General features: G+C 47.5%; 3 protein-coding genes and 2 long non-coding RNA genes across 5 annotated transcripts; 4 read left to right on the plus strand and 1 right to left on the minus strand.

Annotated features, from left to right (window-relative positions):
• Nucleotides 1-5866: 5866 nt before the first annotated feature.
• LOC112844760 (uncharacterized) lies at nt 5867-7188 on the plus strand. The gene is made up of 3 exons (XR_003217508.1): nt 5867-6039; nt 6364-6642; nt 6986-7188. It is a non-coding gene; the product is annotated as an uncharacterized LOC112844760 (long non-coding RNA).
• A 4799-nt stretch (nt 7189-11987) lies between these two features.
• Nucleotides 11988-15809, minus strand: LOC102082837 (uncharacterized). The gene is made up of 3 exons (XR_002060103.2): nt 15643-15809; nt 13938-14017; nt 11988-13494 (listed from the first exon to the last, which is right to left on the minus strand). It is a non-coding gene; the product is annotated as an uncharacterized LOC102082837 (long non-coding RNA).
• Nucleotides 15810-29178: 13369 nt separating this feature from the next.
• On the plus strand, nt 29179-33212 carry LOC112841750 (piggyBac transposable element-derived protein 4-like). Its single transcript, XM_025904388.1, has 3 exons — nt 29179-30529; nt 32078-32982; nt 33069-33212. Exons 1-3 carry the CDS (start codon nt 29179-29181, stop codon nt 33210-33212), a joined length of 2400 nt encoding a protein of 799 aa, XP_025760173.1.
• Nucleotides 33213-36071: 2859 nt separating this feature from the next.
• Nucleotides 36072-39460, plus strand: LOC109199796 (piggyBac transposable element-derived protein 4). The gene is made up of 2 exons (XM_025904387.1): nt 36072-36166; nt 37716-39460. The coding sequence occupies exons 1-2, from the start codon at nt 36112-36114 to the stop codon at nt 38849-38851; spliced, it is 1191 nt and encodes a 396-aa protein (XP_025760172.1). The 5' UTR covers nt 36072-36111; the 3' UTR covers nt 38852-39460.
• A 538-nt stretch (nt 39461-39998) lies between these two features.
• Nucleotides 39999-41604, plus strand: LOC100699539 (probable Bax inhibitor 1). The gene has a single exon (XM_005466503.4). It carries the CDS (start codon nt 40710-40712, stop codon nt 41505-41507), a length of 798 nt encoding a protein of 265 aa, XP_005466560.1. The 5' UTR covers nt 39999-40709; the 3' UTR covers nt 41508-41604.
• The last annotated feature ends 30288 nt before the right edge of the window (nt 41605-71892 follow it).

Here is a 71892-nt window from a genome sequence, read left to right on the forward strand (position 1 = left end):
GACCAGCTGAATGTGTGATGTGTAAACACAACTCCTCTGTTTTCAAACGCACAAACATTATTGTTCCAACTCATCCTGCAGCAGGTTTTAACACTAGAAGTCCCAGAGAAGAGCCATTTGGCTTTTCTACCTATAAAACCCACCGTCGAGCCAAATGGCTGGTAGGCTTTTAGCTAATATCCTTAATCACCTGTGAACAGCTGCTTTTGTTATGTAAATAAGGTGGGGCCATGGTGAACCACTTGGAGTGGTTAGTTTCCTGAGCCACAAGGAAACTTGTGTTTCAGTTTGCCTTAGGGAGAAATCAACACACATGGGTGTATTTCCTTTGTTGCTGAGATTTATTGATAAAACAGTACAAAAAAACAAAAATAAAAAACAACCATTTGTACACATATTTACAAATAACAATAACAAGTGAGTGAGTACATTTCAACATTTTCAGCAATCACTCACAATCCTGGCACTGCCATGGTATCTGTAGTCTGCATTTACCACATGTGTATCTGTAGCAGTGAACACATCCACAGTGGCATGATTGTTCTTGCATTTGTGTTTGACCTGACACGTGGCTCTTTTTCCAGGGCTAGGTGTGGAGGGTTGTGTCCGAAGCAACTGTTCTTTTCTTGCCTTCTTCCCAGCCATATGAGAGTTAGCCAACTCTCTTGCAAACTCCACCAGGAAGTCCACCCGTCTTTCCTGCGTCCCGTTGCATGCTTGATACAGCACATGTGCATTCAGTGCTGCCATGTCAATCATGTTATAGAACACGGCAACTGGCCAGCGCCGTGTTCCTCTGCGGACCGTGTACTCCCGCACCATCTGGTCCATCACATCCACGCCACACTTTGTGGTGTTGTAAAGGGTGACAGTGTTTGGCTTCCTTTTGGTGGTGTTATCAGTCTGAACCACGCTGTGCATGCTGCTAAGAATATAGACTGTCTTCTTCCGTTTGGCCGCATACGCCGTCAGCGTGGCAGCAGTGGTTGAAAATACCTAAGAAATAAGATAAATTGTTATTTCCATAGCACTTTTACACACAATGAAACACATAAACATAGAACCACAAAAGACCTGCAGCCTACCTGAGTGGTGAATTCATTGTGATTTGTGTATCTAGCGGACTGAGGAATTTCCCGGCGAATCTTGTTGACTGTGCCGAGGATGGTGGTTTTCTGTCTAAGAAGTTTTTGCGCAAGTGAAAGCGATGTGAAGAAATTGTCCGTGGTAACATTTCTGCCCTTGTCTAGGAATGGTTCCATCAGCCTCATCACTACATTTTCAGACAGTCTCTCCCCACTGGGACGATTGGGGTCCTTGCCAAGATATAGGAGGACATTGCAAATGTACTTGGATTTTAGGTCGCAGGCCACCCAAAACTTGATCCCAAACCTGTCAGGTTTACTTGCAATATACTGCAGGAAACAGCACCGAGTCTTTGATGGGAAGAGCTGTTCATCAACGGTGAAATGTAGACCAGGGTTGTAGCACGTGATGTAGTTGGTGACAAATGATCCCCACACACTGGAAACTGCAGCGAACTTATCAGTCTTTGCTCGATCACTGTGGGTGGACCTGTCATCAAAGCGTAGGTGTTGCATGATGTCTTGGAAGCGGTTACGCGGCATAGTTCCAATGATCTGTGGGTTTCCCAGGTTTGCTGACCAGCAGTCACGTTGTGATGGAACCCTAGTAACCCCCCGCAAGATCAAGATCTTTGATCAAGATCAAGATCAAAGACTCGGTGCTGTTTCCTGCAGTATATTGCAAGTAAACCTGACAAGTTTGGGATCAAGTTTTGGGTTGCCTGCGACCTAAAATCCAAGTACATTTGCAATGTCCTCCCATATCTTGGCAGGGACCCCAATCGTCCCAGTGGGGAGAGACTGTCTGAAAATGTAGTGATGAGGCTGATGGAACCATTCCTAGACAAGGGCAGAAATGTTACCACGGACAATTTCTTCACATCACTTTCACTTGCGCAAAAACTTCTTAGACGGAAAACCAGCATCCTCGGCACAGTCAACAAGATTCGCCGGGAAATTCCTCAATCCGCTAGATACACAAATCGCAATGAATTCACCACTCAGGTAGGCTGCAGGTCTTTTGTGGTTCTATGTTTATGTGTTTCATTGTGTGTAAAAGTGCTATGGAAATAACAATTTATCTTATTTCTTAGGTGTTTTCAACCTCTGCTGCCACGCTGACGGCGTATGCAGCCAAACGGAAGAAGACAGTCTATATTCTTAGCAGCATGCACAGCGTGGGTTCAGACTGATAACACCACCAAAAGGAAGCCAAACACTGTCGTCCTTTACAACACCACAAAGTGTGGCGTGGATGTGATGGACCAGATGGTGCGGGAGTACACGGTCCTATAACATGATTGACATGGCAGCACTGAATGCACATGTGCTGTATCAAGCATGCACCGGGACGCAGGAAAGACGGGTGGACTTCCTGGTGGAGTTTGCAAGAGAGTTGGCTAACTCATATGGCTGGGAAGAAGGCAAGAAAAGAACAGTTGCTTCAGACACAACCCTCCACACCTAGCCCTGGAAAAAGAGCCACGTGTCAGGTCAAACACAAATGCAAGAACAATCATGCCACTGTGCGATGTGTTCACTGCTACAGATACACATGTGGTAAATGCAGACTACAGATACCATGGCAGTGCCAGGATTGTGAGTGATTGAAATGTACTCACTCACTTTTTATTATTATCTGTAAATATGTGTACAAATGGTTGTTTTTGTAGAAATATTTTTTGGTTTTTTTTGTACTGTTTTTATCAATAAATCTTTTGGAGATTTATTTTCCTGGATGATTGAGAATGCATCAAGACGAACACAAAATGAAGTTCACAGCTTTTAGCAGTTCCCCCTCCCCACACACAAACAAAGAGGCAGTTTGCAGTTAGAAATCCACAATCATTCACACCCCCCCACTCCCCTCCACAATTCTCAGGTAACGACCCAATTTACATATGAATTGATGCTAACAGACTAGCCAAGTTAGCTTCCACTTGGCTGACAGAGGGTTAGAAAAGCCTGGGACTTCTAGTGTTAAAAGAGTTGATGGGAGCGCGGCTGCTCTCGTCAGCTTTAAGGGATAAAGGAACAAGACTTTTACTTCTGTGCAGGTTTATCACCTTTTAGTTTACTGCAGAGGAACCGAACTCCACCCAGAACCAGAACCAGGAGAACCCCAGAGACCAGACCTGCTACAACTGGGACCACGAGAGAAGGAGGAGGAGGAGAAGAACAGGGAGGACACGTAAGACCAGTTTCTACAGGAGGAGCAAAGTTTGTGGAGGTGCTTGGAGGAGGAGGACAGTGAGGAGGAGGAGGATGGATGATTTTGAGAGGATCTGCAGGAGAGATGATGAAGATGGTTCAGTCAGTTTATTATCAGGTCACAATGTTACATCAGCTTTTAAACAGGAAGTGATGTCAGTGTTCTGACCTCTGACCCTCAGAGAGCTCTGAGGAGACTTTCCACCCTCATCAGTAGAACATGAGTAGAGACCTTCATCAGCCTGTGTGATGTTAGTGATGATGAGCTCTGGTTTATGACCAACAGAACTTCCTTTGATGAAGAAATAAGCTGCGACTGTGTCACCATTCCTCTGTCTGCAGCGCAGAAGGACATCACTTCCTGTCCTCACAGGAAGTGCAGGGATCTCCAGGATGAGACCTTCATCAGACCAGCAGAGACAAACAGAGTTAATGAGAGCAGAGTCACACAGAGACAGAGACACAGCTGGAACATCTCACCTGTAGTGTCTGATTGGACACTGAAGGAGACTCTGTCACTCTGCTGTCCAGAGGAGTCCTCACACCAGAAGGTTTCACTGGGAGCAGAAAGATCCACAACACAGTAGGAACCAAGAAGCCTCCCATAGCCTGGAGCTGCTCCACAGTCCTCAGTGAGTCCTCCTCTGGTCCTCTTCACTGTCCATCCATCAGCTGTCTGTCCATCATCAACACAACTCAGATCCACTGAAGAACTGCTGAAGGTTTGGACTGACAGACAGAGACACTGGAGGACACACACACACACACACACACACACACACACACACACACACACACACACACAGTAAGTGTATTTGTGTTCTTGTTGGAGTCTCACTGATTGTTTTCACTTCCATCAACTCACCTGCAGAAACAGTCGGTGCAGACAGCAGCAGCACACACACACCTGCAACAGGAGGTCAGAGGTCACTAAAGGTCAGAGGTCACAAACAGGCAGACCACAGACTGGACCCAGACCCTGTCAGATCCAAACCAACAACCAAATCAGATTTTCCAACCTGCAGTCAGCTGATGTGACTAACGTGGACCTGAAGCTTGTAAGAGGTGACCTTCCACCACTGAGACGAGTTTCTCAGCTTTGACTCTGAGCATCGTCACCATGTTTGGCTCCACACACTAAAGCAGTTTCTCCACAGTCAACATAATCACAGCTAAATATGGTTCCCAGCTCATCAGTGAGCTCCTCCACATGTGTGTGAGGCTCTGAGTCAGCCAGGGTTAAAATCCTGGCAGCACAAGCTGGAGCTCAGTTTACTCACAGAGCAGAAACGTGCAAAAGCACAGGAGAGTGGAAACTGTGGTTGAGATGTGTTACCAGTATAACTGAGACACAGTCAGTGTGTGAAACAGAAAAGAGGAAATTCAAGTTCTTTCTCTTTTTATTTATCTCCCTTTGAACATGCATCACATTGTATTATGTTAAAATGGAGCATTATGCACATGAACAGTCTTACATATGTGTTTACTTCTATGTTGCATCTACATATCTGTATCTGTGTGTTTATGTTTGATCCTCTGGACTTTAGCTTCAAGACATCGTCTCTGACACGACCTCTTTAAACTTTAAACTGCACCACAGCAGGAGAGATCAGTGAGATGCTACAAGCAGCAGTGGCCTCCATGGAGAAGGAGACTAAAGGCCAAGGTCAAAGTATCACGGAGGGAGGTTGAAGTGGTCTTGAGCAGCAGTTCTCCAGGGTTTATGATCAGCATTCAAGTTTTTTCTTTGGACATATTTGGTTGTTTTCTCGCTGGTTTCCAGTCAAGTGGAAGTCAGCAGGAAGTCACATGTAGTTAGTAGGATTAGCATCATATTCAGAACAGGGTGCTCTCTGTGGCCTGTGCTGAGCTCTTTAAGGTGGATGGAACAGTCAGCACTGAAAATCCACCCACGCACAGACCTGTACCGACCCCCATCACTCCCACAGATGGTTTTAAAGGTGAGTGAAAAGAGTCAGCAGTAATACAGAGATGCTATTTCCTGAGGAGTTTGCAATTTTTAACGTATTTACATTAATATTCCTATTTTCCCTTAAAGGAAATCACCTCCAGGAAGGCTGTAGTCTTGTCTGTGAAACATTTGTTCTAAAGACCAATCACATACATAACAGTGGCACAGTCAGGCTGCAACACTGAATGTAGTCAAAGGGATGTTTTTTAATGAAACTAGTTTATGGTTTAATCACCAGGCGTTGTGTTTTACACCTTTTCATGTACACAGTGTCCCAGACCACTGAAATCAGTATTTTAAAATGCTTTTCCTGCTTGTTTAACCATAATTATTAGTGTGTAGTCACTCTGGTGTACTGGAGAATTATTAATGTGTATAAAAGTCCTATGTTTTTATTTAAATTCATGACCTGATGGCATTGTTTTTGTAAACTGTTCTTAAACGACGGTAAACATTAAGTAGACTGAACTCAATTTTATCAGGTTGTTATTAGATCTCAGGTTAGGTAAGTTACCTGTACTTTTTATTCAAAGAGCTGATCAACTCACTTTATTTGAGTTGTCTTAAATTAGAAAAACTAAGTAAGCTGAAATTTAGACTATATGGTTTGAAAATGCCACGTCACTACCGTCCTCCTCCTCTCACAGATCAGTCCGCGTGTTCATGGTGCCGCCATCTTTTTCTGGAATATGTTGAGCAAACCTGGAGAAGTTTCAGCTCAAGAGATTATTGTTGTCACTGCTGTGGATCTTTACCTGATACACTGACTCAGTGAGTAAATGTTTACTCTTATTCAATCTGTTTTTGTGCCTTCTCTCAGTTTAGCACCAGGTTTATGAACTTGCTAGCTAGCTAGTGTTAGCCTAGCATTGCTGCTACCTCTGGGCTCATGTTACTTAAAAATTAATCCACAGCTTTAAAAACATTATATAAAATCTCTCAGTGAAGTTTTCTGTTGACTATTTGAAATAGAAACGTGAGCAGATACCAGATAAGAGCCCAGCTGTTAGGGGCGGGGCTTGTTTTCAGCCCACTTTTATAACACATGAACTGCATCTTCTTAACCTCTGTATTTATTTTAATTCTTTGTGGCAGCTTTTCACATGACATCAAACTCTTACACGTCTAGAAAAGGAGCTGTTGGACAGAAAGACATCAGCTGAGTGGGAAGTATTTTGGTTACAGTTTACTTCCCACAATATATTAGTAGCTGTCACATTTATATTAATCTGAACTTTAATCATAATTTAGATCAAACTGTTTTAGTTGCTGTTTCCTTTATGCTTTGGTTTCATGTCTTCTGTTATTAGACCTGAGATGTGACTGCTCTGTGCTGTTGCTGATGACTCCAGTTAATCCTACAAGACATGCTGTGTAAGTAAATACAAACAACAACAGTTTGGTCTGCATTTATTCAAAGATCACAGACTTAGTTTAGAGGGTCCACACTGTCTGCACTGTATATAGTGAAGTCTGCAAGTTTTTGAACAGTGAAATTTATTTTGTGGCCAAATTATTATATTTTTAAAATTATGCTTTCATGACATTATCATGTGTGGGGTGGTGGTCAGAGCTATCAGTGAATGTCACCTCTCTGGTGGGGGTGGAGCCTGAGATTGAGTCTGAACTGAGGTCTGTTGAATAGCAAATGCAGAAAAACATGTTTTAATAAAGCAAATAAGTTGTTGTTCTAAAGAATCTGATTGTTTGCTTGCAGGACACCAGCAGAGATGAGTCCTCCATCACTGATGGTTGGTCAGTGACCTGCAGGTCAAAGGTCATTGCATCTCCAGCCCACATCCACTGCCACTGTACTGAAGGGCAGTTAAAGACTTTCTGCTGCACTTACATTTGGATCAGCTCGATCCATGACAGTCATTCAGGCAGTGATGCCTGGACTGGAAACAAGCATCCTTAAAATATTACAACACACCAGCTCCTGTGTTTGAATGTAAAACAAATGTGTTGTTTGATCTGGAGACTGAACAATAAATACATTTTATTTTGATTATAGAAGTAATGTAACTACAAACAAACTTAATAAACTAATAATAAGAATAATTAAATCTGAGACGTTGTTTCATTGTAAGATTATAACAATGATGACAGTATAACTGTTGTTGTTCAGCAGAACGGTGTCCAGGATGTTGGCTGTTTTACATTTCAAAATAAAAGTTGGGCTGATTTAAACACCATTACAAGAAGTGTTGTTAATTATTCTTTTTGAATCACATTTGCATACAGTGTTATATTAATATAAGTTACTACAAGTTGTTCTTTAATGTAGCAGAACTTGACATGTTTGTCAGTGGGTGAACAATCAGTGTTACACAATCATCAAGTTATTCTTAGAACTGTGCACTTAATGAATAAGTTGTCCTAATATAGTCATCTTAAGCTTTACTCTGTTTTTTTGAGGCAACAAGTTTTATTAGCTGTTTTTTAGTTCTGGGAGCTAATTAGATTTCACAGTGTGGATTTAGTGTCTGTGTCTGTCCTGCATCACAGTTTCCCACATTCCCGGCTGTGTGTAGCAGAGCTTCCATTCAGTTTAATGCTGATGAATAAATGAGCAGCAGCTCTGAGTTTGACTCACCGAGGAGCAGAGAGACACACGGAGTCTTCATCGTGTCTGGATGACGACTGAACATCAGTCTGAGCAGCAGCGAGACGCCTTCAGCTTCATCACTTCCCCTTTAACAAGTTTAACACATGAAGTGTTTCACTGGCTGAACTCCGCCACACTGTGTGGTTGGTGAGGGCGGGGCTTACTTTACTGCACCACAGCCTGTAGTTATCATGTACCAAGCTAAAGTTCATCATTGTCCCAGCATACACACACTCAGGAAAAGGACAAAGCCCACCATCAGAACCATTAACACCTTTTCCGAGGAAGCTCTGGCTCAGCTGCAGGACTGTTTTGCGCTCACAGAGTGTCTCTGAACAGGACGACCTAGAGACTCACACAACCGCAGTGCTGGGTTACATCAAACACTGCATGGACACTGTCACCACAGAAAAGTGCGACAAACCGTAAACCCTGGATGACAAGTCAGGTTCAGGCATGTTAAAGGCAACTCGACATACAAATCTGGGGACCAGGACATGTAGAGCAGAGCAAGAGCAGACCTTAAAAAAGGCATCAGAGCAGCAAAACTGGACATTTCAAACAAGTTATCAGATCTCCTCTCTGATAACGACTCCAGGAAGGTATGGGAGGGCCTGAAACATCACCAACTACAAAGGCAACGGGACAAATACAGATAACATGGACATCTCATTAGCAGAGGAACTTCCACTTCGAGAGAACTGCAGACACCCCCACCACCAGCTGGCACAAACTTGTCACTTATAATTAATTTAAAAAATGTAAAATAAATAAATAATTAAATCAATATGTGAGGAGTCTAATAAGTCACCCTGATCTGTGACTGAAATTGCTGATTTACCCGAGTGACTCTGAACTAAGCAGGAGGCTCAGTTATGATGTCACATGAAAAAATGATTTGCAGTGGTAAGAAGATGAAAACAGGAACAAAAGAGAAAAGGAGGACGTGCCACAACAAAAATAGATGATTACTGAGGAAGGAAACAGCACAGAGCTGAGTGACAGCGCTACTTAGATGTTCTTTTAGATTATTGTAGGGTCTGCTTTAACTCTTGTTGTGTTTTGCTGCTGTATAAACTGAATTAAATTGAATCGTTGCCTCTAAACCCAGACAGTCTGCTGGAGCAGACATTGTCCTCATGTTAGGGTACCTGGGTCGTTGACACAGTGGTTTCAGTTTTGTACCTTTTTATTGGAGTTCTTATCTTAGTTTGTTTTTGTGAAGGTTTTGGTTTCTGTTTTGCATTTCTAATTTGTCCCCAGTTCTTCTTGATGTTTGATTATGTAGTTCTCAGGTTTGGGTTTCTCCCTCTATTCTGTGTCCAGTCAGTGTGTGTCTGCCCTGTTCCCACGTCTCTGTTACAGTGCCTGCTTGTGAGTCTGTCTATAAGTTCAGTCTGTTTCCTGTTTTATTTTGAAGGTCCATGTCTTATGTTAATGTATCTGGTTTTGCTTCCCCTGTTTCGTTAGGCCTGATTTGCCCCAGCTGTGTTTCCCTCCTGTTACTCGTTCCCTGATTGCTCCTCTGTGTATTTAAGCCCTGTGTTTCTCTGTGTCCGTGTCGCCATCTGCCCTCATCTTGCTGTGTGTTCTGACTGTTTAAGTTTATTTTGTGTTCCTAGTTTTGTTACCCTTTGAGTTCAGCATTGAAGCTGTTTTGAGTTCACTTTTCGTTCCCTGAGTCTGCATTTTGGTCCACCATTCCTGCCTGCACACAGCCCTCACATGACAGGCTGAGAATATATAATTTGTAGTTGTTGTGGAAAATCTGGACACAAAACAGCATTTATTAAACACAAAATAAACCTTTATTATCAGAGATAGTAAATCCAGATGGCTGAAGAAGGAAGGGTTAAAATCAGGTAATACTTGAGGCAAACACTGAGGTAGTTAAACAGTCCGAGTACAACAAGAATTAAAGAAAACTGAGGCTTAACTGCACATAAGCGAGTCAGGAAAAGACACACAGTTTGGAAAAACAGGCACAGGAAAACAGGATATCAAAATAAGACAGGAAACATCAAATATCAAACAGGAAACTGGGTACATAATAGAGAACACTGGGTACAAAACCCAGGATCATGACACTAATGCAGATATCTTCATTCTTGATTCAAATCTCAGTTTTATCTCATATGAGGAAATGAAAACATTAAATATAATGACAGGTCTCAGGCACACTATGGTATTTTGACTTGTTTCTGAACATGTATGCTGCATGAGGTCATGCAACAATCATGCATGACCTGCTGGATACACGATGGACGGGTGGCATAACTGGAGGGTCGAGTGCCTGGTGGGCCTGTATTGAGGACACTGAAGACACCTGCCTGTTCTGAACCATGATAACAGGGTTCTTGCTGATCAGAGCTGACTTGGCTCTGGCTTATCAAAGATTAAAGAAAGCAGAATCAGCTGTTCAAACCCCACAAGGCTGCCCGCTGGGATTGAAACGATGGGACGAGTCGTGAGTTCTCAAAATGGGCTCATTGACCGCAGCACGGATAAGATCTTGGAGAAGCTTACGGCTGCCGTGAATATTCAGAATAAGACCTCTGAGCGCAAACTGGATTACGTCTTGGAGAAGCTCGCTGCGGTCGTGAGTTCTAAGTTTGATAACATCATAGGAAGCTCACGGCTCTCCAACGGGAGATTGAGAGACCAGTGTTGGACTGTTAGAACAGCTTTGAAATTCACATGAGTTGTTCGCACTAAAGTAAAAACCACCATCACTTCTTTCGGATGCCCCTTTGGCTCCAGCTGCGGTCTCAAGACTGGAGCCGAACAACAACACCCTGATAACGACTGTGTTGAGACTGTTCTTCCCATTCTATGCAAGGCCACCTGGGTTGGCTGGAAGACTGTTTACTTAGCCTGGCAGGGTGAAGGACACTGTCTCAGCTGAACTCTGGACACACACACACACACACACACACACACACACACACACACACAGACATATATACACATGCAGACATACACTCATTCCCCCTCCAAACGCCTTCGATGCTTATTCCCTTCCGATGCTGACGGTGGATCATGGAGCCCGGATGTACTGTCTAAATCGGCTGTCTCTCACCCTTTACCATCCCTGTTGCTTGTCATGTGTTTCTTTGGTGTATTAAGAGTTTTTCATGTGCTATGTGCAGAGGTGTTTTTTTCTGTTCTCAAACTGATCTCCTGTTGGAGCTCAGTCTGGGGGGAGTTATTTTTCCTCCTTATCTTTCCTCATGTTGTGCTTTTCCATGTTATACCCCTCTGACCTGTCTTCCCCATGTGATGTTTGTGTAATATATGTATGGTCGGAAGGGTAAGACGGCGCCGGCACGGCTGGCAGCCTTAACACAATTTCCCTTGGGATGAATAAAGTATAATCAATCAATCAATCAATCAATTTGGAGACCTGACCAGAGTCAGTGCTCAGCTCTGCTGGGTTCATGCAGGCTTGGAGGGTCACTGTCAGATGGTCCACTGGTGATTTTATTATTCAAACTAAACCACAGCTGAGAGTCTTGCACATGGTCACATGGTTTGTTTCTGATGTGGAAATAAGTTGATGATGACAGGAATTTTGGGTTTTCATGAGTTATGTATGCCAAAATCATCAATATTAAAACAACGAAACTACTTCAGTTGTGTGTAATGAACCTAAAATATATGAAAGTCTAATGTTTATCAGTACATTACAGGAATAATGGACTTTATCACAATATGCTAATTTTTTTGAGAAGGACCTGTATTTTATTTTATTTTCAGTTATTACACACGGGACAGATATATACATATATATATATATATATATATATAAGAGAGCAATATAATAAGCAACTCATCGTGATAATCTGTGGTTAATACTAAATATTGAATATTATTGTGCAGCACGTAGGATAGACAGTGCACAGTGTGCTTTAAGGTAGCAGCCAAGAAAGGTGTAGTTTGTGTGTGTGAGCACCCGTGTGTACACCTGTGAGCACGAACGCACTTGGATTTAAAAGGTTCCTTCATGTAATGATTTGCTAGAGGGTGTGGGGGGCCACAGCCCCGTCCTCCAGGGCATGAAGCAGGTACGGAGGAGATCGAAACTCCAGACATCCAGAGAGCCTCATAGTGCAAGAGTCCAAGGAAGACCAAGACTGATCTTTCCATACAGCAATACTGTGAACATGTCTGTCAAAATTCGATTTATATTGTTGAAAGAATTACACATTTTTCACAAAATTCAATAAAGTGGAAGAAATGTCAGTGAATAAAGCAAAGAGACGGTTTCAATAAAGTCTGGTTTATTTCTTTATTCATTTGTTTAAAGTTATGCACAGGAAACATAAAATCAGTATTTCTCAGAAAGTATTTCCAGCAGAAACAGTAAAAGATTATTAAATGCCAAAAATCTTCCACTACACCCTCACAGTTTAGTGAGGATTTCAATAATATTTGGTGCTCAGCAAAATCTCCAGTGTTAAATTAACACTATAGAGTGTGTATATGTGTCCACTCCTCTGAGTGTTAAATATAACACTGTTGAGTGTTAAATGAACACTTTTGAGAGTGTTATATTTTTAAAAGTAACCAGTTCTGAAGATTTACAATGACTAACACTGAGCAGTGCTGATTTTCTAACACTGGAATATTTCTAACATTTTGAGTTATTTTCCAGTGTTAGAAAATCAGCACTGCTCAACAATCAACAGTGTTATATTTAACACTCAGAGGAGTGGACACATATACACTCTCTCCAGTGTTAATTAAACACTGGAGATGTTGCTGTGTGGAGAGGTTCAGTCTGATTTGATCAATTATCCAACATCCCATCTATGTGACCATGTTATGCCTGCTTTAGCTGATATTTAGTGATTCAATGTCAAAGCTAATTTTTAAAGGTTTTAACTCCAGAGGATTAACCTGATTTTTCTGTACTGTGAAGCTGGTTTACAATCTCAAACAGCTGCAGCCTTAATCAGATGTCCTTTTACAACAGTGTTGTGTTTTACTGGCATATCTTTGGTCTAGATGTTATAAGGATGATTTTCTGTAGAAGAAAGGGAAGCCCTGGGGCCCTTAACCAGCTGATATCCTGATCATCAGCCTTGGGGTGAGTAAATCCAGATAATACAGATGATGGGTGATCAAGTCATTTTGCTAGATCTGCCCTAAAAACAGTAAGACCTTTCATTTTAACCTCTCATTTTAATAATTAGATTTGCTCCCTGTTGTGTACACCAACTTTCAGTGTTGCAACGCTGGAGTTTGTCATGCCCAATGTAACAACAACATCATCATCTCTGTGTTTCAGATCATGACCATCAGCTTTTCTTCTAACAAATCTACTCTCATCCCTGTAATACATCTTGTGATAAAGATCATTATCACAGTTTGTTTCCCTGTCAAAAGCTCCGACTGCAAACCAGTTAGAGTACCGGCCGTAGTCAAAAGGAACAGAGAACATGACGGCTATTTTCTTATCAGCTCTGTCTCTAGCTGGATTGTAGAGATCGTAGGTGAAGACTCCAACAGATCCACACGCTGTGCCACCAATCTTAGAGAACAGAGCGTTGCCAGATTCAGAAGGCTCAAGTTTTGTTGGCAAAGGAATCTGGCAGAGTCCGCTAACAAGATGCAGACTAGTCAGGAAAAAGAAAACATGAATTAATATTTTTATTCAAACAGGATCCACACTCCTCATCATGAGTCAGGTGGATCAATGTCTTTACAGTAAGAAACATGGATAGGGGTATTACTGTAAGGTGCAGATGTGTTAAATTTGTGTCTTTGTTACAGCTTCACGTGTGTTCACACAAACACAGGTGTGATGCTGCTGAGCCAATTCTGTTTCATTTTATGTACATTTCTTTTGTTTTTAATTCATCAGCTGTTGAGTTCAGCAGCACTCACCTGCATGAAAGGTCAATATGGATGAGTTTGTAAAATGAAGCCAAAACAATATGCTTTAAGATCCATGCAGTATAGATTTTTAATGTGTGGAAACTTACTCTAGGGTTACAGATAAATCCCGCCCACTTTAGAAACCACCACCGTAAACACAGAAGAACAAAAGTGTCGTCACCTGGGGTTACGAAGGGTGTAGCCCTCAGTCTTGTTGGTAATATGAATGGCGGACTGTCGAGCACCCATGGTGTCTGCAAACTGAAGAACAAACAAAAGAGTGAAGGCCATGTTTCTGTCTGTGGAAGCATCTCTGTTTGTACATCTGTGAGCACATGGCTGAAGACTAGGGCTGGGTATCGTCACTGATTTCTAGAGTCATTCCGATTCACAAGGTCCTGAATCGATTCGATCCACCATTCGATTCAATTCGATTTAAATCTGGGAAATTTTGCCTCAGACAGTCAGAAATATTATAATTCAGATCAGTACATTTACATATTTTTGTATCTATAAAAAGGAAGCTGACACACGCAAGACTTTATGAAAGGTGCGTCACAGCAGATGCCTTTGTGTCAAAGTAGCTGAAGATAAAACACAGAAAAACATGAAGGTGATTTTCCTGGCCTGGATTTTATAAAAATATTCTGCAGTACATCAAAAACGAAAGAAAACCATTAATCAACATATGAACATTACCTCTGAAGTTACAGCGGTTTTATTAGAGACACGGCTAAGCGTTTTGCATTTTGCATTATTTTAAAAAGTTTACATTTCTTCAGAAGCCTATTGAAAAGCAGAAATGAGGTTTTCTTTTCGGAAGTAAGTAAAAGGGGGAAAAAAACAGCGGCAGACAGCGCTGTAAACAACGGTAGACTTGTGCATAACAAGAAAACAAATAATGCAGAAAACAGATTTTTAGATGGAAAACTGTTCCTGAAGTACAGAGAGAGAGAGAGAGAGAGAGAGAGAGAGAGAGAGAGATGTGCATGAAGTGTGGTGGAAGCAAAACAGCAAATGTCAGAGGGATTTCATGACGATGTTGTTGTGAAGCGTAGTTTGATTCTTCTTTCGCTGCTGGTTCGGTCAATAATGTTTGGAGAGAGATCAAACTAACAGCTTTAGAATCAGCGCAAAAAGGGGCGTAAACACAAAGCGCGGACCTGCCAACAGATCAGAATCAGCGAGCTGTCGGCTTTCAGCCCCGATCATGTCCATGCCGTCTGGTGAGAAAGGCGACATCTCACTGATTCTGATCCTTCGGCCGGTCTGCGCTTTGTGTTTACGTCTTTGTGCAGAATCCGTGTTCCTGCTCTCATTTATTGTTTTAGCTGTTTGGTGGTTCTTGAAATTTTGTGAGGTTTAACCTGAGACTCTGGCGTTAATATTTAAAAAATCGATTCAGGATTTGAATGAATCGATATCATGTTATCCAAGCTAGATTCGATTTTAATCGATAAATCGATTATCAAAACCCACCCCTACTGAAGACTCCAGTAGGCATGATACAAATACCATCATAGTGTCCACTGATCGTTACACACTCCCCGTGCTCCATCCTGTTGGACGCTTCCAATAAGAGAGACCTTATTTAAAAATTTTCTTTCAAAGGGCTCTGCAGATTTTTTCCCCTTAAACTTCCCTTTCTCATTTCATGCCTTTAATCTTTTAAAAACACAGTTTAAAAATGGATGCTCAGTGTGTTTGAGCATCTGTGACATTACTCATATTTCCACGGTAAGTGCTCCAAACACAGAGAGCAGAAAAACATTGAAAACCAGCTTCTGAAAAAGTGGTGAGTCAGAGAAAGAAGCATTTACATGTAAGATTACCTAATAAACATGAACTTGTCTCCTTTTCTGTCAAATAAACGAAGTCATACTCACAGTGATGAGATGAATTCAGGTGAAAGAAATCAGCAGTGTTTTTGTGAGCAGTCCTCACAGTCTGACTGGCACCAAATAATCCTCTGTGTATATCCTAAAAGTGAAAATAGAATGTTTGTTCATGAACTGAAGGATGATGAGATCAGAACACACTGATCGGAGGTCAGCTCTGACATTGTTTTCTTTGGAATATGAACAATGCAGACATTGTCAGGGAGTTTCTCTGTTTGCCATCTAGATCCTGTTAAACGTCCTAATTTCAGCACAGCCAGTCAGCTATATATCAGGGGTATTTTTCCAGTTTACGTATTTGCTTACCAAAACACCAGTGATGACAATAAACTGTCACACGAAGATAGCTTTCAACCCATTAAGTTAATCCAGGGTTTCACCTGTGTGTGAAAGAAGTGTTTCATAAATAATCTGGAGTAGTGCCACCTGCTCCAGAAACCATGCAACAGTAAATTCTTTGGTTTATCTGGTGTTTTATTCAATTCAATTCACTTTTATTTATACAGCGCCGAACAACAACAGTCACCTCAAGACATTTGATCTTGTAAGGTAGACCCTACAATAATACATACAGAGAAAAACCCAGCAATCAGACAGCCTCTTATGCAAGTTACGTGAAAAAGTAATTAGTTACTAATTACTGATTACCTCTCCAATAAAGTAATCCCAATACATCACTCGTTATTTGAAAAGGATATCTGCTCTTATGAGCAAGTGATCACACGACAGTGGAAGGAACAAACTCCCATTTAAGTACAGCTGGGCGATAGAACGATAACGATCTGTATTGCGAAATAACTTTTTCTCGATAGAAAAATTAAACTATTGCGATAGGCCTCATCTCTCTTGTCCTCTTAAAAAAAAGAAGAACAGCCAATCCAAATTAAGTAGCACAGAGCCGGACCAATCACAGCCGCAGCGTCACGTCATGTGACTTGTTATGTACAGCACAAGCCGCACATGTGTATTTGTTTGGGAAGCAGCTAGCCGCCGTGCCGCCCGAGTAATGAAGGAAATGAGTTTGCCGACTAGAGAAAAATCAACTGAGGGCGTGACCGAAGAGAAAACACATGATGGTTCCAACGCCCGAGAGATTGTCGAACGGAAGGGCCAGAAGTTCAAAGTCAAAGTCAAAGTCAGTTTTATTTGTCAATTTCTTCAGATGTACTTGCCATACAAAGGAATTGAAATTACGTTTCACACTGTCCCATGCGTAGACATAGACAACAATAAAGTGCAGATGCACAACATTTAGGTAACATACAGGATATAACAAGACAGGACCTACACATAACATATAACATATAATAAAGTGTTCCACAGTGCGCCCTGGAAAGTAGTGTACTAGTTCACTTGACGTAGTCCCAGGTTGTGGTTGGTAAGTGTTTTTGTTTTAATGCAGCATAAGACTGTAGCAGCAGTAATAGTAATATAAATAATATAAATAGTGCTAAAGAAAATACTAAAAATACAAAAAATATAAGGCAGCAGGTGTGTGCAATTGTAATGCAGAGGTAGTCGTGTGTGTGGGGGGGGGGGGGGGGGGGGGTAGGGTCCAGTCTGTCTTCCTATACTCCTGCCAGTCTGGTGTTTCTGCTGGCTGGGAGCCGGGAGGGGAGAGAGTTCAGCAGTCTCACAGCCTGGTGGATGAAGCTGTTGGTGAGCCTGGTAGTGCGGGAGCGGAGACTTCTGTATCTTTTTCCAGAGGGCAAGAGGCTGAACAGACAGTGAGCGGGGTGGGTTGCATCGTTGACAATTGTGATGGCTTTGCGGGTAAGGCGGGTGGTGTAGATGTCTTGCAGGGAGGGGAGTGGTACACCAACTATCCTCTCAGCTGTTCTCACAATGCGCTGTAGAGCTTTCCTGTTGTAGTCAGTGCAGCTACCGCCCCACACAGTGATGCAGCTGGAAAGGATGCTTTCAATGGTTCCTCTGTAGAATGTGGTCAGGATGGGTGGTGGAGCACTTGCCCGCTTGAGTTTGCGCAGGAAGTAGAGGCGCTGTTGTGCTTTCTTGGCCAGTGATGCTGTGTTGGTGGTCCAGGAGAGGTCCTCACTGATGTGCACCCCCAGGAACTTGGTGCTGCTCACCCTCTCCACCGCAACGCCGTCGATGGTCAATGGGGGGTGACAGGTGGGGTCTCTCTGGAAGTTGACAATAACCTCCTTGGTCTTGCTAATATTTAGCAGGAGGTTGTTGTCTCTGCACCACGTGGTCAGGAGCTCTACCTCTTTCCTGTAGTGGGTCTCATCGCCCTTGGTGATGAGCCCCACCAGCGTTGTGTCGTCCGCAAACTTCACAAGGTGGTTGGAGCTGTAGGTTGGTGTGCAGTCATGTGTCAGCAGGGTGAAGAGCAGAGGACTGAGCACACAGCCTTGTGGAGCCCCCGTGCTCAGGGTGATGCTGTTTGAGACCTTGTTTCCCACACGCACCGCTTGAGGCCTCTGGCTGAGGAAATCCAGCAGCCAGTTGCAGAGGGAGGTGCTGAGGCCCAGTCTGTCCAGTTTACAGATGAGTTGTTGTGGTATTATGGTGTTGAACGCTGAGCTGAAGTCTATGAACAGCATTCTCACATATGAGTCTTTCTTGTCCAGGTGAGTTAGGGCTGGGTGGAGGGCAGAGCAGATTGCATCTTCTGTGGATCGTTTCGCTCTGTATGCGAACTGGTATGGGTCCAGGGTGGGAGGCAGGGTGGATTTGATGTGTGACATGACTAGTCGTTCAAAGCACTTCATAATAATGGGTGTCAGTGCCACGGGGCGGTAGTCATTGAAACAGGCTGGGGATGGTTTCTTTGGCACAGGTATGATGGTGGCAGTCTTGAAGCATGATGGGACCGTGGCTTGCCTCAGGGAGATGTTAAAGATGTCTGTGAAGACATCCTTCAGCTCCTCTGCGCAGTCTTTCAGCACACTACCAGGGATGTTATCTGGACCAGCTGCTTTCCGGGCGTTGATGGTGATGAGTGTCCTCTTCACGCTGGCAGCAGACAGGCACAGAGGCTGGTCGTGTGGAGGTGGTGGTGTTTTCTGTGGGCGTGTGTTGTTGTGTGCTTCAAATCGTGCAAAGAAGCTGTTCAGGTTGTTGAGCAGAGTGGTGTCGCTCTCACAGCTACGCGCTGCAGGCTTGTAGTCTGTAATAGCCTGGATGCCTTGCCATAGGCTTCGTGCGTCCTTGCTATCATTGAAGTGGGAGGTTATCTTGTGTGTGTAGTCCTGTTTCGCTTTCCTGATGCCACGGGACAGGTTGGCTCTCGCTGTTTTCAGGCCTATTTCATCCCCAGCTCTGAAGGCCTTGTCTCTGGCCTTCAGCAGCTTGTGGACATCTCCTGTTAGCCACGGCTTCCGGTTGGCTCGGGTTGTGATACTTTTCATTTGTGTAACATCATCAATGCATTTGGTGATGTATGAGCTCACCGTGTCTGTGTACTCCTCAATGTCTATGATGTTATTGTAGGTGGCTGCTTCCTTGAATATGTTCCAATCAGTTGACCCAAAGCAGTCTTGAAGAGCAGAGGTGGCCTCCTGTGGCCACACTCTTACCTCTTTCGTAACAGGTTTGATGACCTTCACTCTCTGTCTGTATGCTGGCATTAGCATAACAGTGAGGTGATCAGAGGTGCCGATGTGGGGGAGGGGGATGGCTTTGTATGCTCCTTTTTCCTGTGTGTAGACCAGGTCCAATGTGTTGTCTCCCCTTGTTGGAAAATGTACATGCTGATGAAACTTTGGGAGAACAGTTTTAATATCAGCATGATTAAAGTCTCCTGCGAGGATGATGAAACCATCTGGGTGTGTTGTTTGTTGCTCACTGATGGCCTGATACAGTTCGTTCAGCGCTGCATTTCTATCGCTGTTGTTGCTAGATGGAGGTATATAAGTAGCGACCAACAGGATCGAACTTATTTCCCTGGGCAAGTAGAAAGGGCGACACTTCACGATCATGAACTCCGCCAATGATGAGCAGTGTTTGTGTACTACAGTGGCATCACGACACCACTCGTTCCGGATGTAAACACAGACCCCGCCACCTCGGGTCTTGCCTCCGTCTACGAGAGCCCTGTCGGCTCTGTAGCATGCTAGCTGCTCCAGTTGTATGGCCGAGTCCGGAATGTTGTCATTAAGCCATGTCTCAGTGAAAACAAGCACACAACAGTCACTTACTCTGCGATTCGCTGATCTCAGAAGTCGAATGTTATCCATTTTATTGTCCAGAGATCGTACGTTGGCCAAGAGGATCGATGGTATGGCTGGGCGAGTTGGCTTAGCCTCGAGCCTGACTCGGACACCTCCGCGCTTGCCCCGCTTCCTTGTCCTAGCGCACCGCCTTCGACGCCTCCTTGCCCGGGGAGGGGTAGCAGGCGAGTCCGGTGAGTTGCCAGGCCAGCTAGCATGCTGTCGCAGAAGTCCTATCTCCCTTAGCATCTCAACGTTCGTGTTCAAAACTTGGCAAATCTTGCTTCTCCGAATGTGTAAGAGAGCCTGACGACTGTACACATATTCCGACGTGGACTGACGAAAAACACTTGCAGAAAGACACTTACTTGACGAACAAAACACCGCATTTTCAGGAGAGCGTGAGGTCGCTGCGTCTACACGCGCCGCCATCTTGCTTTATTTCAGTAGCAAGTTCAGTAGTGTGAAGGTATTTCGACTATTTCAAGTCTGACAAAAAACAGAGTAGCGCGCTGTAAATTGTGCCAAAAGCAAGTCTGCAAATGCAATAAACCGGTGCATGGTCGATCTCTGACTGAAAACGCTAATTCGTCATTTGGCTTTTGTCAGACTAAAGTCACTGTTAAAACTGTTTGAAAAGCTAAGCTTTACAACAAGGAGAGATTGAGAATTTCCTTTTAGTTCTCAGTTTATTTGATATTGACAAAAGTTAGTCAATTTTGTCTGTTCTTCTGTAAAACAAACTAAGATTTATTTTTAGAATTAATATTTTGTTTCTAAGTGGAATTGACAATTTAGTCTGTTTTGTTTGTTCTATTTTGAAACTTAAACGCTTTAGCGGCTGCCCTTTGTGTAGTTTGCAATATTTGCCTTTATTTATTTATTTATTTATTATTATCTGAAAAAGTCTCACGTTCCTTAAGTACATCTACCCTGTTGAACTTATTATGGGAATTAAATATTTAAATCAAAACAAGCTGCTGATTACTTCACATTTTACTTGTAAGCAACAGCACATTTAAATCTTACAAATATAGTTATTTGGCTTATATCGTGATATATATCGTTATCGCCTGAAATGAAAAAAAAAAAAAAAAACATATCGTGATATGAAAAAATCTTATATCGCCCAGCTCTACATTTAAGAGGAAGAAACCTCGAGCTGAACCATCTGCCATGATGAGTTGAAGATATGAAGGTATGAAGACAGGACAAAAGGCATAGTATAAACACATAGTAAATGGAGAAGAAACAATGCACACAAGATATCACAAGATTTCTGGAAATGAGAAAAATCCAACAAAGACAAATAAAATCTGACATTTTTAATGGATCCTGATCATTGAACAGACTTTACTGACAGAGCCTTGGTTTTATAATTGAATTTTAGTCTGACTGCAGCTTCTGGTCCTTTATCAGGGTGTTTGAGTTCAGGATCCTTAAGACTAAAGTTCACTTGTTAACATGAAACCTTGTTTTATCTGCCAGTGTGAACAGACATCTAATACATCTAATACATCTAATACATCTAATACAGACACACCCAGGCTGTTTACTATTTTTGGAACAAAACTGTTTGTAGTGCATTCACAGTGAGTTTCTCTGTTTCCAGTCTATAGATCCAGTCACACTTTCTACCTTCACCTGTGCAGTAAAGACTGAGAGCAGAGCTGAAACCAAACGTCCAATCAGTGAGCAGCATCAACACCTGAGCTTCATTCAGACTCTGTAATTGAAGACGGCTCTAAGTGATCAAAGTTGATCTAAAACAGAAGATAAATCCTCTGATCCTTTGTAAAGTTCATCTGGTGCTCACATGAATTCAACCTCTTGATGCATTCTCAATCATTCAGGAAAGTAAATCTCCAAAAGTTGATTCTGTTCATCTGGACGTAGCTTTTTGTGGGAGAAACGTTTTGTCACTCATCCAAGTGACTTCTTCAGTCTCAGCTGACTGCAGCGGATGGCACAACACAGAAGAGCAACCTCGTCAGGCCAGGACTCTGCAGTCTATTTACACCTACAGGCCAGTGGACACTCTTTCAATGATGAGGATGTTCACATCCTGGACAGGGAGGAACGCTGGTTTGAGCGCGGAGTCAAGGAGGCCATTTACGTGAAGAGGGAAAGACCATCTCTGAATCGAGGAGGGGGCCTAAGGATACATCTTTCGCCATCTTACAATGCTGTGATTGCAGCCATTCCCCAACTCTCTGTGAATGGTACTCATGGTCTTTGATCAGTGGGTTTTGGTCAGTGGTTGTTGATCAATGGTCATGGGAATTTGCATAATTAAGATTAAGGAACTGACCTCACAGCCCATTGTTTCTTCAGTGGGCTGGTTTCAGTCATTATGCAAATGTACTGTTTATAAGATTGAAACCTGCAGTCAGCTGAGACTGAAGAAGTCACTTGGATGAGTGACGAAACGTTTCTCCCACAAAACGCTACGTCCAGATGAACAGAATCAACTTTTGGAGACTCATTTCAACCTGTTGAAGTCATGAATGAAAGTGCAGACTGAGAGTGGATCACATGATGCTTAAGGTGTGTCATGAGACATGTTCAGTATTGTCACACATATCTAGATTGTCCCTGATATCATAACTGCTCAAACACTGCTGATTATATTTGAAGAATTATTACTGATGGCAGCAAAGTTTGAATGGAGCTCTCTGTCTGTGCTGATTTGTCGCTCTCTGGAGGTCAAAACACAAACTGCATGATGTCACTGTAACCACCACAGTGACAGGAAGTGTTTGTAAGTGATTGAAACACTGAAATGATGATAACGGCTGTTGAACACTGAAAGCACGATTCAACCGACACCATCGAGCGATATTGAATGTGAACAGCACACAAAGCAAAAGAAAATCAAGCGCTCCCTAAAATCAGTTGCACTTTACCATGAGCCTGCAGGAGCCAATCACAGCTGGAAGTTTCCTGGATGTACTCTGGATGAGCAGCACTATGATAGACAGACACACAACATCCAAATGTCATGAGCCTCTAGATGAGAGCCATGATAACCATAGCCATGATATCACAAACCTGTTCAGTTCAGCTGCCTTTCAAGCATGACTAGCATGACCTGGATGACTGAGAAGCTTCAGTTTCTTTGTGAAGTCTCTGACCTCTGAAATATTCGAGCATGAAACACTCCTAACTCGAGGATGAACCAGTGTGATGCTAATCTTTCTACACTTGCACTGACTTCACTCTTTTTTATGCTCTGCTTTTTTGTGTTGAGGCACTTTTAGATGATTGTCTTGAAATGTGCTCCTTAAATAAAATGTGACTTTACTTTACTTCATGTCCACACATCACAGATAGATGTGCAACCAAGAGGTGAAGAACTTTTATTTCACTGACACTTTTTCATCTCACATTTTTACTACATCTTTAAAATGACTTTAAATGTCCAATTTAATTTTATTTTGAAAATCCCAGCCAGTTATTAAATTAATGTTAAATACTTGTTTTGTTTTTGTTTAGTAAAGTTCATTATTTGTATTTGTATAAAAACACTGTTTTTCACTTTTTTTCTAAATCTTTGAAAATATTCATCCATCTATCAGCTTTTTCGGGGGCCGGGTCGCAGCAGCCTAACCAGAGAAGCCCAGACCTCCCTCTCCTGATTGAAATTATAACGTTAATATTGGCCATATTATATTTACATTACCAAAGTGAGATTATTTTAGTCTCATGAACATTAGCTATTTGTTATTTACTAGCTAATCTGAAAATGACTGTTCAGTACAGAAGTGAAGCCCAACAATCATGTTTCACAGTCTCGTGGTCTCAGCCACAGATACTTATCAAATCAAAGCTCATGTAGAAACAAATGAACAAATGAACAAAAGACTTTCTCCTTCATTTATGTCAAACAAAGCTGTATGAAACGTTTCCAGCTGTTAGTATCATGGTTGCTAGGCAACCTGGGCAGCGCGACGGAGGCTAGACCGTCCCATTTCACAAGCCTCTCACTTCCGGCCTTAGCAGTCTTTGGCTGTGTCCCAATTCAGGGTCTGCACGCTTGAAGTACGCACACTACGCGTACTACGGACGGTGCGTACTACAAGTACGGGTAGTGCGGAAGTGAGAGGGTTGTGAAATGGGACGGTCTAGCCCTTGTCGCGCTGCTCAGGTTGCCTAGCAACCATGATACTAACTGCGAGAAACGTGTCATACAGCTTTGTGTGGCAGAAATGAAGGAGAAAAAATGTTCTGTTGGTCCTTCATTTTTGTCATGACATCACTTTGATTAGTTGAGTATCTGAGGCTGAGACCACGGGACTGTAAAACATGATAGTTGGGCTTCATTTCTGTACTGAACAGTCATTTCAAGATTAGTTAGTAAATAATAATTAGCTAATGTTGTTCATGAGACTAAAATCATCTCACTGTGGTAATGTTAATATAATATGGCCAATATTACATGTATTGTCAGATTGTTATGGTATACACACACACACACATAAATATATATATATATATATATTACAGGATATATTACAGCAGTGAGCTTGAACTCTGGGTCAAAGATTAAAGTTGCAGTTATTTATATTTCCTATCACCTTAAATCTTCACTCAAAGACAAGCATCTCTGACAGCGTATATGTAGATGTATTATACATAAGAGACAAATATTGTTCTTTTAATATGTTGGCATTACTAAATTTGTTTCAATGCTTACATATATGTGTAAAAAGAAAATGTACGAGCTGTGATAACTGTTTCTGATAGAATGAAGAGTAGACTGATATATGAAATATTCCTTTATTGGGTGAGAAAATCATACTATGTCATAACTGCTTTAAGTCATACAGAATAGATATCAGAGCCTTAAACAGGCTGACTTCTGCTAGATGGGTCAAACTGGGCAGAAAGTACACAAACACATAACATCCTTACAGAATATGATGTAACACTATAGATCAACTTACCTCAGGATATATAAAGCATATAAACAATTACAGCAATATGATGCAACAAACACAGCAGTACTACTAATCCAAAATACTCAAAGCTTCATAGAACTGAAACAAACATTTATTTTTAGCTCCATTCTGCTGCTGATACATACTTTAGGTTTCTGAATATTAAACTTGTTGCTGCCTTTCATAGTGTGTAACTTGAAGGCCCTGAGTACTTTCTCCCACACTGAAAACACTGGAATGATAACATTATTTGAACATCACCTAATAAGACTGATTCAGGACAGACAATTAGTTATGTTAAACTTTACTAGCAGTCCTTCACAAACAGGGAACAGTCTGTCTATTCTCTCCATCTGTCAGCTGCTGCTGGCTCTTCCTCCTCCTCTTCCTCACACACTGCTGAGTTTGTCCTGGTGGATCATCAGGGGTGCAAAGCCTCACAGATGATGTGCAGCAGTGGGTCCCTCAGTCTGTCCTCACTCTGGACACTTGCAGTCGTCACACATGGAAATCAAATGTGTGATAAGCTGCAGGATTCAAACACAAGTGTAACTTATAAATACATGTTCATACTTTTATTCCACAATCAGAGAGAAAGAAACAGAGAGAGAGTGCAGGACAGACAGACAGGTGACAGTCTCAGGTGTATACACTGCTACAAAACAGCACAAGAGAAGGAGGATTTAGTGTTTGTGTTATTACGAGTGCTAAACAAGAAGAGTTCCCAGATGGTCCAGTGGACACATGTGTGACTCCTGTGATTAAAGCATCTTTCTTTCAGCTTAACGAGTGAACCATCAGCTCGTTCAAACACACGTTAAAGTCCGTTTGGCTCGACACCACCGAACAGAGGCAGCAATATAACATAGCTAACATTAACAGTGCAGTGAATCCTGCTTGTGCCGTCATATTCAGGACTGCAAACCGAGCAGCATCACTGACTTTCAGCTTGTTGTGTTTGTGGATATATGACTGACTTTAATTATCCATGAAATCATCACATTCTCTGTAAGATTAAGGTCAGATAATGTATTATATTTTAAAGGCTTTAAAACCAAATTACCGCTGGGAGTACAAACATCACTAATGTCACATAACTTTGCCGACATGTGGCCAACAGTAATGTTTTAATGTTCCTCATTATTAAACATTCGCACATAAATAAGTGACATAATATTCAGTACTTACTTCTGACAGTTCACTCTTCGGCCGCTCCCTTCTGCCGTATTTTGCGGCAAAATTATCCACACCCACCGCCGCGCTACGAATTGTGGGATATATGAGACCACGAAGCGTGCACCGGACCACGCTTGATATTTGGGGAAATCGACGGCGCATTTGGAGTATGCATTTGAAGTACACTTTGAATTGGGACAGCCGTCGTCGCGTGGCGGTGACGTAATCGTACTTGAAATGCGTACTTCAAGCGTGCATACCCTGAATTGGGACACAGCCTTTGAGTACGCGGCCCTTGAGGATCGTTGAGGCTGCGTACTTTAAGGCTGCAGATGCAGCAGGTTGAAAAAGCTACATGTTTATTTTTGTAAGAAAACCAATGACCCCCTTATTTTTTGTTTATTATTGTGACTTATTGTGACATTATGTGCTGCCAGACCATGGTTATATTTCATTATGCCAGTAGATGGTGCTCTTGCACTGCTGTGGAACTACCAGAGAGACTCTAGCTATAGGCTCTGCGCATGCGCAGCTCAGAAACAAATGAGCTCCAGCCTGAGCAAGACGCTAACTTCGGTGTCCTCTCTATTAATCCACAGGTACTGACAAACAAACTTTTATGTTACCGAACTGGTTCTAAATGTCATGTAAGTTGAGTAACAACTGGTCGGCTATATTTTCAGATGATTGTGATGATGTTGTTTTGTGTTATTTTGTTGTAATGAGTATTAGTGTATCATCGGCATAATGCTATAATGCTACGTAGCACTATAAGTATATGCTATGACAATGGCAACCTGCGACTTCAGAAAATGTGTTGTAGTGTTTGTTTTAGTGTTAGCCAAGCAGTACTGAGTACATGTATTAAGGGGAAAGCTTTTCGTTGGTGAAGCAACGCTTGCAGTCGTCTGCCGCCATGTTGTGTTGCGTTCAGGGGATGCCATGTTCAAAAGTAATAGCGTATATGGCGCGAATGTGGGGAAAGGTTGTGTGAATGTGAGATTGGTTATTTTGGTATGTTGTTATGCTTTAGCTGTGTGTGTTTTGTTTAAGTTGTGAGTATGTAAAGTCATTTTGAATTAGTTTGTATTTATTTTGCTTTTGAGAGAATGCTTTTTGTAACTTTATTTTTGTTTATGAACTCTGTTATTTTATGGGAAGAATGCATGGTTTAGTGGGATTTGTATTGTGTATATGTGCAGAAATAAATGAGCTCCAGCCTGAGCAAGACGCTAACTTCGGTGTCCTCTCTATTAATCCACAGTTTGCTCATATTTGGCTACGCAGTGCTCTCTAGCCTGTGTGCCGCTTGCTGCCGGTCCAGATTCCCCTAGGTCTGGTGCCGGTAACACAGACCCTAAATTGGGATACAGCCATAATCTCTCCAGCGTGTCCTGGGTCTGCTCGGGGCCTCCTCCCGGTGGGACATGCCCAGAACACCTGACCTTTGAGCAACAAAAACATATTATTCCAGGAACTCGCCTTGCCGATCCAATCAACTGTTTGTAACATTTCCTACAATGGAATAGATGTCAGATACCTCATGTCCGCCATTACCTTACCTTGTAGTTAGTGTGTAGTGTTGTGGATAGTTTTGTGTTGTGTGTCAGAACAATGAGGCGACTGCTGTCTCCAGGTAGAAACAGGAGTGATACACCTGCTGCTGTCAGACCTGCAGGTATCAGGCTGTGATGTTCTCCTTTATAGTGGACAGAAATTATGTTTTTGGAGTGGCACAAATAATTTGTGGCATCTTATTGAAGAACAGCTGATTGTTCTGTAAATAGTTTGAAATGGTTATTTTAAAAAAGGGTAAAAGGTAAATGGATGCAAATAACTTGCAAAACTTGTGCATAGGATTTTAAAATTGACAATTAATATTTGCATTTGAAGTTATGAAATATGTTTCATTAAACATGTTTGTGGTTGTTACTGTAAAAATATAACTTTTTCTACTGTGATTTTATGTTTTTTGTCTGATTTTAGATCAATTCTGGTTATACAGTATGACAAAATGAGAACATAACTGTAAATTCAGACATGTGAGGTTGTGCTGAAAAGAATGAAACAAAACAAGGCAAAGCAAATAGTTTTTAAAGGTAAAATGTGGAGGGAAAATCAAGAGTAGTAAAAGGATGGCCAATTATACCCTGGACCCCAGAGGGTTAAACGTTCTTTGTTTTTTTTTAAGTAACACAATAGTTACTTTTCCAAGTAATTAATTACTTTTAGAATATTGTAACTCAGTTACTAACTCAGTTACTTTTTTGAAGAAGTAACTAGTAACTATAATTGAATTACTTTTTCAAAGTAACTTGCCCAACACTGTTCATCAGTGGCTGGGCTGTTGTGTCCAGGACTGCCATAATGAATTAATTAAATACATGTGTTGTAAATATTTATGTAATTATTTTAATTAATTATTGCCACATTTAATTAATTATTTAATTGTGTATTTAATTAATTCATAATGTAAACCTGGATTAAAAACCCTACATTTGAACACATTCATCAGTGGCTGTGACCATGTTAAAGGACTAATGCTGACGTGCTCTGACACTCATTAGCACAGAAAACAAAGTGGTGAAAGCACAGAGCCCTGAGGAGCTCCACTGGACGGCTCTGTTCACACAACTTACATTTAATGATTTCACTTTTATTTACATGCAAAACACCCTCAGAGAGAACAGCTGTTTCAGAGCTGCCAGCTTTATTGGAAAGATGAACTGAAATCATTTAACCTAAAATAGTCCAATTTATGACAAACTAACACGGTGAAATGTTGCAGGATTAAAATGTGTCGATGGATGAACTCTTTCAGTATAAGATCCAATAATACAAAACAGATGAAGGTGAGGAGAAATGAATTTTAAAGTAAGTGTGATTTAACCCTGATGCTCCCCGGCGGGGTCGGTCGGTCTGTCGGCCAGGGGGACGCGGGTCCCCCCGCGGAGTTAGCAAGGGGGTTTGGGGTCTCACGATCCCCCCACCACCACCACCACCACCATTCTCGATGGAAGGATAGAGTGAGTACGGTGTGTGTGTGTGTGTGTGTGTGTGTGTGCGTGTGTGTGTGTGCGTGTGTCTCGAGGAACACCCTAGCGAAAGCAGAGCGAGTCTCGCGGCGAGATGATAAGAAAGCGGATGGTGGGTACTAAGCGTGTTGGTGTTTGGTTACGGAGGCGAGGGCGACGCCGACGACGACAACAAGGGGGTCTCGTTAGACGCAGGCAATGTCACGCACTAGACCGTGGGAGCGAAAGAGCGCTAAGCTCGGCGGTACACGCGTAGCGCTTTCGCCGTCGGTGTCACGGTGCTCGTCCTCCTCACCATCACCATCAATATCGCCGACGGTTTTGGCCTACGCGGGGTCGGCTCCGGTGTCTGGGTTGTTGCGACCGGCCATGTTTCGCTATCGAGGGCTAGGGGTCGAGGAAGACCAAGAGCAGCGGCGGCGACGACAACAACAACAGGAGAACTCGGAGGAGGAGGAGGAGGAGGAGGAGGAGGAGGATCAGGAGGAAGAGACCGAGAAAGAAGAGCAAGAGGCCGAGGGGGATAACGACCGGACAGCCCGAACGCTCGCAGACGAGGAGCGGTACTCGGAGGATCGGGAGGACGAAAACGATGGGGTGGCGGATCCCCATAGGTCCTACGCGGAAGAGGCTCACAACTACGAAACGGCGTTGCAACTCTGCCAGGACGGCGGCTCGCAAGGCGAGTCGAACCGCCGAGAGGGAGAGGAAGAAGCAGGCGCTGAACCGGGGCGGGGGACTTGGGAGATTTGGCAAGAGGACGACGCCGGCCGTGCTGCAGGTGGCGTTCATGATCCTGGGCGCGATCGCGGCCACGGCGCTGTCGGTGAAACTCGCGACGCAGATGTAGCCGACGATTACGACGATTACGACGAAGAAGAAGACGAAGAAGACGACGACGACGACGACGAAGACTATGAAGAAGACGACAAAGACTATGAAGACAAAGACTATGAAGAAGAAGCAGAAGAAGCAGAAGAAGAAGAAGAAGAAGAAGAAGAAGAATTAGAAGAAGAATTAGAAGAAGACGACGACGACGACCTCGAGCCTCGAGGACGAGGCCCCACCGAAGAGGCCCTTGCGGCTGCGCGCGACGAGGCCTCCGCGTTCATGGCCTACTTCCCGCCGGAGATAGAGGACTCGGTGATCGCCATGACCAACCTGGAAGCGGACAGGCGCAGGCCCGCCATCGACGGGTGGAAGCCCATGGGCCCCGTCGAGTTCCGGGCCTACGTGGGGCTGCTCGTGCTCGCCGGCGTGTACAGGTCCCGGGGAGAGGCCTGCGAGAGCCTGTGGGACGCCGAGAGCGGCAGGTCCGTGTTCAGGGCCGCGATGCCGCTCAAGACCTTTCGAGCCTACTCGAGCGCGCTGCGCTTCGACGACAGAGAGGCCAGACGAGCCGTGCGAGGCGAGGGCTGCGGCGGCGGCCACGGCTACGACAAACTGGCCCCCATCAGAGCCGTGTGGGACGAGTGGTGCGCGAGGCTGCCCGCCATGTACCGACCGGGACCGGAGGTCACCGTCGACGAGAGACTGGTGCCGTTCAGAGGTACGTACGTGGTGGATGTTGTGTGTGTGTGTGTCTGTGTGCGTGACTGGGGGACGAGAGGAGGAAGAGGAGCGGGGAACGGCGACAACGCTAGCTTTCTGGGCATTGTTGTCGTCGTGTTCCGCGTGTGTGCTTTTACACGACTCTTTCTATCTTCCACGCTTGCAAGCGCGTTCTCTGTCAAACTCACGTGTCTTCTTCTTGCGTTTCTACCCCGGGAACGGCAAAAACACGCTAGCTCGCTTTGTTGTATATTCGTGTCGGGTTCTGCGTTTGTGCTTTCGCGTGACTCTTTATATCTTCCACGCTTGCAAGCGCGTTCTCTGTCAAACTCACGTCTCTTCTTCTTGCGTTTCTACCCGGGAACGGCGAAAACACGCTAGCTCGCTTTGTTGTACATTCGTGTCGGGTTCTGCGTTTGTGCTTTTTACATGACTGTATATCTTCCACGCTTGCAAGCGCGTTCTCTGTCAAACTCACGTCTCTTCTTCTTGCGTTTCTACCCCGGGAACGGCGAAAACACGCTAGCTCGCTTTGTTGTATATTCGTGTCGGGTTCTGCGTTTGTGCTTTCGCGTGACTCTTTATATCTTCCACGCTTGCAAGCGCGTTCTCTGTCAAACTCACGTCTCTTCTTCTTGCGTTTCTGCCCCAATCTCCCCCCCACACTTTCCCGCATCGCTCTGGGCGACGAGAGGAGGAATAGGAGCGCGAACGGCGAAAACACGCTAGCTCGCTTTGTTGTACATTCGTGTCGGGTTCTGCGTTTGTGCTTTTGCATGACTCTTTATATCTTCCACGCTTGCAAGCGCGTTCTCTGTCAAACTCAGGTGTCTTCTTCTTGCGTTTCTGCCCCAATCTCCCCCCACACTTTCCGGCATCGCTCTGGGCGACGAGAGGAGGAATAGGAGCGCGAACGGCGAAAACACGCTAGCTCGCTTTGTTGTACATTCGTGTCGGGTTCTGCGTTTGTGCTTTCGCGTGACTCTTTATATCTTCCACGCTTGCAAGCGCGTTCTCTGTCAAACTCAGGTGTCTTCTTCTTTCGTTTCTGCCCCAATCTCCCCCCACACTTTCCCACATCGCTCTGGGCGACGAGAGGAGGAATAGGAGCGCGAACGGCGAAAACACGCTAGCTCGCTTTGTTGTACATTCGTGTCGGGTTCTGCGTTTGTGCTTTTGCATGACTGTATATCTTCCACGCTTGCAAGCGCGTTCTCTGTCAAACTCAGGTGTCTTCTTCTTCCGTTTCTGCCCCAATCTCCCCCCCCCCCACACACACTTTCCCACATCGCTCTGGGCGACGAGAGGAGGAATAGGAGCGCGAACGGCGAAAACACGCTAGGTCGCTTTGTTGTATATTCGTGTCGGATTCTGCGTGTGTGCTTTTGCATGACTCTTTATATCTTCCACGCTTGCAAGCGCGTTCTCTGTCAAACTCACGTGTCTTCTTCTTGCGTTTCTGCCCCAATCTCTCCCCAACACTTTCCCACATCTCTCAATCTCTCTCTCTCTCTCTCGCTCTCTCTCTCTCTCTCGCCATCATCAGGAAGGTGTCCGTTCAGACAGTACATGCCCAGCAAACCGGCCAGGTACGGGATCAAGATATGGGTGGCGTGCGACGCGCGCTCCAGCTACGCGTGGAAGATGCAAGTGTACACCGGCAAGCCCGACAAGCGCGGCCCTCCCGAAAAGCACCTGGCCGCTCGAGTGGTCTTGGACCTCACCGAGGGATTGCCGCCGGGACGCAACGTCACGTGCGACAACTTTTTCACCTCGCGCGAGCTCGCCGACAGGCTCTTTCGCGAAAGAGGCCACACGGTGCTGGGCACCCTGCGAGCGAACAGACCCGAGATCCCCAGGGAGCTGCGCTGCGTCAAGGGCAGGGCCGTGGGCTCCGTGGAATCCGTAGTACTCGCCGGCTCCGCGGCACGAGGAGAGGGAGGAGGAGGAGGAGGAGGAGGAGGAGGAGGAGGAGGAGGGCCAGACACGATCATCCTCTCCTACGTGGCCAAAAAGAACAAGAACGTGCTGCTCCTCACCACCGCTCCTCGCTACCACCGCCGCTCCGGCCCCGAGCCCCGGCCTAGCCGCCGCCGCAGCGGCAACGGCAAAAGCAACGGCGACGGCAAACCTCCCTTGGTGCTGCATTACAACCGCACCAAGGGAGGCGTCGACAACCTGGACAAGGTCGTGAGCACGTACAGCTGCAGGAGAAAGACCTGCAGGTGGCCCGTGGCCCTTTTCCACAACATGGTGGACGTGGCGGCCTACAACGCGTTCGTGCTCTGGAGGGAAATTCACCCCGACTGGATGGCGGGCAAGCTCAACAGACGAAGGCTCTTCCTCGAGCGGCTGGGCAAAGCGCTCGCGCGCCCCATGATCGAAGCCAGGGCGTTAGCGCGAGGAGGAGGAGGAGGAGGAGGAGGAGGAGGAGGCCGAGTCGCGGCCCGAGTACTACTGCTGCTGCTAGTACTACTACCACTGCTACCGAGGCCGACGGTGCCGACGCTACGCCGCGCGACTCCTCTCCGGTCAAGAGGCGAAGGTGCCGCGTGTGTCCCAGGAGCAAAGACGTCAAGACCAAGATCCTGTGCCGCGAGTGCCGAGCGCACGTGTGCATCAACTGCGCCGTCCAGTACTGTCCCAACTGCGCCGCTTCACGCAACCCCACCCCACCCTAAACGTTTTTTAGGAGACCGATGATCGTCCTTTTTACACGAAGGAGAAGGACGAGAAGACGAAGACGGTCTCTGAACGTATTCTGCGCAAGATAATACCGACCGATGTGTGAAACGAGTGCACGCGTGCCGTTACGTCGCCTGAAAGGACACAAATGCTGTATGGTTTTGTTCGTGATTGTTTTTTTTATTGTCGCCAATAAACAAAGACTACAACATTTCATGTGAGTTGTTTGTACGCTTGGAGAATGAGATTATACTAGAGAGCAGGTTAATGCAGAGCGCCACGTCTCGCTTTAGCCGGCGTTCTGAGGACTTTGCGATTCGTAACGCGTACGCCCCGAGGGGGTCCTAGCGACACCCCCCCCACACACACACACACACTATCATCATCATCATCATAACGCATACGCCCCGAGGGGGTCCTAGCGACCCCACTATCATCATCGTAACGCGACCCCCCCCCAAACATCATCATAACGCATATGCCCGAGGGGGTCCTAGCGACCCCCTCCCTATCATCATAACGCGTATGCCCCGAGGGGGTCCTACCGACCCCCACGCTAAACATCATAACGCATATGCCCTAGGGGGTCCTAGCGACCCCACGCTAAACATCATAACGCACATGCCCCTAGGGGGTCCTAGCGACCCCCACGCTAAACATCATAACGCATATGCCCCGAGTGGGTCCTAGCGACCCCACTATCGTCATCATAACGCACACGCCCCGAGTGGGTCCTAGCGACCCCCACCCCACCCTAAACAGCACCATAACGCATACGCCCCGAGGGGGTCCTAGCGACCCCGCCCCACCCTAAACATCATCATAACGCATACGCCCCGAGGGGGTCCCGGCGACCCCGCTATCATGAACATAACGCATACGCCCGAGGGGGTCCTAGCGACCCCGCCCCACCCTAAACAGCATCATAACGCATACGTCCCGAGGGGGTCCTGGCGACCGCCCCCCCACCCTAAACATCATCATAACGCATACGCCCCGAGGGGGTCCTAGCGACCCCCCCCCTATCATCATCATCATCATAACGCATACGCCCCGAGGGGTCCTAGCGACCCCCCCCCCACCCTAAACATCATCATAACGCATATGCCCGAGGGGGTCCTGGCGACCCCCCCCATCACCATCATCATCATCATCATCACCACCACCACCACCACCACCACCATAATAACACACACGCCCTCGGGGTCTCCACGACCCACGCCCCGAGAACAGGCGGGCGCACAAGGGTTAACCCTGATGCTCCCCGGCGGGGTCGGTCGGTCTGTCGGCCAGGGGGACGCGGGTCCCCCCGCGGAGTTAGCAAGGGGGTTTGGGGTCTCACGATCCCCCACCACCACCACCACCACCATTCTCGATGGAAGGATAGAGTGAGTACGGTGTGTGTGTGTGTGTGTGTGTGTGTGTGTGCGTGTGTGTGTGTGCGTGTGTCTCGAGGAACACCCTAGCGAAAGCAGAGCGAGTCTCGCGGCGAGATGATAAGAAAGCGGATGGTGGGTACTAAGCGTGTTGGTGTTTGGTTACGGAGGCGAGGGCGACGCCGACGACGACAACAAGGGGGTCTCGTTAGACGCAGGCAATGTCACGCACTAGACCGTGGGAGCGAAAGAGCGCTAAGCTCGGCGGTACACGCGTAGCGCTTTCGCCGTCGGTGTCACGGTGCTCGTCCTCCTCACCATCACCATCAATATCGCCGACGGTTTTGGCCTACGCGGGGTCGGCTCCGGTGTCTGGGTTGTTGCGACCGGCCACGTTTCGCTATCGAGGGCTAGGGGTCGAGGAAGACCAAGAGCAGCGGCGGCGACGACAACAACAACAGGAGAACTCGGAGGAGGAGGAGGAGGAGGAGGAGGAGGAGGAGGATCAGGAGGAAGAGACCGAGAAAGAAGAGCAAGAGGCCGAGGGGGATAACGACCGGACAGCCCGAACGCTCGCAGACGAGGAGCGGTACTCGGAGGATCGGGAGGACGAAAACGATGGGGTGGCGGATCCCCATAGGTCCTACGCGGAAGAGGCTCACAACTACGAAACGGCGTTGCAACTCTGCCAGGACGGCGGCTCGCAAGGCGAGTCGAACCGCCGAGAGGGAGAGGAAGAAGCAGGCGCTGAACCGGGGCGGGGGACTTGGGAGATTTGGCAAGAGGACGACGCCGGCCGTGCTGCAGGTGGCGTTCATGATCCTGGGCGCGATCGCGGCCACGGCGCTGTCGGTGAAACTCGCGACGCAGATGTAGCCGACGATTACGACGATTACGACGAAGAAGAAGACGAAGAAGACGACGACGACGACGACGAAGACTATGAAGAAGACGACAAAGACTATGAAGACAAAGACTATGAAGAAGAAGCAGAAGAAGCAGAAGAAGAAGAAGAAGAAGAAGAAGAAGAATTAGAAGAAGAATTAGAAGAAGACGACGACGACGACCTCGAGCCTCGAGGACGAGGCCCCACCGAAGAGGCCCTTGCGGCTGCGCGCGACGAGGCCTCCGCGTTCATGGCCTACTTCCCGCCGGAGATAGAGGACTCGGTGATCGCCATGACCAACCTGGAAGCGGACAGGCGCAGGCCCGCCATCGACGGGTGGAAGCCCATGGGCCCCGTCGAGTTCCGGGCCTACGTGGGGCTGCTCGTGCTCGCCGGCGTGTACAGGTCCCGGGGAGAGGCCTGCGAGAGCCTGTGGGACGCCGAGAGCGGCAGGTCCGTGTTCAGGGCCGCGATGCCGCTCAAGACCTTTCGAGCCTACTCGAGCGCGCTGCGCTTCGACGACAGAGAGGCCAGACGAGCCGTGCGAGGCGAGGGCTGCGGCGGCGGCCACGGCTACGACAAACTGGCCCCATCAGAGCCGTGTGGGACGAGTGGTGCGCGAGGCTGCCCGCCATGTACCGACCGGGACCGGAGGTCACCGTCGACGAGAGACTGGTGCCGTTCAGAGGTACGTACGTGGTGGATGTTGTGTGTGTGTGTGTCTGTGTGCGTGACTGGGGGACGAGAGGAGGAAGAGGAGCGGGGAACGGCGACAACGCTAGCTTTCTGGGCATTGTTGTCGTCGTGTTCCGCGTGTGTGCTTTTACACGACTCTTTCTATCTTCCACGCTTGCAAGCGCGTTCTCTGTCAAACTCACGTGTCTTCTTCTTGCGTTTCTACCCCGGGAACGGCAAAAACACGCTAGCTCGCTTTGTTGTATATTCGTGTCGGGTTCTGCGTTTGTGCTTTCGCGTGACTCTTTATATCTTCCACGCTTGCAAGCGCGTTCTCTGTCAAACTCACGTCTCTTCTTCTTGCGTTTCTACCCCGGGAACGGCGAAAACACGCTAGCTCGCTTTGTTGTACATTCGTGTCGGGTTCTGCGTTTGTGCTTTTTACATGACTGTATATCTTCCACGCTTGCAAGCGCGTTCTCTGTCAAACTCACGTCTCTTCTTCTTGCGTTTCTACCCCGGGAACGGCGAAAACACGCTAGCTCGCTTTGTTGTATATTCGTGTCGGGTTCTGCGTTTGTGCTTTCGCGTGACTCTTTATATCTTCCACGCTTGCAAGCGCGTTCTCTGTCAAACTCACGTCTCTTCTTCTTGCGTTTCTGCCCCAATCTCCCCCCCACACTTTCCCGCATCGCTCTGGGCGACGAGAGGAGGAATAGGAGCGCGAACGGCGAAACACGCTAGCTCGCTTTGTTGTACATTCGTGTCGGGTTCTGCGTTTGTGCTTTTGCATGACTCTTTATATCTTCCACGCTTGCAAGCGCGTTCTCTGTCAAACTCAGGTGTCTTCTTCTTGCGTTTCTGCCCCAATCTCCCCCCCACACTTTCCGGCATCGCTCTGGGCGACGAGAGGAGGAATAGGAGCGCGAACGGCGAAAACACGCTAGCTCGCTTTGTTGTACATTCGTGTCGGGTTCTGCGTTTGTGCTTTCGCGTGACTCTTTATATCTTCCACGCTTGCAAGCGCGTTCTCTGTCAAACTCAGGTGTCTTCTTCTTTCGTTTCTGCCCCAATCTCCCCCCACACTTTCCACATCGCTCTGGGCGACGAGAGGAGGAATAGGAGCGCGAACGGCGAAAACACGCTAGCTCGCTTTGTTGTACATTCGTGTCGGGTTCTGCGTTTGTGCTTTTGCATGACTGTATATCTTCCACGCTTGCAAGCGCGTTCTCTGTCAAACTCAGGTGTCTTCTTCTTCCGTTTCTGCCCCAATCTCCCCCCCCCCACACACACACTTTCCCACATCGCTCTGGGCGACGAGAGGAGGAATAGGAGCGCGAACGGCGAAAACACGCTAGGTCGCTTTGTTGTATATTCGTGTCGGATTCTGCGTGTGTGCTTTTGCATGACTCTTTATATCTTCCACGCTTGCAAGCGCGTTCTCTGTCAAACTCACGTGTCTTCTTCTTGCGTTTCTGCCCCAATCTCTCCCCAACACTTTCCCACATCTCTCAATCTCTCTCTCTCTCTCTCGCTCTCTCTCTCTCTCTCGCCATCATCAGGAAGGTGTCCGTTCAGACAGTACATGCCCAGCAAACCGGCCAGGTACGGGATCAAGATATGGGTGGCGTGCGACGCGCGCTCCAGCTACGCGTGGAAGATGCAAGTGTACACCGGCAAGCCCGACAAGCGCGGCCCTCCCGAAAAGCACCTGGCCGCTCGAGTGGTCTTGGACCTCACCGAGGGATTGCCGCCGGGACGCAACGTCACGTGCGACAACTTTTTCACCTCGCGCGAGCTCGCCGACAGGCTCTTTCGCGAAAGAGGCCACACGGTGCTGGGCACCCTGCGAGCGAACAGACCCGAGATCCCCAGGGAGCTGCGCTGCGTCAAGGGCAGGGCCGTGGGCTCCGTGGAATCCGTAGTACTCGCCGGCTCCGCGGCACGAGGAGAGGGAGGAGGAGGAGGAGGAGGAGGAGGAGGAGGAGGAGGAGGGCCAGACACGATCATCCTCTCCTACGTGGCCAAAAAGAACAAGAACGTGCTGCTCCTCACCACCGCTCCTCGCTACCACCGCCGCTCCGGCCCCGAGCCCCGGCCTAGCCGCCGCCGCAGCGGCAACGGCAAAAGCAACGGCGACGGCAAACCTCCCTTGGTGCTGCATTACAACCGCACCAAGGGAGGCGTCGACAACCTGGACAAGGTCGTGAGCACGTACAGCTGCAGGAGAAAGACCTGCAGGTGGCCCGTGGCCCTTTTCCACAACATGGTGGACGTGGCGGCCTACAACGCGTTCGTGCTCTGGAGGGAAATTCACCCCGACTGGATGGCGGGCAAGCTCAACAGACGAAGGCTCTTCCTCGAGCGGCTGGGCAAAGCGCTCGCGCGCCCCATGATCGAAGCCAGGGCGTTAGCGCGAGGAGGAGGAGGAGGAGGAGGAGGAGGAGGAGGCCGAGTCGCGGCCCGAGGTACTACTGCTGCTGCTAGTACTACTACCACTGCTACCGAGGCCGACGGTGCCGACGCTACGCCGCGCGACTCCTCTCCGGTCAAGAGGCGAAGGTGCCGCGTGTGTCCCAGGAGCAAAGACGTCAAGACCAAGATCCTGTGCCGCGAGTGCCGAGCGCACGTGTGCATCAACTGCGCCGTCCAGTACTGTCCCAACTGCGCCGCTTCACGCAACCCCACCCCACCCTAAACGTTTTTTAGGAGACCGATGATCGTCCTTTTTACACGAAGGAGAAGGACGAGAAGACGAAGACGGTCTCTGAACGTATTCTGCGCAAGATAATACCGACCGATGTGTGAAACGAGTGCACGCGTGCCGTTACGTCGCCTGAAAGGACACAAATGCTGTATGGTTTTGTTCGTGATTGTTTTTTTTATTGTCGCCAATAAACAAAGACTACAACATTTCATGTGAGTTGTTTGTACGCTTGGAGAATGAGATTATACTAGAGAGCAGGTTAATGCAGAGCGCCACGTCTCGCTTTAGCCGGCGTTCTGAGGACTTTGCGATTCGTAACGCGTACGCCCCGAGGGGGTCCTAGCGACACCCCCCCCACACACACACACACACTATCATCATCATCATCATAACGCATACGCCCCGAGGGGTCCTAGCGACCCCACTATCATCATCGTAACGCGACCCCCCCCCCAAACATCATCATAACGCATATGCCCCGAGGGGGTCCTAGCGACCCCCTCCCTATCATCATAACGCGTATGCCCCGAGGGGGTCCTACCGACCCCCACGCTAAACATCATAACGCATATGCCCCTAGGGGTCCTAGCGACCCCCACGCTAAACATCATAACGCACATGCCCCTAGGGGTCCTAGCGACCCCCACGCTAAACATCATAACGCATATGCCCCGAGTGGGTCCTAGCGACCCCACTATCGTCATCATAACGCACACGCCCCGAGTGGGTCCTAGCGACCCCACCCCACCCTAAACAGCACCATAACGCATACGCCCCGAGGGGGTCCTAGCGACCCCGCCCCACCCTAAACATCATCATAACGCATACGCCCCGAGGGGTCCCGGCGACCCCGCTATCATGAACATAACGCATACGCCCCGAGGGGGTCCTAGCGACCCCGCCCCACCCTAAACAGCATCATAACGCATACGTCCCGAGGGGGTCCTGGCGACCGCCCCCCCCACCCTAAACATCATCATAACGCATACGCCCCGAGGGGGTCCTAGCGACCCCCCCCCCTATCATCATCATCATCATAACGCATACGCCCCGAGGGGGTCCTAGCGACCCCCCCCCCACCCTAAACATCATCATAACGCATATGCCCCGAGGGGGTCCTGGCGACCCCCCCCATCACCATCATCATCATCATCATCACCACCACCACCACCACCACCACCATAATAACACACACGCCCCTCGGGGGTCTCCACGACCCACGCCCCGAGAACAGGCGGGCGCACAAGGGTTAAGAGGGAACAGGCTCCTCAACGGCAACGCTTTCTGAACGTTGTAATAAAATACACGGCCACGGGGGGGCGTTTTAAAAACGCACTACCCCGTTGCACATGGCCCAAGGGGCGTGTCCCCCGCGAACCACGCCTCTCCTTCCTGGCAGGGATCCGCCTAGCGGAAATTACTGCATTTTCGCGCATGCTCTATGGTGCGCGGCCAGCAGAGGCCGCCTTTTCGTCCGAACGGGGCATCCGCCTAGTCGAAATACAAGCAACGAATGTAACGTCTTACCATGTGTATTTACTATGATTGCTGCTTTATACATTGTATGTCAGTTGATTTAATTACACAATTGTGGCACAATAAACGTGAATCAGAAAAACGTGTAACGTCTATGTAATATGTTGGCCATCGCTTCAAAGCTAACGCTTCAACCGGTAAAAAGACGTACAGTCTTGTATATATGTGATTGGAACCAGTGCAGGTTCTTTGGTTTCGCTGTTTCAGAACACACATTAACTATAAAGCAGAGAAAGGAGACGGCTCGTAACAGAGAGAAAGGAGACGGCTTTTTCATAGGACGTATCATCCGATCGCAGTCTCTGGTTTCACCATGAACGCGTTTGACCACAGCAAGACAGATGCTCTCTTCCGGTTCTCCCACATATCTCACTCCACCCAGGAGCACTTGAAGAAAGTGTACTCAAGCTTGGCAATTTGTATGTGTCTGGCTGCTGTCGGCTCCTACGTCTACATCTATCTGGTCGCATGCCTGGTTACAGTGAGTGCGGCGTCCCCCCTCGCAGTCCTGGGGTTGTTGATCTGTCTTTCGGTGGCTACCCTCACCTCACTGGGGTTGTTTATCTGGTTTGCCGTGACCCCCCATAACCCTGAGACAGAAAGGAAGAGACTTGCTTTCCTTGAAGGATTTGCTTTGCTCACAGGTTTTAGCCTTGGACCCATACTGGACGATGTCATCGCTGTCGATCTGAATGTCATCGCGACCGCCTTCGCGGGAACCTCGGTGATTTTCATCTGCTTCACTCTCAGCGCCTTGTACGACACACACAGGGGCCACCTGTTCCTCCGAGGCACACTCATGTCCGGCTGTTCTATTCTGTTCCTGGTGTCTCTGACAAACGTGTTCTTCGGATCTACGCTTCTGTTTGAGGCGAACACCTACCTGGGACTGCTCGTCATGTGCGGCTTTGTCCTGTTTGACACTCAGCTCATTATCGAGAAAGCAGAGAACGGGGACGAGGACTACATCTGGCACTGTGTGACCTTGTTTGATGATTTCATCAGCATTTTTAGGAGACTGATGATCATCCTTTACACGAAGGAGAAGGCCAAGAAGACGAAGACGGTCTCTGAACGTATTCTGTGCAAGATAATACCGACCGATGTGTGAAATGAGTGCACGTGTGCTGTTACATTGCCTGAAAGAACACAAATGCTGTATGCTTTTGTTCATGATTGTTTTATTGTCGCCAATAAACAAAGACTACAACATTTCATGTGAGTTGTTTGTACGCTTGGAGAATGAGATTATACTAGAGAGCAGGTTAATGCAGAGCGCCACGTCTCGCTTTAGCCGGCGTTCTGAGGACTTTGCGATTCCTCAGCTGCAATACGTTGACGTCGTCGGGCTCAGCGATGGCTGCCTTGTCATCAGTGTCCGTGCTCTGGGAGGCAGCTTGGTTCAGCCGCAATACGTTGGTGGTGTCGTCGGGCTCGGCGATGGCTCGGTTGGCTGCGGTGTCCGTGCTCTGGGAGGCAGTTTGCTCCTCAGCATTGTCGGCCGCATCGGAGGCCATCAGCTCTGCGCCCAGAGCGTATAGGCAGATATAGCCCGTTACCTCCATCATGATATTCCAGACTGGGTCGATGTCCACAACGCCTTGTCTCAAGATGCGAGCGGTCTCGCTGGGACACTTAGCAGTAGGCTCTACCTCGACTCTCACCGTGAAGTCGTGGTCCATTTCGAGGGTGAACCACATTTCGTAATCGTCCTCAGCCAATCCCACATTGTCGTGGCCTGCGCATTTGGGATCGCCCGAAGCCTCGTGTAACTTGTCCACAAACCTTGCTATTGTCCTGGCGGTAGCATACAAATCCTTAGCGTACTCGGCATGCTCAATGGGGTGCTCGTGCACATGACGAAGCATAGCCAGACTCCAGCCGTTGTTCCCCGTAGCACTCAGCGAGTGTCTATACAGAGACATGTTAGACATCATGACCTTGAAAGTTACAGTAAACGGCTCGACCGTCTTGGCGAACTCTGCAAACGTGTCCAAGTAGACCTGCCGTTTTGCGTTAGAAGTCGCCGACGAGTGCGCACCGTCCAAGAGCACCAACTGCCCGGTCGGGTTCATCTCGGTGTATTCGTGTTACGCTGCTATCCTCTGAGACTCCTATGTGTGGGTGACGGTGTGACTCGTCCGAATGCCGGTGAGCGTAGAACCAGGGGTCCAGTTTTTATGTATTCTATTTAACCATGGGTGGGGTTTTTGCCGAGACCAGAGAGGAGTAAGTGGTGTAATGTTGTTGTGAAACACACAGTCATAGACACGGTTGGTTGGCGCATGAGGTTGCGTACACAGTTTTATTTCAGCACCCGTCCTAGACTCTACTAAGCAACAAATGTAGAATAAGTAACAATGCTCACTTATGCTTGAACATTACATTCTGTTAAATCTACTAACCCTGATACAGGTCCATGTAAGCCAGAGCAACAACAAACGTCAAACCCACACATAGCCACTGTAGGGCCATTGCTCCCTGTGGCGCAAAGCCAGCCGACCCGCAGCGCAAAGCCAGCCGACCCGCAGCGCAAAGCCAGCCGACCCGCAGCGCAAAGCCAGCCGACCCGGAGCAGGAGCTTGTTAACAGGACAGCAGACTTGCGCTGTGTCTACAGTCATGTCCTTGGCAAATAAGCACATCATAGCCGGTATTGTACGCCCCACGACCCCGGACGCCAAGCGGGCATTACCCAGGGCCGCGTACATGAAGCGTTTCCATGTAAGCAAATGGAAATGCGTACAGGATCAGCGAACCAAGACGCTGGCGGTGGTGCACGCATTGGTGCCCGACCGGAAGCTATTTGCCTACTGCGAAAAGCTACAAAAAACCTTCCTCTCCTGGCTACCACCGTACAACAAGAACTTGTGTTCAAAGTTATCGCTTCAAGACATTCTGGACTGCGAACTCGGTCGCGGGGCCGTTTACTTTATCAACACCGTGGACTTCACCGGCCCCGATCCAAGTGATAGGGATTACGCCGAAAGGTCTTCCACTGAGCCTACATTCGGCTTACAGATCCAAAGCTACAATGCAACTGTGCCCACTGGACATCCTAACTCGTGGGAGACCACACGTACACCTCTCATGGACGATTACACCCGACGTGAAATGGGACTACCTCCCCGGCGGCGGTCTTCTGCTACAGTTCCCGCCGCAGTACAAAGACCTGAGCCTCGGAGCTACAGGGCGGATGGACCGTCCGTGGTGCAGGCAACAATCGACGCATTTTTCAATGAAGCCCAACCGTCAACGTCCTCTACACCTCCTGTGTCAATCGGACGGCCTATGGATCTGTACACGTGTCCCTGTTGTTACGAATGGACACACATGTGTGTGTTTAACTGCGGACACATTGCATGTGAGAATTGCATCCTGAAAAGCGTGTCAGCGTCAGGGGTGCGAAGGTGTTTCTACTGTAAAATCGAGTGGACGTGGTACCGGTTCGTCCGTATGAGTAGCGTGTCACAGGATGTAATCTGTTCGGTTTGTGCTAAGGCTAAGATGTACATCAAGCCTTGCGGTCACGCTAGCTGTGAATGTCCTAATCCTTTTTGTTCAGAATGTGCACGCGGAGAAACGGTCAGGTTGTATCTTTCAGTGTAACATGTGTCACGCATAGACATAGTCTCGCGCACCTGTATTCTACTAAGTTTTTAGCGAGAGAATAGGCATGTGTTTGCTCGCGTTGTGATGTTTGTACATGTATGTGTTGACATTGTAATCACCATTTGTCAAATAAATAAAAAAAAACACAAAGGGGTTACCACGTATCAGCTTGAATTCTGTGTCATCAGCTATGTATGAGTACGTGTGTGCTGTATAATACCAAAACATTCACAGACTCGGTTTATAGTACGTACAAGACAAACTTTATTTGGGTTTATGTACAGTCTGGAGTAGTAACAACAGATGTGCTCTTTGCGTGACCAACAGTGTATATTATGTTTGGGAGATCACATTGACAAAAGGAAGACATTCACTCAAACACAACCACCGTTCTGACTCCACGGCACCGACGGCCCTCCTGATCGGTGCGAGTACCAACGTACACCCACACAGGTCCGCTAACGTGAACCATGCCTGCTGCCGTTATGAACACAGATGGGTCTGCTTTTTGGCCCAGGTCGGCCAACGTTTGTCGGCAAATCGGTAGGCTTTTGGGCCCATGTCGGCCAACCTAACGATTACGCCGAAGAGCTGTGTGTAGTGTTGCAATGAATCATGCTGTGTAATTGCGGTGTCTTTCATCAAACAAATAAAATAAAGACAACTTTCACTGACAAACCATGCCTCAAAGTTTCTTTATTTATTTACAAGCACAATACACAGTTCAACATCAAATAAAAAAAAAACAACACACAGAGGTGTTGGTGAGATCCATCGAGCTGTGTGTAGTGCAAATCGGTAGGCTTTTTGGGCCCATGTCGGCCAACGTTTGTCGGCAAATCGGTAGGCTTTTGGGCCCATGTCGGCCAACGCAGGTCGGCGGCTCCCGACCCACAGGTCGGCGGCTCCAAACCTGCAGGTCGGCAACTCCAAACCTGCAGGTCGGCGGCTCCAAACCTGCAGGTCGGCGGCTCCAAACCTGCAGGTCGGCAACTCCAAACCTGCAGGTCGGCGGCTCCAAACCTGCAGGTCGGCAACTCCAAACCTGCAGGTCGGCAACTCCAAACCTGCAGGTCGGCAACTCAAAACCTGCAGGTCGGCGGCTCCAAACCTGCAGGTCGGCAACTCCAAACCTGCAGGTCGGCACCTCCAAACCTGCAGGTCGGCAACTCCAAACCTGCAGGTCGGCGGCTCCAAACCTGCAGGTCGGCGGCTCCAAACCTGCAGGTCGGCGGCTCCAAACCTGCAGGTCGGCGGCTCCAAACCTGCAGGTCAGCAACTCCAAACCTGCAGGTCAGCGAGGAAAGTGCTGCAGGTCAGCCAACCTAACGATTACACCGAAGAGCTGTGTGTAGTGTTCCAATAAATCTAACTGTGTGTATTGTTGCAATAAATCACGCTGTGTAATGGTGGTGTCTTTCAACAACAAAAAAATAAAGACAACTTTCACTGACAACGCACCGTGCCCCAAATGTTCTTTATTTTTTTTTACAAGCACAATACACATTTCAACATCAAATAAAAAAAAACAAGAACACGCAGAGGTGTGGTGAGATCCATCAAGCTGTGTGTAGTGTTTGTCAGCAAATCGGTAGGCTTTTGGGCCCAGGCCGGCCAACGTTTGTCGACAAATCGGTAGGCTTTTGGGCCCATGTCGGCCAACGTTTATCTGCAAATCGGTAGGCTTTTGGGCCCATGTCGGCCAATGTTTGTCGGCAAATCGGTAGGCTTTTCATATCGTACAACATGCATTCACAGGTTTATTTGCACAACGCATGGTGTGGTGGTAGAACTGCAAACAACTAACTGCACGTACGACAACAGTGTACGATGATCTGTACTGTTTATGCATTAGGGCGAAGCCAAAGTAGTTTGTGCGCACAGACCATATGCACAACAGAACAGAGAGACATGGCCGTAAAGTCGCTTTGTGGTCTACTGAAAACCCCCGGTGTTCATCGCGCGGCGTCGAACAATGGCCGAGTCATGAGGACTCCGCAGGACGACTGGCATGACGACGTGATATGTCCGACCGTGAGTTTCCGCGGTAGTTGTAACAACTTGGCTATGGGAACCATCCATTTCAAGCACGTCGCGTCCCAGATCATGGACGGCGTTTCCTCGGGGCCGAAGGTTGGAGACGTGTGTGTGAGGTTCATGCCGGTCACGCCCGGGGACGGGCAGCACTGTGGTATCGTGGACCTGTACAACAGTAATGTCGCGGAACCCAGCAGCGTGATGGCGAAAAGGTTGATGTGCGGGTACGTCGGTATGGAAGAGCTGTACATTCCTGCTATGCCAATACACTTGCTGGTGTCAGAATGGAACAAATCGTTGAGTCGCTTCCACGAAATGATCAGATGCGACGACGCTTCTCGCTCAGCTCGCTCTCTGGACACCCGCAGAGCTGCGGTGATGCGTAACGTGATGAACATGGCATACAAAAACGTTCCGGTGTCAAGCGAACACCTTTGGTTCACAATACACTGCATTGTAGCTAGGCCGCATCTGGTGAAAGAGGTGCTACAGCTGGTAGGTTCGATCGGATCCGTCCTCGGCGATATGTGTCACACGGGCGAGGTTCAGGCTACGACCGTGCCCCGCGACAAGGGCGCTCCGTCAGCTATAAAATTGTACCTGGTGGCAAAATCGTCTTCTTCGGGGAAGCGCGTTCTCCTAGAAGACCACGCGGGTGTCACCCTCACTCTCGTGTGGGCCATAGACGAGGACGAGCTCCTTTGCGATTACCTTCGGAATAGCGGACGATGCTACTACGTGCACATCGGGACCGAACACGGCCATACCTTCCGATGTAACGGATCTTGCGTGTGGCGTTACTCAGATCACGCCGGATTCCAGACGATGGTCGCTGTAGCCGATACTGCGGTATCTCGCTACCAGGACTCTGAGTTATCCGGCAACACGGCAGATTCCGCCAGACTCTTAAGGCATGCCTTTTGAGTGTGGTCAACGCGGTATTAATTCACTGGTGATAACCCCCAAAACGTACATTGCGAGAACAACCATGCTTCCCAGAGGGCATTTGCCCGATCAGGAGTTAGTGCTATCTGTCATACTGAATAAAAACATGACGACGTCGGCCATTCACCCGTTATACCTCCCTCCTGTGGTATGTTGGATAAATACCACGCACGAACAGGTCCGCTTTTGGAAGCTGAAGTTGTACATGGCCTTACGGTTACTTTCAACATGTGTCATTGTTATCACTATAGTGGCTCACGCTCTGCGTTTGTACAGTTGGGAGTTGCTGAGCGGAGTAGCTGCGATATGGTCGCTATCGGTGTGCACAACTCTGATTTGGGGTTTGTACATCGGTGCCACGTGCGCCTCGAGACGAAACGACTACGACCACAGTAAAGGGCGCTTTTATCCTGATTTCGGCGTATCTAAAACATCTTCGTTTGCACTACGCTTTCAATTGATCGTGGCCTACATGTGCACGTGGCTGTATTGGAGGACCTGCCATGAAGGCAAATGTACTCCCGCCGACGCAGCGGAGTCGCACCTGTACGTGTGGACGATCGGCGTGTTTGTGTGGATTAACGCAGTTGGATTCGTCTGGCTGTTTAGGCACATATAACGGGCGTCACGCACAGAAACGGCAAGAGAGCACCATAATGGGAGTTAAGGTAAAAATGCGAATGTGCGCCATCGGATTATGTAGCGTGCATGCCTTGTGGACATTGGCAACCGCTCCAGCGTTGGACGACTGGTACTACGGATATAGGATACTATTTCTTCTAGCGGAACTGAAAGCCATGTGGTCCTCTTGCACCGTGGAACTTAAGATGCTAAGCGAGACGATCAGGCAAGTGCAATACTCTGCCATAGCGACAACGGGTAACGCAGAGGTTTTAGCACTTTGCAGAGAAGATCGTGCATTGCACACCACTTTCGACGAGCGACATGAGCACAATGCATTAGGCAGACACAAGGAGATACCGATAATAAATCGAGACCAGTACAATCCGGCTCCTGTCGGTTGGGCTATCCTATCGCTGCTCCTACTGCTTTACAATACGGCCCATCTGGTGTTTAATCCAGTGACAGATTCATATGCCCTGTTGTTTGGCGTCCCAGCAATCGCGATGTACGTGGTGCTCATTAGATTCACGCAGATAGTACTAGGACAATGAAAACTGCCCCGATACTGTGTAACCTGAAGCCTGTGCTCGCAAGAACCGCAAAGTCGCTCTTGGATTCCACTACATTAATTCTGCCGGTCCCTGGTGTGAGTGTCGAGCGCTTTCTGTTCGTCCGTGCTTACAGATCACCGGGCACCATGGCCAGTGGCATTCAAAAGTACAGTGAGCCGCTGTTGGATTTCATAGCATTAACTCTGCGTGCCCTGGTATTGGCGAATGCTATGCTGTGGTTCGGCAAGTGCTATCTGTACGTACGCGCGTTCAGGGCGACACCAGCATCATGACCGGCGGCACACCGAAAGGCAGATGGCACCTGGGCATCGCTTCCCCCTACAACAACTGCAGCACATTCACTGGACTGCGATGCAGGCCCACCGTATTGGACGACAACGACGAAACCGTACCCTGGGACCTAAATCCCTGGTATTCTAAGACCCCGAAAGACAAAGTGCGTTTACACCGCAGGGGTTTCGCGACGCAACCGCTGACATCTCGATGGTTACAAGCGTTACATGCAGAGGACACACAAGGCCGTCGAGGGGATTTGCAGAGCAGTAGCAGGAGCACAACAACAGCAGCAACAGCAGCAGCAGGGAACCCTCGGAGGGTCCCAAGCTCGACAGGTCACTGAGCACAACCGAAGAGAGTACCCCTGTCAACTCGGAGCACCGAGACTCCCCAGTTGAAATTGTGGTGCCAAAGGACAGGTCTATGGAGCACCGCCTGAAGCAGAAAGCGAAAAGCCATCGCAAAAGCCAACAAGCTGATCGGTTGTCTCACAGTCACCCTTATCGACTCGACCCAACTTACATCAAGAAGTACTCGCACAGTTCAGTTGACTTGCCACGCTAAGTGGATGGTGTATCTCGCAATGTGAATAAAGTACACTCAACACATGTGGGTTGTTTTCATGTCGTTTATTGTTGAGATCAACACACACACATGAACATACATACATTTATATTGGTAGCACACAAATGCGTTTGTCACGAAAGCCAACGGTTTACATTCAGCTGCGCACAGAACCTCTCCCCGGTATGAATAGGACTAGTTGTGTATCCTTTACAAGCTCTAATAACTTGTCCGCAGGCAAAACCCTGGACGCTTTCCACTATGGTCAGGGCATGGCGTATCACAGTTCTCAGATATCGTTTGACCTGATTGTTGTCGATAACTGCTTCAATGTTCAACTGCTCGAGTTCTCCGTTTGCGGCATCCGCTGCGGTCCCACGACACTGGTCTGGTACACGGTGGTAGCCACCCGTGGCTACCAGGGTAAGCATCGACAGCGTGCTATTTGGCGTGTAAGGCGACATGAGCTGGAACACGTCGAACGCCTCGTCGTCCTTTATAGCACGTAGCAACTCTTCGATGCAGTCTCCGCCGGTTTCGGTGTTCACTCGCCTAGTGGCCAGCAATCCTCCCATATGCCCTTATTGACGTGTAGATCATACCCGGGGTCCAAGGGCGCTTCTAACTGAGCTGTCCTGTCGCGTTGATTTGGTAGCTGTACGGTGAATCGGTCGCCTTGTTGCAATTGCTCGTGGCCCGTGTTGATCAGTTCGACTTCGTACATGTGAGCCGCGTTGAGAAACGGCCTACTGGCCATGGAACTGTTGGCGGAGCACACGGCCACATCCTTTAGAGTTTGAATGTATTCCGCGTTCAGTCCGTGTAGCGTAGGCACATATAGGTCTCCGTCGCGAACAAAGTGGAATAACCCCCGGGCAAGTCATTGTTCGCTGAATTGTATTTGTAACTGCCGAAAGGAACATCCTTGAGGGGGGTTTCCGCTCAGCGAGACCGTGCGTGTAGATCCGTATAGGTCGATGTACTCGCGTGGACGACATGGCTTGCTGGCGCTATCCGTGGACACTTCAGTCTTTGAATAACAACCTCTTAGCCAGAGTGCGATCGCAGCTGTGCGGTCGCTGGTAAGGTTAGGCCGAGTCAATACGATTGCCACCGCAGTAAGTACTTCTAGTGCAGTTGTACTGGTGCGACACTTTGACGATCCGAGCAATTTGACCGCGAGCGTATTCATGTCACAATCAGACAGAGGTCCGAACGACCGAGAGAACCAAGGGCACCAACGAGCAATTATGTATGTCTCCAAGTCATCTTGTGCCAACCGCTTAGGTGGCGAGTTGTTAGCCGCGAAGGGCCGGTCCGTGTGAGCCCTGTTATCGTCGCCAGTGTTTCCCCGCGAGCCGGTTGAACATGTCAGGAGTATCATTTCTTCCAACGTCAGTCTGTGCCAACAATCTACATCCATCTCGGCCTTGTAAAAAAAAAAACCCACAAAAACAAAACCCCACACAAGCACCCTTTCAGCATGAGTAGTTCATCTCCACTCTCTTATGATACATCACCAGTTTGTCGTTGTAAAAATCAACACGTCCGACCTTGTTAGCAAAGTTACAGTTTGTCATCTGTAGGTTCTCTCGGTTCACCACCCTGGTCAACACCACATACACCGAGGGTTTAATAGGCGAGCTCGCAAAGTACTTGGGGGGTGGTACAGCACCTGACCGTGAACTGTACAGCCTTGACAGTCGTATGTGTTCATGGCCAACAAACACGCCAGCGGGTGGGTGGTCACCACCCAGTTGTGACAGTGCCACTCGGAGGGACTCACTCTGTAGACCGTGCCGCTCTGTGTTCCCCTCACGTGAAACACGTTGAATCCCTGACTCATTTTTAATTTAATGTCGACTATCACTCCCTCGGTGTCGCTGACTTTCGCCTCGTTCGCCTGCCGCGGAGACTCTTTGAAAGGCTGAAGAGAGCTGGGCCTTCGGCCGCTTGCTATTTGTATCCCGTTCGAATCCATGTGCCATATCAGCCTCACTCTACAGCCGATCCAGAGTCAATCCACGGTGAGATAATCCCTCTCCGTAGGCCGAACACCCGGCCGGTACGGCGGTAGCGAGAACAGTTTCGGCAGTGCCTGAGAGGCCTGTTTCAGAACTTCGTACCAGGCGTTAGGGCCTCTGCGTGAGGCGCCGCAACGTGTCACCTTGAGAAACCTGTCTCCGGTACGTACGTCTTTCGTGTAATGCGCGATGTACGCCGCCGTGTACTCCCTCTGCTGTTTATCCTGATGAAATACACGCAGCCTCTCCGGATGGTACGTGGGGTTCATCCCGTCTCGTTCGCTGACAGTCGCTTGGCTGGTGAATATCCGTCTGGATTGCTCCGTCACAGTGTTGAATTGAAGATATGTCACAGCCTCGGCATACTCGGGGTCTTGGAACTGCCTTCTGTTGACAAACAGTGGCGTGGAGTGCGCTAACAAGGCCTCGAATCGGCCGTCTTCCCATATCCGTGTAGAAGCACCCACCGGCTGTAGCTGTGAAACGCTACCCGAGAAAATAACCAAGGGTCCCTTCCTGGTCCGTAGAACAACTCCATGCAACGTAACGTTCGTTCCAACAGGTCCGCGGTCATCAGGCCGTATTCGTCCACCACGATAACATTGACGCCCAGAAATGGAGGGGCGTCTTGCATGGGAGCCTGCTCAGAAGACTTGGTCGACACCCTTAGTTTTTGAAACAAAGCACTGCAGGTCACACACGATTCGGGGCTCGCGGTGACGCACGAGTGCCGTTTGTTCAGGTGTTTGTCTTCCATTAGCTTAGAGTCGTACACTTTCGCAAACTTTGCCAGCGCGACACAGTGTAGTTCACGGTACGTCTCGGTGAACCTCTCCAGCGACAGGTTGTTTTTCAGTAGTCCTTTTCGAAATCCCATGAGCTTGTGTAACGTATACACGTCCTTGATCAAACACATTTCCCCTAGGGTTCCCGCGGCCTTGTTCGTCAGGGCGCTAACGGCCACGCTCACGTTCATCTTGTTGAGCTGTGCGATCAGCAGCGAAATTGCATACGATTTGCCACACCCGGCGTCTCCGCTGAGCAACGCCACTGTCAGCGCGCGTCCTCGACGCATATGCAAGCGTGTCATAGCCCTGACCCATTGTTCTTGGTAATATCTAGAAAGCGCTAACATGGCCGTGCGTCGGTTATCGACATCGCTTTGCTCCGATTCCACGCGCTGTCTTTTCCGACACAGCTTGCCTGCAGCGTTGCCCGCGGGTCGATTGCCAGACATACTGTGTTGTTGCGATTACGGCCACGGCGAATCGAACACCACCCGTTTGTCTACTCGGGCCACACTCTGCTGTTGAGACTTATATGCGAGAGCTTGCTGGCTGGTAAATGTAGGGACCCGCCCTGCTTTGCCTTGGTCGTTTACCCGGCTCTTGCGTGTGAGAAAATCCGACAGCGAGTCACCCACTTTGAAGGGGTCCTCTGCGTGTTTTACACCATCCGCAGGGGGGTTGCTGACGTGAGAAGGGGCCTCTATGCCTTCGATGACTGATCGCAAGGCCCTACTGCGGACGACCTGCGACGATGACGACTGCGTTTCGAGATCGCGGCCCAATCCTGCAGTCAGAGACATGTACAACACACCTTGCTCCTTTTGAACCTTATAAGCCCTGTCTCGCACGCGCTCGAATCGCTCAAAGGCCTTAGACACGGTGTCGTGGAACAAGACGACGTACGCTGTGTACATGGACTTGCCTGTGCACAGAGCCACGGTTGTCACGCCGCCTTTACCTGTGCTGCTTAACACAGTCTGAAGCCCGGCTAACACTTCGACGAGCGGGGCGTGTGCCCCGTACTCAAACAGCAGCCACGCGAATTCGTCCGCGTCTATCCTGTCCGCGGAGATGTAGTCGTTTCCGTGGGTGCGGGTTCCGGAGCGAAAACCAAAGTGTTTCGCGTACCACTGCGGGTCTGTGTGCGAGAGCATAATGTTTATATTTTCCAGCAGCACAGTGAAGCCGGTGGCCAGTCTACTACCCATTCTTATCTCGTACAGTTTGTGCAAGACCCCTGCCGGAGTAACGGGCTCTCCCGGTTTGAACATGTGGTCCTCGGGAAGAGTCACCGCTAGATAATGGCTGCCTACCCAGTCCAAGCGAAGCAGGGCTTCGTCCGCTTTGTTTTCGGCGTCTTCGGTAGCCGATGACGCCGTTTGAACTGTGGACAGTTGGACCCTAAGGGCATCTCGTTCTTCGCACGCCTCGTCTAAAGCTTGCCTAGTCGCCGCTAGTTCCTTCTTACACAATTCAAGGTCAGCTGCCAGTCGGTGGGATTGGTCCAGTGCATTGGGGCTGTTTGACGCTGACTCGGACTCGCGCGCATCTCGATCCCGGCGTTGCGTACGCTCCAACTCCAAGGTTTTTTGAAGCTCTAACAATTCACGTTTCAGGCTGTTGATTACCCGCGTGTGATACCGATCGCTCTTCTCGCTCGAGTCGTCCCGCTGTCCTGGCAGCCCACATAAAGCTCGACTTCGCCTTACGGACATTCTCGGTTTGATGTTCGCCCGTGACAAATGACCTAAAACAAGCGCTTTGTAAAAGCAGCACGCGGTCCAACGATAACAACACGTCACACACCAGGGGCCTTTACGTATGAACGTTGAGTATATCTAAAATGTACGTGTTGTATGTTCAGACCATTTTCAATGTTGTAGAGTTAGATGAAAAGTAACATCTCTGCCAAACTCGAAGAAGTCATAACGTTTATTGGAGTCTTTCGTGTCGGATTGAGAAGTACTCACGGAATATGGAAATGTCACATACACACAGTGTCGTCTAGGTAGAGCAAGTGCAAACATCAAGCAATATATGTGAGCGCTATTATGGAAGTGTCACGCAGTGTCTTCCAAGCAGAGCAATTACAAACATCAAGCAATATATGTATGTGAGTGCTACCAACACCGCACAGACAAAGAAATGCCAGTGAGATTCGAGAAAATAGTTTATTCGGTGTCACAGAGAGCACGGTAATACATCAAATAGGTTTAAACCCCAACAACCCTTTCCTTCCGTGTATGGATAGTGTGACCCCAATGTCATTTTCCCGTTTGTCTTCTCGCAGAGGGAACTGCTTGTAACATGCAGCACCCTCTGCGTGTGTATCTCACAACAATAATAACGAAAATACAGTTGGTAAACGTGTTGTCTTTGCGTCATTACGGGTCACCACTCTGTATCTCTCGCTCAGGATAGCGAATGATAGACTCGCACTTTGAGTCCATGTGACAGGAGAGTAAAGCTACCAAGGCGTTCATGTGATGATAATGCGTTAACCTCAAGTCCATTGGCCTCTTGGCAACGGCTCCTTTCACGCCTAGCGTCTCCCCATTGTCAGTATGCGCATTCCACACACGAGCGTGCTGCTCCAGCAAGGCCCTTTCATGTGCCGTAAAAACCCTGCCTGTTAAATGCACTCCGTCGTACCAATCCATGTTAAGTCGGTATATGCTTTTCTCACATAAGGTAATGAACCCAAGTAGTTATACTACATCTGTGTCTCGCACAATTAGTAGGTAGGTGTTGTTTCCTGGGATGTACATGGGATGTCCGATGCACATTGTCACTGTAAACCGTGTGATGCAAGTCTGCTGGTAGTTAAAAAGTAATGTGTTACAAAACCCCGTTTTCATGTATAAAGTGTTCCACATGTAAACCAACAACAATAAAAAGAGAGCGTGAGACCGTACATATGCCTGTGACTCTTTATTGCTCAGTTCCACACAACAAATAAAGAAAGCACAATAGCACTACATCATATAACCAGTCGGTGAATTGTACAGGTTTGCACCTCTAGTGACATATTCTCGCGGCGCTGCCACGTTGGTCATGACGTCCGTCATATCCAAGAGGTCAGAGTCAGTATGTTCTTTTTCGTGTTTCCCTCGCAGTACGGACGCCGTGAGTATCATGGTGACCACGTACATCACGTATATGATGATGTTGAACACCGCAATAGCACATTCGACGTTATGAGACCTGTGCTCGTTACTGGTGAGGGGACGATACAGCAACTCCATGCACCCGGCGATCACGGCCATAAACAGTTCCACGTTCATCATCGCCAAGCACGCGTACACAGTCATGGCGCTCCGTGTGACAGGGTTGGTAGAGGTGGCGGCCGAAGCGTCGACCTTCCGTTTGCTGTTTGCGGCGAAGTAACTTAGCACTATGCTCACCACCATGGCAAGGCACCCTAGGACGACCAGCGCAATCCCAGCGTGAATGTAAGCGTATCTGTGCTCTCCGTTACTGTCCTCGTCGTACGTCAGCTTGGATGAATGTTTGTGGTCGAGGAAATAGATGATGTTATTGGGTAGTGTCAGGAAACCCACGATGAGAGATGTTATGACAGCAATCGAGCTTCCGAGGCGGCCTGTGAACTTCGCCATGGACGAGGCTGCGGCGCCCGACATGGGCGCGAGTTTTGCCGCGAACATGTCTTTGCCGTTCGACACGAGCGACTTTAACGCGGGCATTCTCTTGCGGTTCATAGTCGTTGCATGTGACGGTGTCTGGCGAACATGCGGGGTTTTTGTATCTACTGACTATTAGTACACCATATCGGCCGATACGCAAAGCTTTGCCGAACCGACCTCTGTTAGTTTGCTCTACACGAGGATGTTAGGAAACGCGACGATCGAATTCAAGACCGTGTCAGGCTGCCTGCACGCGAAGTCGACGGATGACCATCGGTGGTACAAAGTGCAAGGCATAACGAGAACGCTGGACTCTATGGCTCCGCAGAGAAGGCGAGGAAACCATAACCTGATAAACATGGACGTGTTCACACGAGCGCTGCAAGACCGACACAGCAACCCCGAAAGTAAATTGGACTGGGTCGTCGACTACGTCAAACAACTGAACGTTTCCGACTCCAAGGCTTCAGAGTTTCGTGCTGGTGTGCTGCGGATATTTACGTATAACAAAGTCCCTAGTGTAGCGGCATGTAGACGGGTGTGGGATAAAACACGTATGTCAGCGCACATCGGAGTGGCGGTGGACGCCGACTGTAAAGATGTATTCAACGGGGAAAAAACCAAACCCCAGGTCGGTCCAGTTTCCCAACTTATCCTCACGCAACTAGAGGCCTTGCACCTGCCTCCTATTTGCGGAGGTTTAAGAGTGGCAGGCATACCTTCACCCGACCGCTGCTCGGATACAAAAAAGCGGTACACGTACCATAACCGCTGTGTAGCCGGGTGTAAGGGTATGCAGCGAGACTGGGGATTCTACACCGAAATCGACATGGTTGCGTACGACACGGTCACAAACACAGTGGCATTGCTAGAGCTCAAGACGAGACACAGCGACGTTCTAGATTAAACAACGCTATGGCGTTATAACACGCAGCTGTGGCTGATGTGGGTGATGTTTTCGATCACCTACCCCAGCGTGGCCGAGTGCTCCACCCACTTGGTCATAGTGAGGCCCGGGACGAATTTGGTTCGAATACGGAGCTGTACGAAGCCCACTGTATCAAAAAGCATGAGGCGTAAATTCCCTTGGCTGACATGTTTCTGCACACAAGTTCTCAACTGTCTAGCTCCTACTTGTGTGCACATGAGGTCATATAACAGAAGCGATACTATGTCCACAGAGGACCTTTGCTCACAAGTCAACCCCGGAGATCTAAGCTACAGGAACATATGTTTCAACGAAGAAAAGAAGAAACTTAAACACGACCAAGTCCGCTCCGACCAACAGCCGACACAACGGCCGACACAACGCGTGCCTGATCACTGACGTGTGTGTGTGTGTGTGTGTGTGTGTGTGTGTGCATGTGCGTGTGTGCGTGCGTGCGGCCGCTATAATAACGCCAGTCAGGCCCGACAAGTTGATAGGACGTCTGACAATGGGACTGAAGAACCAGGCACTGCACGTTATGCTCGCGAATCCCCATCTATCGCCGTTCGATGTGATAGAGCGACCCACAGAACGATACGACTGGATGTTAGTCGACCATTTGATAATGAGATTTAAGATCAAGGCTAGCGACTACGTGGAGGGAGATCGGTTAGCGTCCATCGAAAACATGGCAAGAACACTGGTGGAACATTACAGTCGAGACAGATGGACGTCAGAGTGTCTGATTCTGGTGAAGGACAGACGGGGAGCGCAAAAGCCGGCGGTTAGGGAAACCAGAGACCGCTACCCTCTTGCACCCCACCTGGATCGGAACGGGGACGCTATAGACTATCTCACCTTGAAACTGCTACGTGACACCAATGTGGCAAAAAAGGCAGTGTTTCTGGTCACCGGACGGGACTGGGCTTCCCGTGACGTCTTGTGTGAATCTAACAACGAAGACGTGGTGTTTCATCTGAAAGATGAAGTCGACGGCGTTGGTACCGTAGCCAGACCGCCCGGATTCCACGGGGCGTACGTTGCATCGTTTGCGAATCGACCTCTGGAGGGACACCTCGTGTTTCTGGACGCTGCGTGCCGCAAGAGCTCGAGCACAGAAGCCGATACTCTGATGGTAGAACTAGCCAACGCTCTCCCGGGCACTGTTCTGGTATGCACGGCAGACTCAGACGTGGTAGCCGTGCTCACGGCTTGCGGGCGCGAAGGGCTCACATTGCGGTTGGCCAACACGAGCTACGGGCGCAATAGACCGATGCACAGCTCCGCGTTTGGCGACCTGCTCGCGGAGGCGCCCGGGGTTGGCGGTTTACGGCCAACTGACGTGGACTTCGAGGCCCGCAAGCCCAGATTCCGTACGCTGTACGACATTGCGGAGGACGACGATGACCTCGGGGAAGAGCTCAAGCTTCTGCACGGAGAGTGGGAAAGTGTCGTTGCAGACAAAGACCAAGACTCCACATTGCCACAACAAGTAGCTAGGTATTTCTATCTGAGTGGAATAAGAGGCTCCGTGTACGGCGAATTTCTCACCAGATTCTTCAAGTTAAACGCAACCGATGAAGCCGAAGTTGCGTGTAAGATACTAGCACGCCTCCCCGTGGGTCCGTGGGGGTTGAAATCAAAATCGGCATTCGTTGACGCTTTCGAGTTGTTACCTGCATGTCACGACGCCGTGGCCTCTGAGGGCTCTGCTGTGAATAACAAACGATGTGGCGGGGAGCTCACTGTGGAGGACGACGCGCATGTCGTGAGCGCAAAGAGACTACACGAACGCATGAACAAACTTAGCAACCTGTACATGGAAGGCAAGGTGCCTCGCTTCAGTCACGGCAGGTATCTGCGACTGACCAAAATGGGCTCGCATCTCTACGTTCGCATCAAGCAAGACGTCGCGAAGCAGAAACGTTTAAAACATAAACTCCTCGTCCTTCTTATCCTGTTCGGCACGGATTACACCCGCACGTTCCGGGGACTCGGACCCAAAGGCCTTCTGAAGGTTGCTACGAACGATCGCTTCGCGAGCTGGTGTGACGATCTGAAGGCTGCGTGGGATAACGAAGATCGCGCCGCATCTTCGGAACAGTACCACGCTCTCTATAAGACATTGGCTTTCATGGCTAAGATCCCTGACAAAACACAAGCCAGTTGGACTCCGACGTGATCGTCGCTGACGTTCAGAACCATGAAATACGTGTATGACCTGTGGAGCTTGACGCATCCTGAAGGGAGCGATGTCTATGGTTTCCGTGTAGACAAGAACAATGTTAAGACTTTCGCCGAAACGGCGTAAGTTCGGGGTGGCTCCGTTGTGCTTTGTATTAAACGTGTGTGTTTATGTACATGGGGGTATGTATCTGTGTGACAATAAAATTAGGAATAAACTGAGACCAGTGACTTGTGTGTAATTTCTGTTTATTTCACAACCATCAATTCCAACGTACACCACTGGAAATGCCATACAAAGGCAGCTAATAACAGCAAACATCACACACTTTCATGTTTCCGTACTCATTCAGCAGTCAGTCGATCCGCATGCAAACCGCGCCTGCCTCCCAGTCATCCAGGCCGTATATGTGCATGTTGTGTGAGAGCAGTATGAGGCTAATGCTGTGTTTAGTAACTGCTGGTATATCTGGATTATGGAGCAGCTTGCGAATCATGTCCAGCATTTCATTTTCACAGGCAAGGATTATGTGTTCTCTATCATGTTGATAAGACCACTGCGACACATAACATGTAAACTCAATATCCATCAGCCTTAAATCGGCCTTGCTGAATACAATGTAAAAGTCTTCGTATTCTTCGGTCAGTATCACGCTTTCTGCGAACATGTGTTTCACAGCCGACACGATCTCAGTGACTTTGGGTAAGAAGCTGTAGTCGGCGATGTCTTTCGACACTTGGTCCAGCCTGCTTCCCAGCGCTGACTGCACGTCGTCCGATAAGGTGTGAGCAGCTTTGGTTCGCTCTAGTGGAAAGTAACAGACAGGGTAACTTAGCATCGATGGAAAGTGAGCGTTTAACGTGTCATCTTACAAGTTATAGTACCTGGGGGACCTTTTGCCCCGTGCTTTTCCATGCTCTCGTACAAGTCCTTGTTGTTAGTCTGCACTATACGAAGAAACTCAGCGGCCCGCTCTTCGTTCTCCAAACAGTGATCGATGATCGCACGGGTTTTCCTCACTAGGTTCGTGGTGGAGAGTAACTTGCACTCCAAGTGGTAGTCTTGGAACGCTTCCGAGGCGTCCTCAACTATGTCGGATAACGATTCGTAGCACTCGGCTATGTCGTGCCTGTACGCTTCGAGTTTCTCTAGGCTCATGTTCGAGATCCAAGCTTAGCCTTAGATAGCTTGAGATGACTACTCGTTCCCGGTCGGCTACTCGTGCGACGGCTGTATAAGGCTGATGCTGTCTACTAGCCGCTGATATATCTGGATTATGGAGCAACGTGTGTGCAAATCACTGTCGGTTGCTGTAGCCAGGTCGGCCGGATAATGTAGCTGGGTCGGCCGGATAATGTAGCTGGGTCGGCCGGATAATGTAGCTGGGTCGGCCGGATAATGTAGCTGGGTTGGCCGGATAATGTAGCTGGGTCGGCTGGATAATTTCAATTTTGACGTATGTTGGTTTTCTACACATGTCTCCTGTCCTTCTTCTTTATCTTTATCCTGCACCGCACACTGGCTACAAAGAAACAAAGAAACAAACTAGATGTGTGTAGTAAGGAATCAGCGACACTTTATTTTATGGAAAGTATGTACAACAACAACAACAACAACAACAACAAAAACAATATGTAGTGTGCACAGACACATTTAATCACAACATGCACCCCGGTGTTTCTTGGACGATCCCCGTTTCGATCCGTGAGATCTCTCCCGTTGCGAAGAGTGGTGTGATAGCGTGTGTTTTCTTTTTTGTGAATGTTTCCCCTGTGGTGCAGCATGCGAACATTGGGTTAGGTCACTACAATGCTCTCTCGGTCCACCGTGTGTAAGAGGTTTGTGTCTTCGCAATGCAAGCGCTGTTCTACCGTTGTCTGGGTCCCCACGACAAGGCCCCGAGCTTCGGTACTCGCTGACCATTGTGATCATGGTCGCAGCGTAATCTCGTTTCAACATTTCGACCGTAAAAATGTCATCTTTGAAAACGCGATTTAACACATCACACGCGTCCTTCCACTCCCAATCTTCTTCCAGTTCAAAGAGGTAGTCCCTGTCCACTGTATCGTTTGTCAGAAGCACTCGATCCTGATGATACGTAGTCCTAGTTTTGCAAAACGAACTCATGTTCTTAACCGGCACACCCGCGTAGTCTCCAGAATACACCGTCAACCTCGGTCCGTGGAATGTGTGCCGCGGGCCCACGTTTTCTTCTTTGAGGTGGCTTTCGTTGTAAGCCAGGTCAGGAGCTGCTTCGCCCAGCGCTTCGAGTAAAACAGCTCCGTAATACAAAGGCGCCGAGCACTGAAACGTCTCGCCGCCAAGCACGCATCTGTGGAAGGTTAGCTCGTCCAATGCCTTCACACCGGCTGTAGCTTCCAACACCAGCGAGCGAAGCGGGTCCTCCGTGAAGTCTAATGTGAATGACAACCTAGGACACTGCGGCGGCGGTCGCTCGTTTGCGTCCTCGTAACACTGACCCATAGCATTCTCCCATTCCTCCTCGTCGGCGCTCTGCTCGTAAGACTCCACCATAGCCGAGGTGACTTGAGACCAGAATCCAGCATGAGAATCGGGGGAGTACGTGGCTAACATGTCATACAGCATTTCAAGTGACAACGTGACAGTGCTCACTTTTTTGTTCACCTTCGCCCAACCTCTCTTTACGTGAGAGGGAAGCTGGCTATGGGACAATCTGTATGTGCACAATTTACGCGTCTTCACCTCGCTGTTGACAGCAGACCTCGCTGGCACTTTACACGTCGAACACAACATGAGCATCTCGTGCGCAGTGCCACTGTCGTCCTTGTTGTGCTCCGCCGAGAAAAACCTCGGAGTCCGCGATCATCGTAGCAGACTGTATTAGATTCTGTCTGTATAGACAAAGCGCTGCGATGCGATCCATCGTCCGCTTCTCCACCACGTCCCTAATTTGTACAGTGCTTCGAGTGCGAGTGACCTCTTTGGGGTGTTCAGATTCCATTATCAGACACCTGTCCGCCCAGGCGTCGCTCATGAACCCCATGGTGTTCGTGTTCCACACAAACCCGCAGTTGTGAACAGCTTGGAATTTCACCGTGGCGATTTTGCCTGTGACGGGGTCTTTGGTCACGACGTCGCTTTCTAGGGTGCTGGTGTCCAACAGATTTTTGAACGTGTTGGGGATGACGTTCGATTCTCTGTCAATCGATTTTGTGTTTTTCTCGTGCGTTATGTGAGCATCGTCTATCATCACCACGCAAGCATTCCTGTTCTGCTTGAAGGCCTGCATCGTGAACGAAGTTAGCCTCTCAATGCAATCCCTCACCGCGCGAAATTGATACTCCAGCACGTTGTTAGCGTAGCTTTTACCTTCTCCTGGACCGGTGATGTTCAACAGCATGATACGTTCGATGGTGTATCTGGGTGCGGTGTTTGTTATGATGTAATTAAAGGTGGTCGACGCTTGAAACAGTCTAGTTATTGCCAAGGTTTCACAGAACAGGTATTTGACTACTGCCGCGTCGTACACCTTTACGCTGGCGTACTCCCGTTGGCCGTCGTCGCAGACTGTCCCGCATAGCTGTAGATGTATGTCCGGCAGGTGGTGTCCGAGAGAAAGAGATGCGTTGCCTCGACTCCCATCTACGACTTCGTGTAAACCCATATATATTGCATCTCGTTCGCCAAAGTGGCGTCTTGTCAAGATTGTAAAGACCATATCCGCTATGAGCTCAAACTGATCCCTACCACCGTACTCCTGTTTCATTTCTTTGCTCATGCGTTCGACTTTACCCAACTGTGGGAACAAGTGTGCGAAATAGTAACTGTGATCGTTTTTGCTTGTGACGAATGGGTGCGTTTCTGCGTGATTGTAGTAGCAGGCATACGCCGCGTAACATTGTCCTCGGCACGGCATGTCGTTGCCGCTCCTGCGGCTGCAGTCACAGCGTCCGCTGTCTAACATGCGCGCGAGATCTAGAGTTCTGCGCTGGGTGCGTATTTTGCGCAACCCGACATCCATGACACTCCTGTTCACCGGTACGTGTTTGTGAAGCATGCTTCGAGTGAACAAGTCTGGGGTGTCAGAATCTATGAGGCTGTCCAGGGTGTATCTAAACACAATCAGTCCTCGCGAGTCGACTCGCGATTGCGATCCCCGCGCTAGATCGCGGGTGAAGGCCTTGAGTTTGTCCACGTGCGTCACATCGCCGGGCACATCTGGATTATACGTTGACATGACGCTTTGTTCGAGCCACCGCGTTGGTCTTAAACTACCCATCAGTGCTCTGAACAACGTCTGGCCTTCGCCTCGCAGGCGAATGTCCGTCATCGTAGATATCGATTTCTCGAGAGTCTTAAGCTTCAAACGAGTTATGCTCTGCGGCAACACCACTGCAGTTTTCCCGGACTGACACACCGGTGTGTACAAAGATCCCTGTAATTCTTTAACTGTTTTCTTGTCCAACTTGTTAGAGTTCAATGCGTCCGAGACTATGTCCACCCAATGGAATATAGCTGACAATTCAGCTTTCTCATCCTTCATTGCTACCATTGCATTGTTTAGCGAGGAGAGTTTCTTCCTGACCAGCTGCAGTCCCATGAAGGCGTTGAAGGCTTGTTTGTGCAGCTCGTCGTCGTCGTCGTCGTCGTCGTTGGTATCATCCAATTGCACATCGGCCACGTTGTCCTGGTCAAACACGTCTATACCAGCGTCCATGTCAAGCATATCCAGTAGATAATTCCTAGGTGTGTATCTCACCTGCGAGGAGTCGGGTTGTACTTCCGTACTGTCATCTCCACTTGATACGTCGTTGTCATTGTCCATATTTAGAATAAAACAAAAACAATCTTCCGTGAGCGTTATCCTCTCGGATGGGAAGCGACATGGACACGAAGTCCGGGTCCTCTAGTGTGACTTGAAGCACTGTACCTTTGCAACAATACGTAAGATATAGAAGCAGTTGGAACGTAGCTCTATCGGCGGGGGACAACGCAGAGAAGGACAGTTCGTCCGACGGACTGTCGTGTACGACATCATTGGAAACTGATAGAAATAAACCTTTCCTGTTCCGGGGCACAGTGACATTGTCAATCACAGCGGTGTCCCTGTCAATTTCAGGCAGGTAACATTGTCCAGTACTAAGCACGACCTTAGGCCTGTCGATCGTCATATCGGAATGTACCGATAAAACTAACTAGCTACTACTACGACACAGTATGGACCGTTGCCACCTTGTAAATATCACTCTACTCCTGGCTGCGTGCAGTAGCTAGGGACTACAACGGCAAGCTACAAGAGAGACTAGACCTTTTAGCTTTACAGCTATGATTCTCTCAGTCGCGGAACAGTATCAGTCATGTTCTCGCTTGTCGACGAGGTTTATTGGTCTAACAGGGTATTGGTTATCACAATTATACAACAACACAACGTTGAATGTAAGGCTGGTTTTTCAGCGAGGTTGTGTTACGGGTTGGGAAGTGTGTGCTGCAGCTCGACCGGCTTTGCGCTGCAGGTCGGCTGGCTCCGTGCTGTAGGTCGGCGGCTCCAAACCCGCAGGTCGGTGGCCCAAAACCCGCAGGTCGGCAACTCCAAACCCGCAGGTCGGCCGCTCCAAACCCGCAGGTCGGCAACTCCAAACCTGCAGGTCGGCCGCTCCAAACCTGCAGGTCGGCAACTCCAAACCTGCAGGTCGGCCGCTCCAAACCTGCAAGTTGGCAACTCCAAACCTGCAGGTCGGCGGCTCCAAACCTGCAGGTCGGCGGCCCAAAACCTGCAGGTCGGCAACTCCAAACCTGCAGGTCGGTGGCTCCAAACCTGCAGGTCGGCGAGGAAAGTGCTGCGGGTCGGCCAACGTAACGATTACACCGAAGAGCTGTGTGTAGTGTTGCAATAAATCACGCTGTGTAATTGTGGTGTCTTTCAACAAAAATAAAGAAAAATAAAGAAAACTTTCACTGACAACGCACCGTGTCTAAAATGTTCTTTATTTTTTGTTTTACATGCACAATACACAGTTCAACATCAAATAAAAAACAACAACACACAGACGTGTGGTGAGATCCATCGTAACAAAGAGTAAAAGCGTAGGTCAATAGTAACCTCAGAACATGTTGTGTTGACTAAGGCCACTGACGGCAGTATGAGTTGCACCATGCAATTTCCACAACGACGCATTTTCAATCACAATCAGAGATGGACCATAGACACGATCCGCGACAACGTCGTTCAGGCCATGGTCAGCAACTACAACCTAGCGTGTTACATATACCATGGGACAACCCTTCGTCGTTGGTCGACCCTGGCGTTTTCACGCAAAAGTTCTGGAGTAACTGGAGTGATTATGCAACTTGGATTCCTATAACAACCAGATGTGGAAGACGATCCAACTGATCCACTTGTGTTTTCCTCTACTGTATAACGCTATATATATAATGCAGCAGTATACATATGTTGTGTCTACAATAAAAGTGTAAACCTTGATTGTGTTATTCGTGTCGTTTATTCCACGCTCACGAAACCCACACCGATAGCTGGTGGACATCATGGTATTATTTAGCATAGGGGGGTTACAAGTCATGGTGGGGGAGGGGGTGTCTTTAAATTGAATCGTTTCAGGGTCGGTGGCCACAGGCTTTGTGGTACTACTGCAGAGGTTGCAATCCAGCACAGCTGTCACACATCACAGACATACAAGGTGTTAGTGTTAACAAGGAGAGTATGGACAAGCCGCTGCCGTTTGTCGACTATTTTCCAGACATATATCCCCAGCGTAGAAGGGTCGACATCGATCGCGAACCGACAGTAGTCGGAGTGTTACTGAAGTCGATATTTTATCACAAAGAATCATTGCTGTGCAGGGGACTGGTGATTCGGTCGCAATGCGAAACCGTGCCACTGTACACTACTGTCAATTTGGAAGTGACCGAGATGGCACCCGTGGTGGGTTACGACCTAGAGATGGATGCGGATGACAGCGAAAATTGGACCGCGGTGAAAGCTACATGGTCCAGGCATTTTGCAGCAGAGCCGATTTTCATCAGCGTCTCGCACGAAGACATCAAGCGGAAAGTGAACGCCGCTGTCTTTCCTTTGAAATCCGTGGCGCGGGCATCTGCGTACATGAAACTTGTACGAGGCGCGCTGACGTTTGGGGATTTCAGTCCCGACAAGGGCTACTACTGTTAAGGTTCAGATATTGAGGAGGAATCCAAAAATAACCACTGATCTGGCCTGGTGCAATTAGACGACATTTTAATGAATACACATGTGTGAGTCCAACACAGATTCAGTGTTGAACTAACTTACAATAGTCAGACAAAGGCTTTATAGGGTTTCTGTTGTCAGGCAGACTCAATACAGCATATGTCAATGCAAAACCACAAACGTTCAGTTAACTTTGACATAGTTTAAAAAGAACATCGTCTTCGGCTCGAACCCGGGTGCTTCCTGTCACCATCCTGCCCAGGCTTATCTTCTGGAACATCAGGTCCACGTTCTGCACAAACTGTCACTCATGCAGGCACAATTTTGCAGTCGCAAGCAAAACATAATTAAACTCTTACCTATATGAATGAGTCTACAGATGTGTGTGTGTGTGTGCGTGTATGTGTGTCTCGTCCTTAAATGCTCTCTCATCTCACCCGTTGCACTTCTGACCTTTCACCAGAACAGAGGCTCATCCTTACATGTAATAACCTAACTGGAACTATATATGTAATATGTTGAGTAAATGTTTTAATCAAGAGCCTCTACTAAAGCTTAATCCAAAGATATAAATGCATAATAACATAACCTGCTCTTAGCTTGCACTCAGACTCTGGTTTCAGTTTCACTTTTGCAAAGCATGTAACTTCCTGTCTTATTTTGGCACAGAGTTACTCTACGTGGGGCCTTTTCTTTCACCATGCAGTCTGCATACAAACATTTAAGATTATAGATTCAACTCAACAGTTTAAAGTGGTTCTTACTGGACTTGTAATAAAGACTAATATAATACCAATATATTTGAACATCTGAATGCATCTGGATGCAACATCACTATTAATAATGAAATGGTAATGATGATTATAACAATAGCCACAAAAATATCTTTCTCTTCCTGACATTCCCTCTCTTGACGTCTCTTTCAGAGACGTCACCACACCGTTTTCTTGTGTCACTCTTCGACCCATTCAGCTGCTTCCCCGTCCACCCATGACGTCATGGACATCACGGTCACTGTTCCCGCTCTGACCCTCTCTAGGCATACAACCTCATGTCATCTAGGTGGTCTTAGTAATAAAATACCCGCTCCCACTTGAGAACACTTCATGCTTAAGTGGTCTCTGCTCCTCTTCTGGGTCCCTCTCTAGTGGAAATCTTCTCCTGTAAAGGATAGAAAACACCCTTTCCTCCTACGGCTTCCCTACCTTATGTCCCTCAATTGTTCTCTTTCTTCAAACCTGATTCAACCTAATATTACTCAAAACATGAACCTAATTTCATATTTGGTTTTTGACTTTTATTTCTATATATTATTCAACATTACTCAGCATTTGTAAAACTCTTAAAGCACTGCTTGCACGTCTCTGCATGTGCTTCCTGTTGCTTCCTTATCTGATCACCAACATCCTGTGCACAAAACTGTTGCTGCTGCAAGTGCCTTACCTCTCATCTAAAGTCACCTATCACAAGAAAATGTATCAAGAAAATCACTATAACTGCTTATTCTACTAAAGGATCAAAGAAAAAACAACCACTTTAATCACTGAGTGTAAGCACGTTATCAATAGCTCCTAAATAAATTTCATCATAGCTAAAAGCTGAACTCTAACTGTATTTTAGAACTCACATTTCCTGTGTTATAACCTGTTTTAATATATCATTTTATTTCATTTTGCTGCTCTTAATGTAATGATACACTCTAATTTATACTTTATCAGACTTAACCAAAAATATATCAACTTTCTCCCTTTGCTTCTGTTTTAAACAAAAAACTTGGTCCCTTCAACAAGCATTTGTTATTCTGTAACTGCATTTTATATAATAAGACTAATTTAGAGCTGCATGTGTTATCTCAATATTTTACATGTCACACAGTTTAGTTACAAGCGAAACCCCTATTCAGTTCCTCTTGTCTGTCACTTGTTACAGGGCCAACTCAAATTCAGTTAAGAGCTAAAGGAATTTCAGGCCCTTGGCCTCAAATCAATACTGTCATGTGTGTCCTCATAAAAAGCTCTCCTCTACCCTAGAAATAAATCTATTTACTATCTGTTTCTAAAGCCTACATTATAACAACTTATCCTAAAAATCAAAAAGAAATCACACATTTTCTACTCATAAAATCTTCACTATTTTTCCCCAAAGCATATCTTTTATTCCCACAGTTTCCCTCTAAGTTTGGTGTACAACTTCTTATTAACACCGCATTTTATCTTCTAAACCGAATTCAGTTCATTTTAATCCTTTCTTTAGAATTAACAATCTCTGCCCCAGTTTTACCATATCTAAATTATCAAACAACCCCAATAGTTATAAAATCATACTAAAACCCATTTCAAATTAAACAAATTAAACCTTAAATCCCTCTCTTTTTTGACACATCTCGTGTGGCAAAAAACTCAAAATGCTTCACCCAAGCTTAACAAATTAAAAGGGAAAAAGGTTAGTCATATCATTTCTCAGAACAGCTCAGCAATCCTCCTCTCTGGTATTTTGCTCCAGCCCTGAAAACCTGTATTTAAGGAATAAGATCAATTTAATCATCATGTCAAATCTTCTCGAACTCCTGCTCCCTTCAAAGTCTGGATCCTTGGAATTTCCTGGAAACAAAACCTGTACTTTACATTTCATACTCAACTCCCCCTTTATGATCCAGTGTGTGTCATGACAAAAATAAACTTAACCAGAACAGTTATTAATCATGTGTTACCTCAGTTAATGGTAACTTGAGTTGCATCAAACAATGTTTCCCTTTTAGCATTTAGCATTTTATAATGTAATAACATGGTCTAACCCAAATCAATAAAACAGAAATTTACTCAAAGCAAACATCAACATCCCCAGAATTAAGTCTCCCACTTGTCCTGCTTATGGCAAAAGCAAAACAAAGCATCCCCTTTCTTTTCCTCACATGGTAAATTGTCTGTCCACATTTATTCATCCCCACCTTAGTCCAGTCACTCACATTCACTCACATGCATTCACACATGATATTTTTTGCTGATACTGCAGCCTTCTGCGCACGTCATCAGATGCTCCACATCAGCAAAATGAGCTCAATCATTTGTTTTATTTCGTTTTCCCTTTTATGAAAATAGTTCTCCATAGTTTGACTAGATTGGATCGCTCCAACCTTTTAGACAGAGACTCACCGCCAATCAGGTCTCCTCCTCAGCCAATTATAATCTGTAAAGCCCACCTTATTTTCGTACTCGGTAATTTTGTCAGCGCCGTCAGTTCACTCTCTTCCAGGCCTGCTTAGAACAAAAATGAGAAAAAAGAGCTGATTATTAGCTCATCAAAGTACAAAACAAAATCACCTGACAGGTTTTTTTCTGAGTGCACTACTACAAAAATTTTCGGGCCCCTCTCAGACATATCCATGTCTAATCAAACTCCCTCTCTCGAAATAGAAACAACAGCCTCAAAAATCTGAAACAATCTCAAAGTTCACCCATTCATTGCACTGAAAACCTCGTCACAAGCTGCACCATTCTGCACAACAGTGTCCCCTAGACACTTCACCATACTTAGATTCAGGCTAAGATTTAAAGCCATTACAACAATGTATCATCACTAAATTATAAATTTCCTGTTCAAATCTGCACCTCTGAACAGACCTGACCACCGTAATCAATTATCCTGTTACTTTACCCTTATATATTTCGCCAAATGATCCTCAACAGCCACCGCTCCATTTCCTGAACTGAAAGCCTCAGACACACCGACACACAGGAAGTGTCTTCATCACCACTCACTCCAGCTAATTTGCATACTGATTCATAGCTCGACAAGCCAACTTGACAAGAGAAATACATGTCTAAACCTTATCACATTATTTAATTATTTTCATTTTCTTTCTATACTAATCACTTACTTTTATCCATCAGTGCAAAAGCACTCCTAACTCACTCTTTTAAAACTGCTTTAATAACTTTTCTTCTGTTAATTTCCATAACTCACTCCCCTGTCATCTAACTTCTTTGAGTCAACTTCAACCTCAAGCTTTAAGTCTATTTTATTAACCATTCACACCATTCTATCACTCATACAAGTAGCAAGCTGATCTTCATTGCGTATGCTTGTGTTCTTAGCCAGGTTTAATCAATATCTATGCATTAATCTTCATGAGCTTGTCTTTGTAAGGTTAATGCATTCTCTGTTTGTGTGTGTTATTTTTGCATATGTGGCTTCGCAGTCTCCCAGACACCTTCCCAATTCTCCAGTTAAACAGTCAGTTTTCTCTTTCCCCGAATTACTAGCCCCAAATTTTAATTTCCCACCTTGAATAAAAGCCCTCCTGGTCTTCAGCCAGGAGTTAGGGCTTGCTCTTCCGGTTCATGGACACATCATTCTGTGAACAATTCAACCAGAAACTTGCCTTAACTTATCCATTGATGTTAACCTATAATTTCCTTCCGACTGGTGCATCTGGAGAATTGGTCCAGGTCTGCTTTGCTCCTGAAAATAACAAAACTAAGACATTTTCATTATTATCACGAGTGCTTAAACGACCCACTTCTCTCTCTTTCCTGTCACAAATACCAATTATGTCATGTTTATGTCATGAATATGAATATAAGCGTTTTCTTCGTTGGATTTCATGTTAATTGAGTGTAAGCTGCATCTTCATTGCATCTTTATGTATTCATTTTAATGTACACTACGTGTAAGCTGTTTCTTCATTGCATCTTTTCACTGAGCTTTAGATTCAAACTATCTCACTTCTGATTCGTTTCAGAAAATAATCTCACATGTAACAATTTGTGTATGTGTGTTTTCTATCCATTAATATAGTTGTCAGTTACTTTCTTTTGATTATTTTTACCTTTTGTATTGTTTACCTCTTTGCTGTGATGTGGTGGACATCCCTAAACAATCATGAGTCCAGCCTTCAATTTCAACCCAATCATATCCTGTATTCTCGCAGTCAAACTTGTCCCGCTTCACCTGACACTGGTCCCTCTCTTCACAGTGTCCTGTGCGGCCTTCAAAGCTCCAGCAAACACAGTCTGTTTCTTCTCTGTTTTGATCTTTCAGTATTCTTCTTTGAAGTTAAGTTCCAGTCTGGCAAAATATCACATTCAGCGCCTCCGACTCAGTGCCCCCCAGGCATGTCACTGTTCTTTCCCAGCGTCCAGTTTCCCCGTGCATGTTTTGTCACGGGGTTTCCTTCATTCTGCTTCTCGAGTCGTCAGTCAATCTCATTTTCATTTGCTCTGTTGTTCTTCTCCAGTCATCTTTTCAGTCTTCTCTTTCAAGATTACTTCAAGCAAGGCAAATATGAGAGTCAGTGCCTTCAAGCAGACATATCACACTGTTCTTCACCAGCATGCATGTTGCATCACGTGCTTTCTTTCATACTGCTGGACTCATCAGTCGTCGTCAGTGTTACTGCTTTCACTTGCACTGCCTTTGCCGCTAGTCCACGATGTTCTGTCGGTCTTCATCAGGAGAATGACTGGCCTTTGAGCTTCTTCTCAAGGTCAAGGACAAAGTGACAGGTGAAGCTATAAATTTCAGCCAAAGATTGGCTTATTTTCCCAATGTTAATCTATCCTTTTTTGCCGGTTACTCAAAGTCCCATGTTGAGAGAAGTCCACCTGTATTGACACACTAAAGCATAGAATTAATATTCTTTTCATTTCTTTTTCTTAAAACCTCCATTTGCTTCATCTGCCTCGAACTCAACTCGTCTGTCTCTCTGTGTTCTTTCTTTGCACACTCAGTTACCTTTTATGGGCATACGTTTCCTGTCCCAGACACACCACAGGCACACATTTCCTGTTTCTGCAGACTCTGTCTCTCTTTGTATTTCACAGTCTAAAAACAATCAGTAATTCTACTAACTCTTGATCTAAAAACAATACACCTTCATTCCACTCACACACATTTAAATAGAGCTCTTTCAAACATCAGGACAATTAACACTTCTCCACACACATCACCATTCTTTAGGTCAGTTTTGTAGCATCAGTCACACAATAATTTCTTGAGTGGGTGTACCAAGTGTATATACTTATGTGTTTTTGAACTGAGAGAAAAAGAAACTCAACCTCTCATACCATCACTCATGCATTTCTTGAATTAAAAGCACTTTCAAACTCTAAAA

This window comes from Oreochromis niloticus, unplaced genomic scaffold (genome assembly GCF_001858045.2).
Source record: "Oreochromis niloticus isolate F11D_XX unplaced genomic scaffold, O_niloticus_UMD_NMBU tig00001364_pilon, whole genome shotgun sequence".
In the NCBI taxonomy this organism is placed as follows: Eukaryota; Metazoa; Chordata; class Actinopteri; order Cichliformes; family Cichlidae; genus Oreochromis; species Oreochromis niloticus.

Excerpts from the sequence above, each read along its gene's own strand:
- LOC112841750 (XM_025904388.1), top strand. The coding sequence starts at position 29,179 with ATGTCACGCACTAGACCGTGGGAGCGAAAGAGCGCTAAGCTCGGCGGT. Across the intron at positions 30,530-32,077 it reads GAGACTGGTGCCGTTCAGAG|GAAGGTGTCCGTTCAGACAG; the intron begins GTACGTACGTGG and ends CGCCATCATCAG. Across the intron at positions 32,983-33,068 it reads GAGGCCGAGTCGCGGCCCGA|AGGCGAAGGTGCCGCGTGTG; the intron begins GTACTACTGCTG and ends TCTCCGGTCAAG.
- LOC109199796 (XM_025904387.1), top strand. The coding sequence starts at position 36,112 with ATGTACCGACCGGGACCGGAGGTCACCGTCGACGAGAGACTGGTGCCG. Across the intron at positions 36,167-37,715 it reads GAGACTGGTGCCGTTCAGAG|GAAGGTGTCCGTTCAGACAG; the intron begins GTACGTACGTGG and ends CGCCATCATCAG.
- LOC100699539 (XM_005466503.4), top strand. The coding sequence starts at position 40,710 with ATGAACGCGTTTGACCACAGCAAGACAGATGCTCTCTTCCGGTTCTCC.